This window comes from Pristiophorus japonicus, chromosome 11, assembly GCF_044704955.1.
Source record: "Pristiophorus japonicus isolate sPriJap1 chromosome 11, sPriJap1.hap1, whole genome shotgun sequence".
In the NCBI taxonomy this organism is placed as follows: domain Eukaryota; kingdom Metazoa; phylum Chordata; class Chondrichthyes; family Pristiophoridae; genus Pristiophorus; species Pristiophorus japonicus.
In genome coordinates, this window is record NC_091987.1 from 136,194,013 (window position 1) to 136,266,101 (window position 72,089).

Here is a 72,089-nt window from a genome sequence, read left to right on the forward strand (position 1 = left end):
ACCTCCTTAGTGATTGTGATTGTGTTAAGTTCCTCTCCAGCCCCCCGCCCCCCCACCCCCCCCCCCCATAGCCCCTTGACTATCCACTGTTGGAATATTGTTTGTGTCCTCTACCTTAAAGACTAATACAAAATACTTGTTCCGAGTGTCTGCCATCTCCATGTTCCCCATTACTAATTGCTGGTCTCGTCCTCGAAGGGACCAACATTTACTTTAGCCACTTTTCTCCTTTTTATATACCTATAGAAACTCTTGCTATCTGTTTTTATATGTTGTGCTAGTTTACTTTCATAGTCTATCTTCCCTATCTTAATAATTTTTTTAGTCATTCTTTGCTGGCTTTTAAAAGCTTCCCAGTCTTCTATCCTCCCACTAGTTTTGGCCACTTTGTATGCCCTTTTTTTTAATTGGATACCGTCCTTTATTTCTTTAGTTAGCCACGGATGGCTTCTTTTCTCTTACACCCTTTCCTCCTCACTGGAATATATTTTTCTTGAGAGTTGTGAAATATTTCCTTAAATGTACACCACTGTTCATCAACCGTCCTACACTTTAATCTATTTTCCCAGTCCACTTTACCCAAATCTGCACTCATGACCTGGGTGCAGTGCCTCAAAAGGTTCAGTGACCTCAACGGAGTGGTCAAGGTCAGTGAGTTCATCTTCAAATGTTATATCTCACCAATTGCACCACTTGCTCTCTCAAGTGGATGTAAAAGATGCCATGGCACTATTTCGAAGAAGAACAGAGGAGTTATCCCTGGTGTCATGTTTGACAAATTTGCTGGAGTTCTTTGAGGATGTAACGAACAGGGTGGATAAAGGGGAACCAGTGGATGTGGTGTGTTTGGACTTCCAGAAGGCATTTGACAAAGTGCCACATAAAAGGTTACTGCACAAGATAAAAGTTCACTGGGTTGAGGGTAATATATTAGCCTGGATAGAGGATTGGCTAACTAACAGAGAACAGAGAGTCAGGATAAATGGTTCATTCTCTGGTTGGCAACCAGTAACTAGTAGGGTGCCGCAGGGATCAGTTCTGGGACCCCAACTATTTACAATCTATATTAACGACTTGGAAGAAGGGACTGAGTGTAACATAGCCAAGTTTTCTGACGATACAAAGAGGGGAGGAAAAGCAATGTGTGAAGAGAACTCAACAAAATTTGCAAAATAACATAGACAGGCTAAGTGAGTGGGCAAAAATTTGGAAGGTGGAGTATAATGTTGGAAAGTGTGAGGTCATGCACTTTGGAAGAAAAAATCAAAGAGCAAATTATTATTTAAATGGAGAAAGATTGCAAAGTGCTGCAGTACAGCGGGACCTGGGGGTACTTATGCATGAAACAAAAAAAGTTTAGTATGCAGGTACAGCAAGTGATCAGGAAGGCCAATGGAATATTGGCCTTTATTGCAAAGGGAATGGAGTATAAAAACACGGAAGCCTTGCTACAGTTATACAGGGTATTGGTGAGGCCATACCTGGGATACTGCGTCCAGTTTTGGTTTCCATATTTACGAAAGAATATAATTGCTTTGGAGGCAGTTCAGAGTAGGTTCACTAGGTTGATTCCGGGGATGAAGGGGTTGACTTATGAGGAAAGGTTGAGTAGGTTGGGCCTCTACTCATTGGAATTCAGAAGAATGAGAGGTGATCTTATTGAAATATATAAGATTATGAGGGGGCTTGTCAAGGTGGATGCAGAGAGGATGTTTCCACTGATGGAGAAGACTAGAACTAGAGGGCATGATCTTAGAATAAGGGGCCGCGCATTTAAAACAGAGATGAGGAGAAATTTCTTCTCTCAGAGGGTTGTAAGTCTGTGGAATTCGCTACCTCAGAGAGCTGTGGAAGCTAGGACATTGAATAAATTTAAGACAGAAATAGACAGTTTCTTAAATGAAAAGGGAATAAAGGGGTATGGGGAGCAGGTGGGGAAATGGAGCTGAGTCCATGATCAGATCAGCCATGATCTTATTGAATGGCAGAGCAGGCTCGAGGGGCCGTATGGCTTGCTCCTGTTCCTATTTCTTATGTTCTTATGAATTCTGGCATTGACCGCCATTTATACCTGCCCCCACTGCCTTCGTAGAGTTTATCTGGAGAGCCTCCTGCCCACCTTTGGATACAGGACCACTCTTCTCTTATTCACCTCCTCCACCTAGGCCTCCAGTGCAGTATTTGAGAACCTTGCAGCATGCTCTCTTCCCTGTTGGACCATAATTCGCTTTTCTTCTAGGTCAGACACTTCAAGCACCTGCATCAGCCAGAATGCATCTCCCTTTTAAGAGGTGCAGGCTGGCTTTAAGTATTGCAGGCTAGCTTTAAGTGGTGCTAGCCTCGCACAGACTTGGCCCTCTGCTGTGGCGTTCATCCACTGACCGGCATGTTTAGCGCTGCCTCAATGCTGCAATTATGTAAATTACCAGGCAGCACCAAGTTTGCATCGGAAACAATGGGCGTGGGTTAATCACGCATCGCGATCTCTGTGCCCGATTTTGGGGGCTATCAAATTTAGCCCCTTTCAGTTTGGCTTTGTTCTGCAGGTATGTGAATTGCTACCTGGTTTCAACAACACTGTCCTGACAGCTATGAAACCATTTGATTTATGTATATATAAATGTGAGAAGTATTTTTTAGCTTTGATTAATGGTGAACCACATTGCTCTATTTTGCCTTTGTATCTGTGTGACATTTTGAGGTTTCTGATCATTCATTTTTTTGTGGAAATTTTGAGTTATATAAAACACGTGTAACTCCCACAGCTACCTGGGCTATACTTCCTCCCACCCTGCTTCCTGTAAGGTCTCCATTCGGTGAAGGTGTTTGATGATGGTCCGCGTACTGTAGTTCACTGTACCGCCCCTGTAACAGCACCGAGACTTAGCAGTCACAAATAATATCCTATGACTGTGACTGTGGTAAACTATCCCTCCTCCACCTTCTGGACCTGTCTGCAGCCTTTAACATGGTTGACCACACAATCCTCTTCCAACGCCTCTCCTCTGTGGTCCAGTTGGGTGGGACTGCACTCACCTGGTTCCACTCCCAACTATCCAGTCATAGCCAGTGACTCACCAGCAATGACTTCTCTTCCTGTGCTCACACCATTACCCCGGGGGTCCCACAACGATCTATCATTGCCCCCCTCCTATTTCTCATCTACATGCTGCCCCTCGGCAATATCATCCGTAAACACAACATCAGGTTCCACATGTACGCTCAAGCTCCCACCATCTCTCTCGAATCCTCCACTGCCTCGATTTTTCACACTGCATGTCTGACATCCAGTATTGGATCAGCACAAAATTCCTTCAACCAACTATTGGGAAGACCAAAGTCAAGCGACTGGATTTTTGGTTTTCTGTCGCCCCTGTTAAAGCCCCGGAAGGGCGGCAATGGCGGCGGTAAGCACTTCCGGGCGGGCGGCCAGTTTCTAGCGCCCCGCCGGAACATTTGCTGCCGGTTTTGAGGAGGCTCGGAGCAATACTGCCCGGGAGAGGCAAGTCGGTGTGTAACGCCCCTGATTGTGACACTGACTCGAAATTTGCATCCCGCCCGATCCGTAACCCACGTAGCGTGCTCTGTGGACGTTAACGTTCCAAGCTGTACCAACCGCAGTGAGTGAAGTAATGCCGACCTGAGCTAAGTGGGATTGTTTTTTTTTGTGATTTATGCTGTGGTGGTATGAGCTATGTATTCGGAATGATTTTGATTTTTGTTTTCAGGTTTCCCCCACCCACCCTCCCTCCACCCTCCCCCCCGCCCGAGGCCCCTTTCAGGGCGCTCCGAGGCCAGCTGTTTAGCTCGGGATTTTCAGTTGCTCAGCCGGCCTCGCGCCCTAAAAAACGTGTGTAACACCTCCCTAAGTGCTCCGCCCCACACTCAGGGCCCAGCTGATGAATGTTGTGATGGCCGATACAAACCATTTGACAGCGCAAAATTTACCGCTCCGCCTGGATTAACTCCGCAACAGAGGCCCAACTGAATTTCAATCCCATGGTCTTTGGTCCCACCACAAACTCTGTCCCCCATCCACCAACTCCATCCCTCTCTCTGGTCACTGTCTGAGGCTGAACCCAACTGTTCACAATATTGGCTGAGATGAGCTTCTGACCCATATCCACTCGATTAACAAGAAGGCCTACTTCCACCTCTGTAACATGACCCAAATCCATCCCTGCATCAGCACATCTGCTGCTGAAACCCTTCATCTATGTCTTTGTTATTCCAATATTCTGCTGGCCGGCCTCCCACCTAACACCCTCCGCAAATTTGTGTTCATCCAAATCTCTGCTGCCTGTGTCCTAACTCGCACCGAGTCCCGTTCACCCATCTCCTCTATGCTCACTGCCCATGTCCTAACTCGCACCGAGTCCCGTTCGCCCATCACCCCTGTGCTCACTGCCCGTATCCAAACTTAAACCGAGTCCTGTTCACCCATCACCCTGTGCTCACTGCCCATATCCAAACTTGCACCGAGTCCCGTTCACCCATCACCCCTGTGCTCACTGCCCGTATCCAAACTCACACCGAGTCCTGTTCAGCCATCACCCCTGTACTCACTGTCCATATCCAAACTTACACAAAGTCCCGTTCGCCCATCACCCCTGTGCTCACTGCCCGTATCCAAACTCACACCGAGTCCTGTTCAGCCATCTCCCCTGTGCTCGCTGACATACATTGGCTTCTCTGTCTGGCAACTCGATTTTAAAATTCTCATCCTTGTTTTCCAATCCCTCCATGATCTCCCCCCCTCCCTATCTTTGTAGCCTCCTCCAGTCCCACAACCCCGCCCCCCACCCCCCCGTGATTCTGGCCTCTTGCCCATCCCTGATTTTCATCGCTCCACCATTGGCAGCCGTGTCTTCAGCTGCCTAGGCCGTAAGTCCTGGAATTCTCTCCCTAAACCTCTGCGTCTCTCTAACTTTCTCCCCCCCCCTCCTCTAATACGCTCCTTAAAACCTACCTCTTTGACCAAACTTTTGGTCATCTGTCCACTATCTCTATGGGCTCGATGTTTGATCTTGTTTGATTACGCTGCTGTGAAGTGTCTTGGGACATTTTACTACGTTAAAGGCGCTATAGAAATGTAAGTTGCTGTTGTCAGGTGAAAAGATTTGTAAATTGCTTTCTGGAAAGAGTGTGTGTGCATGTGCGAGTGTGCATCTGATGACACAAATACACTGTGCTTGTTTAGAGTATACATTGTCACTTCAAATAAGTTTTTCTCTGTTTCTATTAATTGCTTGCTGACAGATTCCAGTCAGGACAAAATTGGTTTGAACAATTCCTTCCCACTTTTGCAGATACATCAGTTCATTCTAGGAATTCTTATGAATCCCAGGCACTTTGCTAGTAAAGGTTAATCATTCCTTTCAAAAATGTTGAAGAGTCACATCATATGCACTCTAATGCCACATGCACTCTTAGACCATCCTCACCCTAATACCAATGCACTTGTAGGACTCGCATCTGAATACCACATACAATCTAATAGCACTATAACACCATAGCCTTGATTTTCCTCTGAATTACTGTCCGTTCTGGGGTCGTGATAAACTGAATGAAATGGGTTATGGGAGACTCCCGCCTCAATCCGATGATACAGAAACTGCATGAGTTATCCTCCAATCTTCTTTAAGGCCTGTCTAACAAGTACCCTGGGATATGAGGCATTATTGACTGCATGCATGCCTTCGATCAGTGATATGATTTTATTCAGTGATTAATGTATGTCATGTTACAGCATGTGTGGGCCTGGAGTTATCTCCATCGGTTGGTTAGCGACAGAGCGGGAATATCATCCATCATACATTATACATTGGAGCCTTTATACATTGGAGTTTAGAAGGATGAGAGGGGATCACATAGAAACATATAAGATTCTGACGGAACGGGACAGGTTAGATGCGGGTAGAATGTTCCCGATGTTGGGGAAGTCCAGAACCAGTCTTAGGATAAGGGGTAGGCCATTTAGGATTGAGATGAGGAGAAACTTCTTCACTCAGAGTGTTGTTAACCTGTGGAATTCCCTGCCGCAGAGAGTTGTTGATGCAAGTTCATTGGATATATTCAAGAGGGAGTTAGATATGGCCCTTACGGCTAAGGGGATCAAGGGGTATGGAGAGAAAGCAGGAAAGGGCTACTGAGGGAATGATCAGCCATGATCTTATTGAATGGGGGTGCAGGCTCGAAGGACCGAATGGCCTACTCCTGCACTTATTTTCTATGTTTCTATCAATGTGAGCCCACTGCCAACCCGCTGCAATTTCTTCCCAAGACCTTATTTGCTGCGCAGGACGGGTTTGGAGCAGGGATACTAACTGCCACTGATCGAGGGAGCTGAGGAGGTGAGCAGCAGGAGCACTGTACACAGGTCTGGGATACAGTGCAGGAAGAGGTTCAATGACCTAACCAGTTCAGGAAAGGTCAGTACATTTGCTGATACACCTCCATCCTATGGTTTAAGCCCCCCACCGACCTCACACTCTGTCTTGCTAAGTTTCTCCATGACATCACTCCTTACACCCACTCCACTTTCAGCAGCACCCGGTCTTCACTGTCTGTGCACCACCTCACCTCCCCATGTATCCATCCACCGCTGGCGCTCACTCCAATCCTTACACAATGTGATGCATCTGTCTCATAGTCACCCTCACCGAATGATCTACATCCATCAGGTGAATACCTCACCTTGACTCACTTACAGGTCTGTTTCTTCTCCCCTTGTAGGAGAAGAGATCGTAAAACGCAACGGAGGGGGACAGGACTGGAGGGGGCTCACCATAAACACAGGCCCTGGAGATAAGTGGCTCATCTGCATCCCTCTCAGTCGAAGATGGAAAGACAGGGAACACAGATAGCTGGTGACAGAATTATAAAAACCCATCTGATTCACTAATGTCCTTTTAGGGAAGGAACATCTGCCGCCTTACCAGGTCTGGCTTATATGTGACTCCAGACCCACAGCAATGTGCTTGACTCTTAATTGCCCTCGGAAATGGCCTGGCAAGCCACTCAGTCATATTCAAGAAGGCAGCTCACCACCACCTTCTCGAGGGCGATTAGGGATGGCCAATAAATGTCGGCTTTGAAAGTGATGCCCACACCCTGTGAATGAATACAAGAAACTCCGATCTGATTTCTCAATAAACCATAGCCATCAGGAAAATATCCATTACCATCTGTAGGAGGTCTGCTTCCATATAAAGCTTTCAGTACTTATTATGTGAGGTTTGCTATGATCACATATATCTCTAACTGACTGCATTCACTCTCAGTCCCACAAACAATTTTATCACAAGCCAGTGCTATGTGTGATTTTTTTTTGTCACAAGTGAGCCGTATTTGCCCTTTGAGGTTAACGATGCAGTCACTTGAATCATTGAAGTTGAGCCAGAGGAACAGGAGGCCATTCAGTCCCTCGAGTCTGTTCTGCCTTTCAATTAGAATGATGGCTGGTCTGTATCTCAACTCCATTTACCCGCCTTGCTTCCATATCCCTGAATATCCTTCTCTCACAAAAATCTATCAATAACAATTTTGCAAGTTTCAATAAATCACCAATCTCAACAACAGAGTTCCAGATTTCCCCGACCCTTTATGTGACGATGTGCTTTCTGACATCACCTTGTTGTGGACTCCCCCACCAGAGGAAACCGTTTCTCTCTCTCTACTCCTTTAATCATCTTAAACACCTCAATTAGACCACCCATTAATCTTCCATACACAAGGGAATACAAGCCTAGTCTATGGAACCGGCCCTCATAATTTAATCCTTTTAGCCCCGTATCATTCTGGTGAATCAGCGCGGCCCCCCTCCCCCTACAAAACCAATATAGCCTTCCCGAGGGGCAGTGCCCAGAACTGAACACAGTTCATCAAAACAACAAGGAACAAACCGAACCCGACGGATGGGAAATATCTGTGGCGTGACACCAGAATAGACGTGGGACGGGGTGAGACACCAGAATAGATGTGGGACGGGGAGTGACACCAGAATAGATGTGGGACGGGGTGAGACACCAGAATAGATGTGGGACGGGGAGTGACACCAGAATAGATGTGGGACTGGGAGTGACACCAGAATAGATGTGGGACTGGGAGTGACACCAGAATAGATGTGGGACGGGGAGTGACACCAGAATAGATGTGGGACGGGGAGTGACACCAGAATAGATGTGGGACTGGGAGTGACACCAGAATAGATGTGGGACTGGGTGACACCAGAATAGATGTGGGACTGGGAGTGACACCAGAATAGATGTGGGACTGGGAGTGACACCAGAATAGATGTGGGACTGGGAGTGACACCAGAATAGATGTGGGACGGGGAGTGACACCAGAATAGATGTGGGACGGGGAGTGACAGCAGAATAGATGTGGAACGGGGAGTGACGGAGGGAATAGATGTGGGACGGGGCGAGACACCAGAGGACGGGAAGTGACACCAGAATAGATGTGGGACGGGGAGTGACACCAGAATAGATGTGGAGTGGGGTGACAGAGGGAACAGTGTTACACAAGTGGGGCAAAATAGTGTTGATTTGGGTCTCTGGTACTTTGGCTACTGCTCTCCAGCAGGACTCAGAAGGTCCAGATATCAGCAGGCAGGACCACTGCTCACGTCTCTCAGGCCTGTAGCTGTGCGAGTTACATCCCTAGTTCCTTTCAAGGCAGAGGGTCTGTACCAGGACTGTACCTGTGGCCCAATCGATGAGAATTGTGCACATTTCTGTCCTTAGACACAGTGCATTTCAGGTATGTTGCACCTACTGGGTGCCCAGCAGGTATGTTGCACCTACTGCGTGCCCAGCAGGTATGTTGCACCTACTGGGTGCCCAGCAGGTATGTTGCACCTATTGGGTGCCCAGCAGGTATGTTGCACCTACTGGGTGCCCAGCAGGGCACAGACACGAGCATTCACCTTCAACCATCTTCAGCTGCTTCATCATTGACCTTCCCTCCATCATAAGGATGTTTGCTGATGATTGCACAGTGTTCAGTTCCATTTGCAACTCCTCAGATAATCAGTCTGTGCCCACATTCAGCAAGAACTGTAAACATCTAGAATTAGGCTGATAAATGACAAGTAACATTTGCACCACACAAGTGTTAGACAATGACCATCGCCAAAAAGAAAGAGTCTAACAACCTCCCTTAACATTCAATGCCATGACCATCATCAAACCCCTCACCATCAACATCCTGGGGGTCAGCATTGACCAGAAACCTAACTGGACCAGTCACATAGATATTGTGGCTACAAGAGCATCTCATAGGCTGGGTATTCTGTGACTAGTGACTCACCTCCTGACTCCCCAAAGCATTTCCAACATCTACAAGGCACAAATCAGGAGTGTGATGGAATACGCTCCACTTGCCTGGATGAGTGCAGCTCCAACAACATTCAAGAAGCTTAATACCATCCAGGACAAAGCAGTTCACTTGATTGGCACCCCATCCACCACCTTAAACATTCACTCCCTCCACCACTGGCTACGGATAGCACCTCCCAAGCCAGCGACCTCTTCCACCTGGAAGAACAAAGGCAGCAGGCGTATGGGGACACCACCACCTCCAGGTTCCCCTGCACGTCACACACCACCCTGATTTGGAAATATATCACCGTCCCTTCATTGTCGCTGAGTCAAAATCCATAAACTCACAATGTAACAGCACTGTGGGATTATCTTCACTTAAGAACATAATAAATAGGAGCAGGAGTAGGCCATTCGGTCCCTCGAGCCTGCTCCGCCATTCAATAAATCATGGCTGATCTTCTACCTCAACTCCGCTTTCATGCACTTGATTCCCTTAATATCCAAAAATCTATTGATCTCTGACTTGAATATACTCAATGACCAAGTCTCCACAGCCCTCTGGGGTAGAGAATTGCAAAGATTCACCACCCTCTGAGTAAAGTATTTCTCCTCATCTCAGTCCCAAATAGTCGACCCCTTATTCTGAGACTGTGACCCCTGGTCCTAAACTCCCCAGCCAGTGGAAATATCCTCCCTGCATCTATGCATCTACCCTGTAAGAATGTTGTATGGTTCAATGAGATCACCTCTCATTCTTCTAAACTCTACAGAATATAAAAGAAAAATAAATATTTGCTTTTCTATAGAGTCTTTCACGACCACCATACAACTCGAAGGTTTTTACAGCCAATGAGGGGCAGTGAAGTGTAGACTTTTGAAATGTAGTCACGGTTGTTATGTGCGAAATGCAGCAGCCAATTTACACACAGCAAGCTCCCACAAACAGCAATGTGATAATCTGTTTTTATTATGTTGATTGAGGGATAAATATCGGCCAGGACACCCGGGATAACTCCCCTGCTCTTCTTCGAAATAGTGCCATCGGATCTTTTATGTCCACCTGAAAGAGCAGATGGGGTCTCGGTTTAACGTCTCATTTGAAAGACAAAACCTCTGACAGTGCAGCACTCCCTCAGAACTGCACTGGAGTGTCAGCTTAGAATTATGTGCTCAAGTCCCTGGAGTGGGCCCAGAACCATAACCTTCTGGCTCAGAGGTAAGTGTGCTACCCACTGAGCTACAGCTGACACATCGAGGCCTAATCTACTCATTCTCTCCTCAATCCCCCCATCCCAGGAACCAGTCTGGTGAACCTTCGTTGCATTCCCTCAATGGCAAGTATATCCTTCCTTATGTAAGGAAACCAAAACTGTACACAATACTCCAGGTGTGGTCTCACCACGGCTCTATATAATTGTAGTAAGATGTATTTACTCTTATACGCAAATCCTCTTGTAATAAAGGCCAACATACCATTTGCTTTATTAATTGCTTGCTGTACCTGCATGTTAACTTTATGTGATTTGTGTACAAGGACACACAGGTCCCTCTGAACACCAACATTTCCCAATTCACCACCTTTTAAAAAATACTCAGCTTTTCTATTTTTCCTACCAAAGTGGATAACTTAAAATATTTCTCCACATTATATTCTATTTGCCATGTTATTGCCCACTCACTTAGTCTGTCTATATCCTCTTGAAGCCTCTTTGCATCCTCCTCACAACTTACATCCCCACCTAGCTTTTTATCATCAGCAAACTTGGATATATTACGTTTGGTCCTCTCATCCAAATCATTGATATAGATTGTGAATAGCTGAGGCCCAAGCCCTGATCCTTGTGATACCCTACTAGTTACAGTCTACCAACCCGAAAATGACCTGTTTATTCCTACTGTCTGTTTTTTGTCTATTAACCAATCCTCAATCCATGCTAGTATATCACTCCCAATCCCATGAGCCTTAATTTTGTTTAATAACCTCTTGTGTGGCACCTTATCGAATGCCTTCTGAAAATCCAAATACACCACATCCACTGGTGTATCTATTCTGCTAGTTACAACTTAAATAGCCACACAGACCGCAACGGCACAAGAAGGCGGTTCACCACCACCTTCTCATGGGCCACTCGGATTGGGCAATGAATGTCGGCTTTGCCAGTGATGCCCACGTTTCATGAATAAATAAAAAACTTTAAATATGTGAAGGATATGGGGACTGAAATTATTCAATCTTTAACGGCTACTTCTGTAAGCTTGCTAAATTTGGGAGAGATGTCTGAGAATTGGAAAGTGCCTAACATGAGTACATTATTGAAAAATTGGGTTGTTTCGGCAATTACTGAAGAGTGGTTCCCATTAACTTTAATCACAGTGCAAATGTCAACAAGCAGCTGATGACATACTCTAATTCTAGCACAGGTCTGACTGTGATGCTTGCCTTTAGTTAGGACACCTTACACACGTCAATAGGCGGAATTGTACTGTTGCCATTGGCAATGACACCAGAGTGGAGCGAATGATGGGGTGGCCAGGAACTTGGGCGCAGTTCACTCCCATGAGATCTCTGTCCAATGTGCGCATCAAATGATATTTTGGCCAGCCGAAAGTGCCCGACAGCTTCATTTAAATATTCTAATACACTCAAATTATTTAAATGAAGCACAGTACAATTCCCTATACATTCAGGTAAAGTTCTGATTGGGTTTCTTAGCTTCCTGCCGAGGTGCCTTGTTGGAATTTGCCACATTCCCAATTGGACACAGTAAATGAATGCACTTACCGCCACATAACCCAATTGTCTAAACTGCCTCTGTGATTAAAGCAACAGTTACCACTTAGATGTAAAGATAAAGGCACAATTTGTTTGAAGCTGAAGTTTCCTCACCAGAATGGTATTCAATAGCCTGCCAGTTAAACCAACTCTTCCAAGTTTCATTAAGGATATGAACCTGAGGTTTGTTCTCTATAGTTGATTGTTACGATTAGTTGTGAAGTGATCCTGATAAATGCACAATCACTGGAACTTCATCATCACATCATAGGCAGTCCCTCGCAATCGAGGAAGACTTGCTTCCATTCTTAAAATGAGTCCTTAGGTGGCTGAACAGTCCAATACGAAAACCACAGTCCCTGTCACAGGTGGGACAGATAGTCATTGAGAGAAAGGATGGGTGGGACTGGTTTGCCGCACACTCTTTTCGCTGCCTGCGCTTGATTTCTGCATGCTCTCGGCGATGAGACTCGAAGTACTCAGCGTCCTCTCGGATGCGCTTCCTCCACTTAGGGAGATCTATGGCCAGGGATTCCCAGGTGTCAGTTGGGATGTTGCACTTTATCAGGGAGGCTTCGAGGGTGTCCTTGTAACGTTTCCTCTGCCCACTTTTTGCTCATTTGCCGTGAAGGAGTTCCAAGTGCAGCGCTTGCTTTGGGAGTCTCGTGTCTGGGATGTGGACAATGTGGCCTGCCCAGTAGAGCTGATTCAAGTCTGGTCAGTGCTTCAATGCTGGGGATGTTGGCCTGGTCAAGGACGCTAACGTTGGTGGGTCTGTCGCCCCAGGGGATTTGTAGGATCTTGCGGGAGTCTATGGAGCGTCCTCCACCGTTTCGGAAGCCCCCAAAAGTTCATCACCATCCTTTGCCTGCTCCACGACGACATGCAGGCCGTGATCCTTACCAACGGATCCATTACAGACCCAATCCATGTCCGTACCAGGATCAAAAAGGGCTGCATCATCGCCCCAACCCTCTTCTCAATCTTCCTCGCTGCCATACTCCACCTCACAGTAAGCAAACTCCCCGCTGGAGTGGAACTAAACTATAGAACCAGTGGGAAGCTGTTCGACCTTTGTCGTCTCCAGGCCAGGTCCAAGACCACCCCAACCTCTGTCGTCGAGCTATAGTATGCGGACGATGCCTGCGTCTGTGTACATACAGAGGCTGAATGCCAGGACATAGTCAACGTATTTACTGAGGTGTACGAAAGCATGGGCCTTACGCTAAACATCCATAAGATAAAGGTCCTCCACCAGCCTGTCCTCGCCACACAGCACTGCCCCCTAGTCACTGGAACTTCAAGCGGAAGTCCGTTTGTACTTTTACAAAATCTACAGCAATAAAGATAAAACCCATTTATTTGTTAACCAATAAACATTTAAAAGCTGTATTGTTGAGGCTGTTTATATAATCTGTGAAATGTCCTCTTGCCTACATAAATAGATTTTCAGCTGATAAATTTGCCATGATTTGTTCCAGAGCTGTCAAATTCATTATCAAATGCCTTAATTATTTTCCGCTAACTATGCAAAATCCCGAACAAGAGGATTTATGAAACCCTTTAATTTTATACTTGCTGACATTAGTCTCTGCAAACCATGCCAATTAACCCAGTGTTTCCAATAGCCATGTGGATACAGCAATTACTGAAGAAAGCAAGGTGATTTGCCATTTAGCAGATATATTGTGCATCAAAATGTATCATCTCACATTTCTCTGCATTTAATTTCATCTGACAACTATCTTCCCAAACTACTAACCTGTTTGTATCCTCCTAAAGTCCTATTTTTGGGTTGTCTGTAAACTTTGATATTATGCCCTTTATACCAGAATCCAGAAAACATTGGGCTAGAAAGTATCAGGAGCGCAAAAGTATCTCTGGGTGGTAAAGATTTGATTCTGCTGGCAACGTCCGCTTTAGCTCTCCAAGAGGGAAGTGGAATGCTAAATTAAGCCCTACCCCTTCCCTTAGAGCGTTAAAGGGAGTGAGAGGGGCGGTGTCGGCAGGGCACTGAGCAATGTTCAGGGTAGCGCTGCCAGTTTTACACACTCCTTTCCTCCCTTAAAGGGAAGGGCCAATGCTGCATTGATTGAATCCTCAGGCTGTGTCTCTTGGGTGACAGCACCTGCGATACGCGGTTAGCAGCCCCAAGCTAATAGAGTGCAGGGCTGAGCAATCGCGGGGCCCAAAAAAAGCAAAAAACACCAGAATGGGGACATAAATTAATTTTGGCCTACCTGACCACCACTGCCTTTAATTGGTGCTCCCCAAGCGACCAGCCGAGGTGACAATGCCTCCTGCAGCTGCCGTTGTTGACACCTGGTGATGCTGCAGGGGGCGGAAGCGAATATTGTATCCGGGGCGGTAAGGGGTGCTGCGCACTGGATGAGATCATGATCTATGGGGCGCAAGAGAGCGAGGCTGTAAGTGTTAGTGGCAGTGCATAAATGCCAGGGAAGTTCGCGGGCATCGGTGATTTTGCCAGGCCCGGTCGGTAACCATTTAGTGCCCCATTACCGCCCCCCGCAGGCCCTAACGGAAGGCGCAAACCAGGCCAATTTCTCCCTTCAGATAACTTAAGAACAGCAATGGTCCTAAAACAGACCTTTGGAGCCACTATTTACATTCCTCCAGTCTAGAAATGCATCCATTAACCACTCCTCTTTAGGGACAATTATAACTGCCCACTCAGCGGGAACCAGATAGCTGCACAGTAAAAATCGCCCGTGGGAAACTCCTACAGGTTCTGATTTTAACCTGCTCTTCAAAAACCAGTGGGGTCCTTGTTTAAAGATGCCGATCGGCCATTATCTTTGGGCCCAATGGCTATTTTAACCAGTGAGGAGAGGCCAACCTAGTGGGAAGAGCAGCCGGGGTCAGAAGAGGCCCAAATGGTAAGTCTTTTTACTTTTGTTGACTTTCCTTGTGAGGCCAGGAGGAGCAGGAGTGCTGGCCCTGCTCCAGGCTTCCCTGCTCCCCGAACCCCCATCCCGAACCTCCAGCCCTACCACTGAACTGAGGGCTGGGGCCCGTTCTTTTGGCCGCCGGCGGTGACCCCCTGCAGCCCGACATTGTGCTCTCGCCCACCATTCAGCTGCTGCTTCCTGCTGCTTTCGGGCAGAGCACTGACTGAGGCTGTACAGATAAGGTGCGGAGAGTTGAAAGCTGCCGAGGTCGGGATGGTTTACTGCCAGCCTCGGCTCCGGCCCGCCCGCCCGGCCCCCCTCCCCAAGGTAAAATCTGGGCTTCTGTTTTCGGTCCTTTAACCAGCTTCCTATCCATACCGACCCATTCTCTTTAGCAGCATGACGTCAATTTTCATATATTGTGTACAATGGATGAGTGGTAGGGTGGGAGTGTGCTCTGCTTGCCCAGCGATGTTAGCAGGAGGCCCGATCCATTTTAGTGGTCATGCCTCATCCTAATATTCAGGGCAAGGTGCAAGCACTAATTGTGCTGCCTCTCGGCTGTTCGCCAATTGGGAGAACAGGAAATCCAGCTGCAATGTATGCACCTGTGAGTATGCTCTCCCTCTCATTCATTCATTCTCTCTCTCTGTGAGTATGCTCACAGGTTGGTTGAGCTGTTGGATTGGGAGTGGCTTAGCCAGTCACGTGATGTTCACAAGACTCAATAAAACCCCAGCTAGTTGGGTTCAGGGGATCCACGATGAGGCAGGTGGTTGTGAGCCTGGTGGATGAACTGTAATGTGTCGTGTGATTGTTAAACCTTTGCTAATAAACCAACTAGTTCTTAATAGCAATGTGTTGCTATGAATTCTTAAGCAAAGAACCTATGAAGCAAGTACATTATGCCGGCCTCTATTTAAAGGACGCCTGCATCTCTTAAAGGGAAAGTGCACTTTGTATGTGGTGGATACTGGAACTTTTTTTCACAATCTGTAGCCAGGGTTTTCAGATGGTGCCATAGAGATTCTCATAGAGCAAGTGAGCAGGAGGAGGGAGGTCCTCTTCCACCGCGATGGTTGCCGGGTTCCCAACCAGATTTCTCATCAGCAATGGAGAGAAGTGGCAGATCACGTAAATGCTGCAGGAAGGTTCCACAAACAGGACCTGCAGTAATGCAAGATAAAAATGATTGACCTCACCAGAGCTGCAAAGATATAACTCCCCTTCAGATCTTTCTTACTCTCTGCACAGCCCTGAAACAGCCTCCTTTAGCCTCAGTCCTACCAGCCCTTCCCTCTCCACTTCCCACACCTCTCCTGCCACCTGAACAGGATACTTCACTGCACTCCTTCTGCTTGCACTTGTAGTCAGGAGGTGCTACAGTGCTCATATCAACTGCCCCCTCTATACCTTCTGCTTCATCTTCTCATCATACACACTATACTACAGCCCCCTCTCTACCTGCTGCTTCATCCTCTCATCATACATACTATGCTACTGCCACCTCTATACCTGCTGCTTCATCCTCTCATCATACACACTATGCTACTGCCACCTCTATACCTGCTGCTTCATCCTCTCATCATACACACTATGCTACTGCCCCCTCTATACCTGCTACTTCATCTTCTCATCATACACACTATGCTACTGCCCCCTCTATACCTGCTGCTTCATCCTCTCATCATACACACTATGCTACTGCCCCCTCTATACCTGCTGCTTCATCCTCTCATCATACACACTAATGCTAAGCTGCCTCACACACCGTCAGCACTCATCTACAGGGAACACAGTGACTTCTGTTCTTCTTGCAAGATACGCTGACGCACAACAGGAGGAAGTGTACCAAATCAAGACAGGCTCTTCCCCCAGCACAAGTGCTCACATTAATGGAGGAGATGGCCACCAAAATAATTGGCACTGGAGGTGTCGAGGCTGTATGCGAGGGTGTTTGGGAATCTTGCTTTCTGTCTCTTTATACTGAACTCTCTCACTCACAATCAGCATGACAACCTGGTGGTGCACAGTCCTGCCACTCATGCTAACCCTTGGCCCTCTCCCTTCATTCCACGTCTATCAGAAATCTCGGGGTAAGTTGCACCAGGAGCTGAGGAGGAGAACCTCCCTGAAGGTGCACCATCGCCCGCTCTAACCCTACGTAGCACCAGCACTGAAACTGTCGCTCCTCGGCACTGGGTGATGGTCCTGCTCACTTGTGCTCAGTCAAAGTGCAGGAAAAGATAGAGAAGGAAACACCTTACTGGAGGGCAAGTCCATGCCCAGCTTTGCTGTAAACGACTGAGAGGCAGACTTCAGGGCCCAGGTTTAAGAGAAGAATGGTTCCTGTGCTCCACCAATTGTTCAGTACATTGGACTGCCTGCCAGGGCACTTCTGCAGGATGTCAGCGAGTGTGGGATTCTGGCACAGCATCGAAACTCTGCAGTTATTGATGGAGCATGTGATCACATTGATGGCTGCGGCAGCTGGGACCTCTCTGCAGGACGCTCTGGCACCAGTAATTGCATCTCTCAGCGATGCTTATACTGGGGCCATGCAGGCTCTGGGCTCAATCATCTCCTCTACCTTGGATAGACTGAATAGACAGGGGCTTCAATCGAATCACAGATCTCCCACAGACTGCTCTCCCACATATCAGTGGGTGGGGCAGCCACAGTCCCAGGGAAGTGGGACTTGGCCCTGGACTCCATATCCAGCACCAGTGCACTGCTACTGCAGCATGTGCAATCTCAGAAAGAAAGACTTGCATTTATAGAGCGCCTTTCTCGCCCACCGGACATCTCAAAGTGCTTTACAGCCAATGAAATACTTTTGAAGTGTAGTTACTGTTGTAATGTTGGAAACGCAGCAGCCAATTTGTGTAGAGCAAGCTCCCACAAACAGCAATGTGATAATGACCAGATAATCTGTTTAAGGTAGGCAGAGGAAACATTACAAGGACACCCTCAAGGCCTCCCTGATAAAGTGCAACATCCCCACTGACATCTGGGAGTCCCTGGCCAAAGATCGCCCTAAGTGGAGGAAGTGCATCTGGGAGGGTGCTGAGCATCTCGAGTCTCATCGCTGAAAGCATGCAGAAATCAAGCGCAGGCAGCAGAAAGAGCGTGTGGCAAACCGGTCCCACCCACCCCTTTCCTCAACGACTATCTGTCTCACCTGTGACAGGGACTGTGGTTCTCGTATTGGACTGTTCAGCCACGTAAGGACTCATTTTAAGAGTGGAAGCAAGTCTTCCTCGATTCCGAGCGACTGCCTATGATGATGATGAGGGATAAATATTGACCAGGACACCGGTGATAGCTCCCCTGCTCTTCATCAAAATAGTGCCATGGGATCTTTTATGCCCACCTGAGAGGGCAGAAGGGGCCTCGGTTTAATGTCTCATCCAAAAGACAGCACCTCCGACAGTGCAGCACCCCCTCAGCACTGGATTTCGGCCAAGATTTATATGCTCAAGTCCTGGAGTGAGACTTGAACCTTCTGACTCAGAGGTGAGTGTGTCAGCCCGAACCAATCCTCATGTGCACAGCAGGCATTCAATGAGAGCCATGTTGCCACAAGGAATATTCTAGAACACAACATTGGCGCCCTCCAGCAACACTTCTGCTGCCTGGGCCACTCTGGAGGAGCCCTGCAGGACTCAGCTGACTGGGTCTCAGAATCTGTGCTGCGAAGCTGCATGCTACACAACCTTGCTGTGATGTGGGGACAACCCTTGCCACCACCTGTCAGGTGAGAAGCTGAGGAGCAGGGGCACAAGGAGGAGAAGGGGGAAGTGGAGGAAGGGAGGCAGCAGTGTAGACTGTCTCTTTCTGCCCGGGCTCTACATGATCAAATAATTAATGAGCGATATCAGTAACCTCAACCCCAATTCCCCATTCACCAACAGTCCCACAATCCTTACCTTCCCTCTGTCACTGACCAGCTCATTGTCCTCTTTCCCACAATGCAAAAATAAAAGCCAACACAAAATACCCATTCCAATCCAAATTTATACATTAAATCATGTCATAGTGCATAAAAGTAAACTGATCACCCTTGTGCATTCCCCTAGTGCCTGTTCCATGTGCCTTTGCCTGTTCGAGTGATCCTACGAGGTCCCCAGTGCCTACAGCAAGGCTGGTGGAAGCCTGCTGATCTTCAGTTGAGGAGACTGCAGATGGCCTTGGAGAGCGGCCTCGAGAAGCTCTGGGCCTAAAAGGCCTGACTGTGGACTGCACCATCTCGGCCTGGGCAGCAGCAGACTGGGCTGGCTGGCTGACAGACAACAGCAAGGGCACTGGTGGAGTGGCAGGGGTGGGAGCAGGAAGGCTGTCATTCTGAGAGTACAGCAGGTTCATACTCCACGGATCCATTGCCACTTCCCTGGGTCGGCACCTCAGCAATCCTAGTAATCTGATGGAGGACAGATTGCTGGAGCGCTGTGATGCCCTGGAAGCCCCTTTCGACACTGGTATCCAGAGCCATGGTGACAGCAGTCTGAGCTTGCACTGCAACACTCAGACGTTTGGTGGGAGCTGCTTGTGCAGCAATGGAAGCTGAGACATCGGCCATCAGACGCTGCATCATGGTGGGTTCCACAGGAGTGCTCACGGAGTTGGCCCCCGAGTTCTATGCTGGAAAGGATGGGCTCCAAGCTCTGTGTAAAACTTTGCGCCAAGTTATTGCTGAACTCCCCCATGCTCCTTGACATTGAGCTCAGGCTTTCTGGCAGGGTTCTCAGTGCACTGAGCATTTGGGTGTTTCCCCCATCAGCCTTCTGCTGTAGCCTGGCCCTTGGAAGTCTTCATCCGCGTCCTCTGCAGCAGGACTAGTCTCCCCCCTCTCCCCGCCCTGGCTCCTGCACATTTGTACCCAGTGTCTCACCATGTTCATATCCCGTCTCCATCCTATCCTCCAAACACACTTAGTGCCGGTCTCTGAGCTGGTGGCTGCGAGTGTAAGATCAAATTATGGTGTCTCATCTTAACTTACTTCTTCCTCCTCCTCTTCCTTCGCCACTGGGAAGGTTCCAGTTCATGAGCATCTGAAATGACAAAGGGACAAGGGTAGGGTTGTGGTGATGGGAGAAGAGAAAGTAAGAAATGCCTGCTTACACCATCTGCAGCTACTGAGTCAGATTGTGGATAAGGGGGAAGTGGGAAGAGGAGGAGGAGGATTAAGAATGCAAAAGCTCTCCTCATCGATCCCTGCAGTGCTGCCAGTGGCCACGGTCTCAGCGATGCCCCTTCCCATGGTGGCCAACACTGCCTCCTCCATGGGGGTTAGAACATGCAGGCGGTCCTTCCCCCTCCAGTCCTTTCCTGCTGCCTCCTGTTGTGCACCACATGCTCCCGCAAGAAATGGAGAAGTGTGTCAGTGAGTGTCGTGCAATGGGTTTGGGTGATGTGGCTGTCATGGTTGAATAGCTGTCAGTGTATGTGAGCTGTGGGTGCGAGGCTTGCAACAGTGCTGAGTGTGTGAGGGTGAGGGAAAGCATGTGACTGATAGGGTTGAGTCCTGATGGATAGAGATTGTTGGGGGATGGGAGATGGGGTATGGTGAATTGAGCAGTGGCTGAGGGGAGTGGTACAGTGGGTAGGATATGGCATTTGAAGATTCATTCACTGACCTTGATATCTCCTGCGAGATCATTAAACGCCTTCCTGCACTGCATCCAGGTCCTTGGGGTTACACTCCTGGCATTGACCTCCGACGTTATCTCGTGCCACTGCCTCCTGAGCATGTGTCTGCCCCTCCCCCCACACTGCCCCCCACGTTACCCCTCCCCCCACATTGCCCCCCACATTACCCCTCCCCCCACATTACCCCTCCCCCCACATTGCCCCCACATTACCCCTCCCCCACGTTGCCCCCACGTTACGCCTCCCCTCACGTTGCCCTCCCACCCCTTGTTGCCCCCCACTCTCACTCCCCCACCCCATGTTGCCCCACCCCACATTATCCCCCCCCGCCCCACGTTACCCCCCACCCCACGTTGCTGCTCTGCCCCCCCACCATACGTTGCCCCCTACTCTCAGCCCCCCCACCCGACATTGCCATTTCCCCCCGCCCCCCCAGTCTCCCGGGACTGACCTTCGGCGAAGCAATTCTCCTCAGTAAAATGTGCGAGCTGCCTGTGAAGGTGCGGCAGGCACCGACAGCTCACAGTAACCATGATAATGAGGCCCAAGCTCCAATTTCAGGCTGGGCTCAGGCCTTCCTGTTAGGGCGCTGCTGGTTATGGACCCGATACTCAAACAGTCGGGCTGTAACCAAGGATCTAATCTCACTCTGATCGTTCTAAAATACCACACAAAATCCATCTGATTTCACTGCTGCTCAATTAATATAATATAATAGATACATCCAATTTTTATTAGTAAGAAGGAGCTAATTATGAATTCAGTACTGCAGGAACATGCTGTCTGTTGACACAGAACTAATCAGTAATGAAGGCTACTCCCCATGACATGGAAGCTAACGCGGATATTACACAATCCAGTCACCATCGAGGATCAATCCATTCAGCAGCAAGGCAGTGGTTCACATTTTAACGTCCCTACATTTAGCTGATACTGTGGAGTAACTTTGCGAGGCTGTGCTCCAGTGTGGAGCCTCACAATACTGCAGCATGGGTCACCTCACTGACCCTATAGTGTGGCAGCCCAATCTCTGGCCTGCAATGGCTTCCAGCAAGGCTATACGCTGGGAGCTGATTCCTGCACAATTTACCCTTTAATGCTCAGCAAAGTTGTAATATTCATTTTCTCGTTAATATATATTTCAGTTGTTTCATAACATTATTCTCCTATATTGGTAATACATCAAAATGAAAGAAATTTTTTTACAAAAATCACATCAGGACATCACCCTAGTTCCTGCTCAAAATAAATAAAATTCATATTTCACTCCATGGTTACAGTTAATGACAAAGATTGAAGAATAAATAATGATACATCATTAATCAAAACCCTATAGTGTCCTGTAAACCACCTTCAAACCAGTCTGGAATAGGCTTAGGAATGTTACTTAGAAGATGTTAATGTGCACATGAAGCACTTGACACTGCTGGTTGATGTGTTGCAGTAGGCTGTAGGAGCGGGTGGTTTGTGGGAGATGGGGGGGGGAGGTGTTCCACTGCTCCTCTGTCCCCCCAACATCGCCATCACCAATGCTCAGGGTGTTGGAAGTGCCGCTTATCTTGAGCGTATCCTTCTCATTTTCCGGGTCACTCCCACCATCTCTGGTGGTCCTCCACTCTCCTTGGCCCCCTCCCTGGCACTCTGCGTTGGCGCGATGACACAGCCCTGCTCGACCCCGGTCCGGACATGGATTGGGTCTGTGATGGATCTGTCAGGATCACGGCTTGCATGTCGTTGTGGAGCAGGTGGAGGATGGTGACAAACTTTTGGGGGCAGCCGAAACAGAGGAGGATGCTTCATAGTCCCTCACGGTTGACAGTGTTAAAGGCCTTTGTGAGGTCAAAGGCGGCCATATGGTCTACAGGGCAGTAGTGATACCGGCCCTCCTATACGGCTCAGAGATTTATACAGTAGACACCTCAAATCGCTGGAGAAGTACTACTAGTGCTGCCTCCGCAAGATCCTGCAAATGCACTGGGAGGATAGATGCACTAACGTCGGCGTTCTTGATCAGTCCAGCATCGAAGTACTGACCACATTCGACCAGCTCCATCGGGTGGGCTACTTCATCTGCATGCCCGCCACGAGACCCCAAAAGCAAGCACACTACTCAGAACTCCTACATGGCAAGCGAGCCCCAGGTGGGCAGAGGGAACGTTTCAATGACACCCGCAAAGCCTCCTTGATAAAGTGCAAGATCCCCACCGGCACCTGGGAATCCCTGGCCCAAGACTGCCCGAAGTGGAGGAAGAGCATCCAGGAGGGTGCTGAGCACCTCGAGTCTTGTCGCTGAGAGTATGCAGAAACCAACTGCAGACAGCGGAAGGAGCGTACATCAAACCAGACTCCCCACCCGCCCTTTCCTTCAATGACTGTCTGTCCCACCTGTGACAGAGACTTTAATTCCCATATTGGACTGTACAGTCACCTGAGAATTCACTTTTAGAGTAAAAGCAAGTCTTCCTCAATTTCGAGGGACTGTCTATGATGAGGATGATGCAGCGCTGAGGGAGTGCTGCACTGTCAGAGGTGCCGTCTTTCGGATGAGACATTAAACCAAGGCCCCGTCTGCTCTCTCAGGTGGACGTAAAAGATCCTATGGCACTATTTTGAAGAAGAGCAGGGGAATTATCCCCGATGTCTTGGCCAATATTTATCCTTCAATCAACATAACGAATAAACTGATCATCTGGTCATTATCACATTGTTGTTTGTGGGAGTTTGCTGTGAGCAAGTTGGCTGCTGCATTTCTTACACTACTACAGTGACTACACTCCAAAAGTACTTCATTGGCTGTAAAATGCTTTGAGACGTGCGGTGGTCATGAACGGTGCTATATAAATGTAATCTTTTCTTTCTTTCTTTAGATGTAGTGTATAAGGTGAAAGTGAGAATCAGGCGGATGTAAAAGGAGTGGAGATGTGTTTGCACAGGGTGGCTGCAGTGCCAATTGAGGAGGTGTGATGAGAGTGGGTGCAGGTTGAGCAGGTCAGATGGGATGAGATGAGCATGGCATTATTGGGAGCAGTGAAAGGAGGAAGTGGGAGATTAGCATGCTCCGTTACCATTGGTGCTGACAAAAGTGATGTCACCAATTTTTAAGTCCACATTCCAGTGGATGGACTCCTATCCCGTTGTGACCATATAGAGCTAGACAGAGGCTTTAGGTAGTCGCGGGCACATTGCATCACGCGAAGGGCGATACCCCCACAGACGTGTGTCCTGACAACAAACCCAGCAGCATTATTTATATTTTGGCTGGCCATTAAAATCGGCCAGGCTGTCACGTCACTCAATTAGCAGGCTCATCTGCCATTACCGCCCTCACTCACTGAGTTCCCATCTCCGGGTTAATATCGGGCCAAGAGTTCACATCCCACAAGACCAGTTTGAGAATCTGAATTCTTCAAAATCTGGAAATCAAAAGCTGGTATCAGTAAAGTGACTAAGAAGCTGGTGGATTGTCATAAAACCCAACTGGGTCACTGAGGAAATCTGCGGTCCTTGCCTGGTCTGGCCGATATGTAACTCTAGCCCGACACCAAAATGGTTGACTCTGAACTACCTTCTGGCCGATCAAGCCGTTCAGTTGCATTGAACTGGCTGAAGGAGAATGTCCCACCACCTTCTCAGGGTAACGAGAGATGGGCAATAAATGCCGGCCTTGCCAGTGAAGCCCACGTCCCGAGAATGATTTTTGTTTAAAGGCAAGGGAAGTTATCAGAGACAGTTGTCCTGGCTGAGAGTGAAAGCCCATTTAATTACAGTGATGTCCCAGTACACCTTTGGAAGCTGCTGATATGTCTGTGGAAGCAGGAGACACCACTCTGGAAGATGGTTTCATTTCCTATCCCAGAGGCAAAGGGTTGTTGCTGCACGGAAAGTGCCACATCAATCTGACTCCCAAGAGAAGAACACTTGGTTTTACCAGCAAGAAAATAATCATTATAACAGGACTGTGCAGAAATATGGATTTCACAATTTATGTCACCTTTCATGTGTACAATTTCTATATGTCATGGCTATTTAAAATTGCATGGTGTTCGAATCTTACTTTAACAGCTGCCAAGCAGTCACGTGTTTAACGGGCCATGAACACATTATTGCTCTTAAGGTACTTGATTTACATAAGTCACTCTACTACTGCAATATATTGAGGCACTTCCATCTGCATCTCTTCTTCAAGGATGCATGAAATTAACAGCAGGATCATTTCCTGTAATGGGGGAACAAGTGTTATGTAGCTAGACAGACCATAGGTGTTCCAGGTTCAGATCTCAGTCTTTCCTGTGTTCGATGATCTCAGTGGTACAATTAGCCATTGGTTCGGGTTCCCACTCCTGTTGACCATTCTGTGAGCCCTGTGTGAGATGTGATTATGTGGATGTTGGGTGGACGTGGGATTAGGCTCAGCTCTGATACCTGCTGTGGTCAGATAGCCTACTCATTACTCGCTGTTGATGCTTAAAGGTGAAGGTGGCCTTTTTGGGCAAGATAACAGAGGACAGCTAGCACTGAGGAAATGGGAGCCCAGCAAGGACTCGATTATCTCCAGGAGAAAAGTGGGGGCTGGAATTAGTGGAGTAAAATGGCTTGAGATTTTAAACTAACAGGAAATAATGCTGTTAATAATTAGCAATGCAGATGTAATCATTAGACCACAGCTGGAGTACTGCGTGCAGGTACTTGTTGGAATCATTAAGGAAACCTGAGCAAGCAACACAAATATCAATGAGTAAGATTGAAGATATCCATCTGCTTTACTATCTAACTAATAATTACTATTACTACCCTCAGAGGACTGTATGGGCTGTTGGAGTTATGATTAGCCAGGCTGCTCCGTGTTCTCTGCATGCTGGATTTTCAGTATGTTTTACAAATCATGCCGTACACTCCGTCACTCTCAGGGCTACAGGTCCGGGGAGTGGAAGGAGCAGCATGGCAGCCTGGCCCAGCAGTCTGTGCGCCCCTCGGCCTGCGAGCACCATCGGGGCTGGCCAGGGAGTGGAAGGAGCAGTATGGTGGCCTGGCTCAGCAGTCTGTGCGGCCCTCGGCCTGCGAGCACCATCGGAGCAAGCCGGGGAGTGGAAGGAGCAGTATGGTGGTCTGGCCCAGCAGTCTGTGCAGCCCTCAGCCTGCGAGCACCATCGGGGCAGGCCGGGGAGTGGAAGGAGCAGTATGGTGGCCTGGCCCAGCAGCCTGTGCGGCCCCCAGCCTGCGAGCACCATCGGGGCAGGCCAGGGAGTGGAAGGAGCAGTATGGTGGTCTGGCCCAGCAGTCTGTGCGGCCCCCGGCCTGCGAGCACCATCGGAGCAGACCGGGGAGTGGAAGGAGCAGTATGGTGACCTGGCCCAGCAGTCTGTGCAGCCCTCAGCCTGCGAGCACCATCGGGGCAGGCCGGGGAGTGGAAGGAGCAGTATGATGGTCTGGCCCAGCAGCCTGTGCGGCCCCCGGCCTGCGAGCACTATCGGAGCAGGCCGGGGAGTGGAAGGAGCGGTGTGGCAGCATACCACTCCAGGGAGCAGCACGTGCTGGAGCAGGAAAGCAACTGCAGCGAAGAAGGCGAGTGGATTGGACGTCACCAAGATCCAGGTCGCTGTTTGGAGCGTGGGCAGGTACTGCAGGAGCGGCGAGGTCGGGATGAATGAGCGGCGAGAGATTGTAGAGGGACGTGATCGGGGCCAAGGAGAGGCATGAGTTCGGGGCCCAGAAGAGGCGAGGACCCAGGGGCAGCACAGACCAGCCCACACTGCGATATGTGCGCACTAGGTCCGTGCAGCAGAGCAGGTCTCCAGTTGTCTTGGTTAACCCTTGCCACTGGACCAAGACCTGGCTCTGTTAAGCCCGTGTGGTGGCTGATATGCAATGGCCACCACACGTTAAAAAAATCCACCCACAGGCATCTTCCACCCTTCAAGATTTAGTTCTGGACCTGAAATATTAGGTTCTTCATTGAAACACCTGTGAACTTCTTGGCAAGGAAGGAAGTCATCCTCGACTCGAGGGACTGCCTATGATGATGATGACTGTAGCAAATGGCAAGGGCCACAGGGAACCCATATAGAGAGATAACCCACTTACAATCACAAATCTCTCAACCAGCTAAAAGGAATACGTTTTGTTGGTGAATAGATTATTAATTTAGATGGGCTCCACTTTATTCCCATTAAATGTTGCTACTTGCAGGCAATGTACCTGGAGAGAATAACATAACAGTTTGTGCAGGATTCCCACTATGGTGGTATTTTGCTTTTGTAACAATTTGTGCAAGCTGCAATGCCAAATGTGCAGGAGCCCAGCGTGAAATACCTGGCTAAAGAAAGCCTTGTAAGTGGTGAAATGTAGCACGATAATGTATTTCTGCAACAAGGACGCACTGAATGCCATTGCTGCATCATCATCATCATCATAGGCAGTCCCTCGGAATCGAGGAAGACTTGCTTCCACTCCTGAAGTGAGTTTTTTGGTGGATGAATAGTCCAATATGAGAGCCACAGACTCTGTCACAGGTGGGACAGATAGTCAGTGAGGGACAGGTTTGCCGCACGCTCTTTCCGCTGCCTGCGCTTGATTTCTGCACGCTCTCGGCAATGAGTTTCTGTCCTGTCTGGATGACCTCTGGATAAAGTGGCTGATGGAAGCCTCCAAATTAGCAATGCATTGCTTCAGGGCATGTGTCGCCAAGAATACCCTCATTAAATCTGCAACCCTGTATCAGCCCAAACTGCATCTAACCTCCCCGAGGATGATGCACAGGACAGAGTGCTCGTTCTTATATGAACATAAGAATTAGGAACAGGAGTAGGCCATCTCGCCCCTCGAGCCTGCTCTGCCATTCAACAAGATGATGGCTGATCTGGCCATGGACTCAGCTCCACTTAGCCGCCCGCTTCCCGTAACCCTTAATTCCCTTATTGGTTAAAAACCAATACACTTCAGTTTTATTTTAACAAATGCCTATTATTTCTCACTAACAAACAGGAATAAACCTTCTAAAAAAGGATCTCTTCTTTTATTTTGTCTTACTTCCATGTTTATTTACAGCAGTATAAAACAATCTTCTGCCATTAACCAAATGCTTTAATTGAGTTTGAAAACCCAACTGCTGAAGCAAATGATTTCTCAGTAGCAGCTATTCACTGCCCTAGAAGCCGGGCCAGATGCAACCCAGTGAACCAGCTTGCCGTCTATGCTGTGCAGACATTTGTGTTCTGTTTAAGGTGCTTCCTGTTTCAGTACTGCTCTCCCATCCCCAAAATGCTGCTGCCCATTTGTTTCAGATGAAGCTGAATTAATTTTGCAACATTTGAGGAGACTAATTCGGAAGGTACTGCCATTTGGCAGAAATGACCAGCACCCAGAATTTCATCTGTATAAAAAGGAGGCTAACGTTTCTATAGGGAGAAGTACCATTCAATAATATCTTCACCAGTTTAAACCCATGACACATGCATTTATATTGTATAGGGGTTGGTAGACTGCTCTGTTACTCAGGAACAACAATTTAAAAACATGTGTGCTTGTCTCCCTCTCTTGTCTGTCTGCTTAGCTCCCATACTCAAATTCCTTGTAGATGAATCACTGAAAGTTAACATGCAGGTACAGCAAGCAATTAAGAAAGCAAATGGTATGTTGTCTTTATTACAAGAGGATTTGAGTATAAGAGTAAAGACATCTTACTGCAATTATATAGGGCCCTGGTGAGACCACACCTGGAGTATTGTATTCAGTTTTGGTCTCCTTACCTGAGGAAGGATATAATTGCTATTGAAGGAGTGCAACAAAGGTTCACCAGACTGATTCCTGGGGTGGAGGGATTGTCCAAAGAGGAGAGATCGAGTAGACTAGGCCTATATTCTCTAGAGTTTAGAAGAATGAAAGGTGATCTCATTGAAACATACAAAATTTTTACAGGGCTTGACAGGGTAGATGCAGGGAGGGTGTTTCCCCTGACTGGGGAGTCTAGAACCAGGGGTCACAGTCTCAGAAAAAAGAGTTGGCCATTTAGGACTAAGATGAGAAGAAACTTCTTCACTCAGAGGGTAGTGAATCTTTGGAATTCTCTACCCCAGAGGGCTCTGGAGGCTCAGCTTTGAGTATATAAAAGACAGAGATGGATAGATTTTTGGATATTAAGGGAATCAGTGGATATGGGGATCGGGTGGGAAAGTGGAGTTGAGGTCGAAGATCAGCCATGATCTCATTGAATGGTGGAGCAGGCTTGAGTGGCCAAATGGCCAACTCCTGCTCCTAATTCTTATATTCTTATGTTCTTAAATTTCCTCTGCCTTGCTTTGTCTCTCTTTCTGCTTGTCTGCCTCTCTTTTTGTATAGGACCAGGGTGAGAGGGAGCAGGGAGGTAGGGCTGGGCCACTGGCTGATCATTAAAGCAAGAGCAGGGGAGTTGCCCCCGGTAACCATGTGAGTGTGAATGATGACATGGTTTAGAACAACCCAATCAGATCTGCAAGAGAAGATGGAGAAAGTATTTTTATTTATAGCGATAGGTACCAAAATAGGTGAATTATTTTATTATAATAAATTGTTATATAAACAGCTATAAATGATTATATGGATCAATAACTAAATGACCAGCCCAGGAACCGAGCAGAGGTCAGGAGAAGGCAGCGTCCAGGCTGGTTCAGTCACCAGCTATTACGCTATCTTACCCACAAGCTGTGGCTCAGTGAGCAGCACTCTCGCCTCTGAGTCAGAAGGTTGTGGGTTTAAGTCCCACTCCAGGGACTTGAGCACATAAATCGAGGCTGACACTTCAGTGCAGTGTTGAGGGAGTGCCGCACTGTCGGAGGCGACGTCTTTCGGATGAGAATTTAAACAGAGGCCCCATCTGCTATCTCAGGTGGACATAAAAGATCCCATGGCACTATTTCGACGAAGAGCAAGTGAGTTATCCCCGGTGTCCTGATCAATATTTATCCCTCAATCAACATAACAAAAAACAGATTATCTCATTGTCACATTGCTGTTTGTGGGAGCTTGCTGTGAGCAAGTTTCCACATTGCAACAAGTGGCTACACTCCAAAAGTACTTCATTGGCTGTAAAGTACTTTGAGATGTCCGGTGGTGGTAAAAGATGCTATAGAAATGCAAGTCTTTCTTTCTTTCAAATTGCAAGAATGAGAAACAAATTTGAACTTCTTGATGGTAAAAAATTGAAGGTTAAAAGTTGGATTTTGCCACAACATACTGGGTCATAGTTGCTCATTCAGAGGATTCTTTTATGATTACACAATTAGCAATGACTATTTTGTTATATTGCAGCAAAATAAATTTTTAAAAACTATTTATATAGTGGCTTTCACATCCATAGTGCTTCACCGCCAAATCATGACACTTTTTGTGATGTAGTCACTGTTGTTTGTTGATGAATGCAGCCACCCAGTTGTGCGAGATCTCAGGCTCACTTGTCTTGATAAACTTCCAAAGAGTTGAATTTCCTCATCGAGAAGGATGCCCTGTTTATAGCAGAAGCTATTCCCAGGCAGCCTTAACGGCAGCTTGCTGGGGAGGGTAGCCCTGACACCAGGACTGGGAAGCCCCCTTGCTATCACCTTGTTTAGCAGGCCTTCAAAAGCCCTCTCACTAACGATAGCTATCCTCCCCCACACTCGGGAATTGGTTGACTCCGAACTCACCTTAGAACAAAACACAGCAGAAGTAGCAGCTTTAGACAATTATTCTATAAAACTAAAACACTAAGAATAACCCAATAGAAAGTGTAAAAGTTAAAAAAAAATCAGAAAGAAAAGTAGAGGTAATGAAAAGAAGGGAGCAGAATTTATTTCAGGACTTTGCAGCCAACAGGAAGTGCGGGTGTCACTTTAAGAAATCCCACAATTCTCCCGGCCTTTGTGTGCCCAGTACAAATCACACAGGGAGTGCAGTAAAGGGACAGCGTAAACCTTGGGCAGGTCCCTCCTGCACACCGAAAAAGACCCATCACAGAATATCAGCCCTCACTTCATATTGGAATACGGTTCCCCTTTCATATAAGTGTCCTATTAGAAAAAAGGTACTTCATCCCTAATATTCCTTCTGATAGGTTGGACCATTGTGAGTTTAGGTTCCTATTTAAAATCTAATGAAGCGCTGCACTTTATTTTCACCATCTTGTCAATGCTTGGGCATCAAGACATGAAATACAGCTCTATTTGATATTATCTGGGATTTTAATTCGATAAACACAAACATCTACCTGCCATGTTCTCACTTACAATAAACGATAATTCCGATAGTCTGGGATTTAATCAAGAATAAGTCATCCACTCCCCTACCCAAAATGTTTCTCTGTTTTAAAGCGAGCTATTCCAGTTAGGACAAAGACCTGGTTTAAAAATGTTCAGTGCACTTCACAGAAGACCACATTTGTACAATTACCTCAGAGTAATCTATGTGCATTGGATATCATTTACCAGAAATGGCATAAATTTAATATTATTCTAAAAAGTGTGCCGGTGACAGAGAATTACTGTCCTCAACAGAAGATTAAATACAAACACTAACTGGTCACGTCATATCATTCTTTGCATGTCATCTGAAGGGCCTTGAGAAAATGAAAGCTGCCCTTCCAGTTGCTGATGGATATCAGAAGGAAGTGTCTCGGAGGTGGTTTACTGCCAGCAGCATTAGCAGTGAAGGCACCTCGACAGGTATTTCCAGCAGATACAGGTCTGATGTCACAGCTTCCCTTTCATCCACTGACCAATTCGAGACCATCCAGCCATGCCCTCCCTGTCCTCACACTGCCATCACATAAATTACACTGTTGTTAAACTGCCATCAAATAAATTAATGCTTTCCTGGAACAACGGCACATTAAAAAATGATCAGTGTGTAGTCTAATTACAGGAACTCTGCAAGGGAAATATTCCATTATGAATTTCAATTAAAAACACAAATCCTGAAATGTTGATGGAGAAAATATGACTGTGAAATCACTAGAGATGTATTTTCAAATGACAATTTTCACAACCTTCAAAATAAAATTAAAAAAACACTTATATAGGCTCACTGTAATATTCAAGCCCACATACCTCACACTGTAGTAGGAAGGTCCCTGGAATTGCTGATATCGTATCTGTCAGCACAGACTAAAATAACTGTTTCCTCATGCTTCACACACCTACTGTTAGCTGCCCTAAAGGACCAACTTGCAATGTGACCAACCATATACATCTTTTTAAAGTGTCAGCTGTGCCTCAGTGGGTAGCACTGAGTCATGAAGGTTGTGTGTTCAAGTCCCACTCTTGGGACTTGAGCACAAAAACATCTAGGCTGGCACTCCAGTGCAGTGCTGAGCGAGTGCTGCACTGTTGGAGGTGCTATCTTTCGGATGAGACGTTAAACCGAGGTCCCGTCTGCCCTCTCAGGTGGACATAAAAGATCCCACCGCACTATTTCGAAGAAGAGCAGGGGAGTTATCCCTAGTGTCCCGGCCAATATTTATCGCTCAATCAACATAACAAAAAAAACAGATTATCTGGTCATTATCACATTCCTGTTTGTGGGAGTTTGCTTGTGTGCAAATTGGCTGCCGTGTTTCCCACATTACAACAGTGACTGCACTCCAAAAGTACTTCATTGGCTATAAAGCGCTTTGAGGCATCCGGTGGTCATGAAAGGCGCTATATAAATGCAAGTCTTTCTTTCTTTACTTCACACCTGCAGCATTCAGAAAGTGAACATGATATTTTGTATGCAATGAAATTTGACTTGCCACAACTAAATGCAGGACCTGACTAAATGTTCTGAGCGGTTAAAGACATTTAGACAGTAGCAACTTTATGTTGAGTCACAGAGAGCAGGCTCAGCTTGAGTTTACAGCATTCCCAACATTGACTCCAGAATGAGTCGGCTTGTGCTGCCCGTGAGCCAGACCTGAAGCCGTCTCCTTCAGAACAAAGGTTTCGAACCTGGAGACAGATTGCAAGCTGTACCTGAACAGCTCCACACACTGTGAACATGTGATGAAGATCATTAATGCAGAGAGAGATGAAATGCTTTATGACTGGAGGCAGCATTTCCACTTATTTATGAGGCAGGCTTCACTGCTCTTAATGGAGTAAATAGTGGAAGATTAATAGTTAGATTCACTGTAAGGGGGTAATAATTTTACAGTAACAGAGATAACACACCATCCACTTACAGACCGTGAAATTGGACACTTTCAAAAATAAAAATTCCACAAGCTATTAAACTATTACCTGACTTTTTGCACGAATGTTTCACAATTGACCCACTACCTTTATATGTTGTTTTCTTTGCTTTTCTTTGTTGCAGTTAATCTGAAAAGGAACAAAAACAGAAAATGCTGGAAATACTCAGCGGGTCAGGCAGCATCTGTGGAGAGAGAAACAAAGGTGGATGCAGAAAGCGATCCACTGGTGGGGGAAGACTAGAACTAGAGGGCATGATCTTAGGATAAGGGGCCATCCAGTTAGAACTGAGATAAGATGAAAAATTTCTTCTCTCAGAGGGTTGTAAATCTGTGGAATTTACTGCCTCAGAGAGCTGTGGAAGCTGGGACATTGAATAAATTTAAGACAGAAATAGTCAGTTTCTTAAACGATAAGGGGATAAGGAGTTATGGGGAACAGGCAGGGAAGTGGAACTGAGTCCATGATCAGATCAGCCATGATATTATTGAATGGCGGAGCAGGCTCAAGGGGCTTTATGGCCTACTCCTGCTCCTATTTCTTATGTTTTTCTCCAACTTATCAAGCTCTTGCTCAACCTGCGATTTTAATGCATATGGTACTGACCTTGATCTAACAAAAAATAGGTTTGACATCCGACTTAATCCGAATATGTGCATTGTATCTCTTGATGCCCTCGTACGAGTCCTGAAACATGTTTGCATATTTCTCCAGTAGAGTATCTAGCCAAGACTTAATCATTTCTGTAGTACAGACGCTGTACTAATCCAAACAAAGCACACTTAGCCAATCTTTGCCCAGGAGTGTCGGCCGATTGCAGTATTTTGCTATAATAATAGGTAATCTTGCTTGTTGTCCCTGGTATTATACTGCACACCCCATTTGCCCAAGTGTCTGCAGTGTTTCACCGAATATGTTTTCAGCTTCACTGGGCTCGCTTTGAAATGTCCCTGAAATTCTTGTAATACACATCCTGACCCATTATTGGGCAAACAGCCACTGTATCTATTGTCAATTAATCCAGGGATTATTAAACAGTACTAACTTTCTGAAATCCTGACATAAGGAATGTATTGCCTTGCCCTTCACTGCATATACACCAAAACCTACACAGTTCTGATTGGTTTCCACCCAGTGAAGTCTATGATTATCGTTGGGCCTGCCCTTGGATTTACATGTGGCTGCAATGCGTCCCCTTACTTGGCACCGGTAGGATCTTGCCCACTTGAACCAACAATGTTGTGCGGTGTGGTTGCCATTACATCTATGACATCTATTCTTCTTGGTTTCCGAGAAGGGCTCAGAAACCAGGGCTCACACTCTTCTGCATTTCTACAGCCGTGTGGCTGTGAACTGCTACTACTGCCGGTAATGGGTGAAATTCCTTATTTTTTTTTCTTACATCTCCATGGAGGTAGCTATCTTGCAAGCTTTCTCCAAAGAGAGATCATCCATACCTAACAATTTTCACTGGATGCATTCATCCGTTAGTACACATACAAATTTATCTCAAAGAGCCCTATCGAGGAATCCACTAAAATTGCAGCGTAGAGATAATTTTCTGATGGCAATAATGTATTCACTGATGGTTTCATCAGGCCTTTGGTTTCCCATTGCAAATTTATAGATCGCCGCTATTTCTAAAGGTTGTGGATCAAAATGATTCTCCAATATCTGAAGTATGTCTGAGAATGAAACATCTTTAACCTTTCTTGGGGTTAACAGATTCACTAAGATATTATAATTCTTTGCTCCAATCATCACTGACAAAATAGCTTTCATCTTCTCCTGAACTGCTTGATTCCTGCTGGGACTTCATTGACGTCATTGATGTCATTAGCTTTAATAAACCTTTCCAATCTTTCACTGTAGGATCTAAACGATTCCATATTCTTGACAAAAGCTCCCAAATTACTGACATAACTTGTTGTCACATCCATGTTGCCTTCTTAGCTTAATAGCCATTAATCACTCCAAGTTATTTGGAATTGCTTTCCAATTACTCTAAATGGCTTTCCACAAGCTCTTTCTATCAGTTCAACACTGTCAATATGGACAAAAAAATGGTACTGCCAGATTCTCATTCGGGAACCACACTGCCGGTACATCTTCTCACCATGCTCCACTTGCAGTTGCCTTCTCATGCAATGAAATTCCACCAAAGTTTCATCACGAAGATAATCCCAATCTTGTCGGAATTTTTGTTGTGTACCTGCGTCATGGGGTCTTTGCTTAAGAATTCACAGCTACACATTTGCTGTAAAGAACTAGCTACTTTATTAGCAAAGGTTTAAGAATCAAACGGAACCCAACAGGTTCACATCAGCACGCCTCATCGTGGAGAATCTTGACTCAATTAACTGGGGTTTTAAGAACATAAGAAATAGGAGCAGGATTAGGCCATTTGGCTCTTCGAGCCTGCTCCGCCATTCAATAAGATCATGGCTGATCTCATCTTGGAATCAGCTCCATTTCCCTGCCCGCTCCCCATAACCCTTCACTTCCTTATCATTCAAAAATCTGTCTATCCGCACTTTAAATATATTCAATGACCCAGCCTCCACAGCTCCCTGGGGCAGAGAATTCCACAGATTTACAGCCCTCTGAGAAAAGAAATTCCTGCTCATCTCAGTTCTAAATGGGCAGCCCCTTATTCTTAAACTATGCCCCTAGTTCTAGATTTCCCCACGAGTGGAAACTTCTCACTGTATCTAACTTGTCGAGCCCCCTAAGTATCTTATATGTTTCAATAAGATCACCTCTTATTCTTCTAAACTCCAACCTGCTCAACCTATCTTCATAAGTCAACCCCTTCATCTTAGGAATCAACCTTGTGAACCTCCTCTGAACTGCATCCAATGCAAATATATCGCTCCTTAAATCAGGAGACCAAAACAGTACGCCGTACTCTAGGTGTGGCCTCACCAATACCCTGTACAGTTGTAGCAGGATTTTTCTGCTTTTATACTCCATCCCCTTTGCAATAAAGGCCAACATTCTATTTGCCTTCCTGATTACTTGCTGTACCTGCATACTAACTTTTTGTGTTTCACTTACGAGGACCCCCAGGTCCCTCTGTACTGCAGCATTTTAAAATCTCTCTATTTAAATAATAATTAGCTTTTTTATTTTTCCTGCCAAAGTTGATAACCTTAAACTTTCCCACATTATACTCCATCTGCCAAATCTTTGCCTACTCACTTAGCCTGTCTATATCCTTTTGCAGATTCTTTGTGTCCTCCTCACAACTTGCTTTCCCACCCATCTTTGTGTCATCAGCAAACTTGGCTACATTACACTCGGTCCCTTCATCCAAGTCATTAATATAGATGGTAAATAGTTGAGGCCCCAGCACTGATCCCTGTGGAAGCCCACTAGTTATTGTTTGCCAACCGGAAGATGACCCATTTATCCCGACTCTTTGTTTTCTGTTAGTTAGCCAATCCTCTATCAATGCCAATATATCACCCCTAACCCCGTGACTTCTTATCTTGTGCGGTAACCTCTTAAGTAGCATCTTATCGAATGCCTTCTGGAAATCCGAATACACCACATCCTCTGGCTTCCCCTTATCCACCCTGCTCATTACATCCTCAAAGAACTCCAGCAAATTTGTCCAACATAATTTCCCTTTCATAAAAACATGCTGACTCTGCTTGACTACATTATGATTTTCCAAATGTCCTGCCACTGCTTTCTTAATAATGGATTCCAGCATTTTCCCAACGACAGATGTTAGGCTAACCGGTCTATAGTTTCCTGCTTTCTGTCTCCCTTTTTTTTTTAAATAGGGGCATTACATTTGCAGTTTTCCAATCCGCTGGGACCTCTCCAGATTCCAGGGAATTTTGGTAGATTACAACCAATGCATCCACTATCTCTGCAGCCACTTCTTTTAAGACACTAGGATGCAGGCCAATGAGGCCCATGGGACTTATCCACCTTTCGTCCCATTATTTTACCAAGTACTTTTTCTTTAGTGATAGTGATTGTTCCACCCTCGCTATACTCTCTTGATTATCTATTATTGGGATGTTTTTAGTATCTTCTACCATGCAGACCGATACAAAATATTTGTTCAAAGTCTCTACCATTTCTCTGTTCCTCATTATTAATTCCCCAGTCTCATCCTCTAAGGGACCAACATTTACTTTAGCTACCCTCTTCCTTTATATATACCTGTAGAAACCCTTCCTGTCTGTTATTTATGGGGCCGAAATTGGTGAAGGCCAAGGGCCGCCCAAGTGCCGCCCAAAGGACCGCCGATGGCCGCTGAGATACCTGATGGTACTTTGGGCGGGTGTTTCGGCAAAAAGTCCTTTGAAAGGGCACCCGGCGGCAAAAGAGGGACTTACGCCATCAATCTGGGCGACAGCGGGCAGGAGCTCTCATTCTCAGCGGCAGAGACACTTGCCGCCCACGTGCCGCCAAGGATGGAATCGGGCCCAAGGAGGATCGAGCAGCTGGAAATAAAAATCATCAAAAAAAACATCAGAACATCTTCAGGGGACCCCATCCAGGTAAGTTGCTGTAAATACATTTTTTAAAGATGTTTACTAAGCTTTTCTTGCAGGTCTTCATACCTACCATTGGGGATAGACCAGCTTCCTCGCAGCGGTCCTGGCGCCGACTCCCGCCTGCACCAATCTGGCATCTCGATGGGCGGGAGGTCACTTGTGCCACTTGTCCATCTGCTGACGTCAGCAGGCGGTTCCTGGTGGTTATCCTCTCCCGCTTGCTCCAGACCAAATGGAAACTCGCACAGGGCGGAACCCGAGGAGGAATATCGGCGGATCTCAGCGGCAGTGGGCGGTAAGGCCATCAATTTCAGCCCCTGTATTTCTTGCCAGTTTATTCTCATAATCCATATTCTCTCTCTTTATTATTTTTTTAGTCATTCTTTGTTGGTTTTCAAAAATTTCCCAGTCCTCTGGCCTCCCACGAGTCTTGGAAACATTATATGCCATTGTTTTCAATTTGATACCATCCTTTACTTCCTCAGTTAGCCACGGATGGGTCTCCCTTCTCTTAAAGTCTTTCCTTCTCGCTGGAATATATTTTTGTGAAGAGTTATGAAATATCTCCTTAAATGTCTGCCACTGCTCATCAACCGTCTTACACTTTAATCTATTTTCCCAGTCCACTTTTGCCAACTCTGCCTTCACACCTTTGTAGTCTCCTTTATTTAAGCTTATGTTACTGGTTATACATCGTTTTCCAGTCATGAGCCCAATCTCCCAACACGTTAAGATCTGCCTGAAGCAGACGAGCATCATCTACAGTCCCAACACTCGCACAGATCGTAGTATCATCTGCAGAACATGCCCTCAACACCGACATCCAGATCATTCATAAAAATAGTAAAGAGCAATGATCCCAACATCGATCCCTGTGGGTGACCCACCTCCAAACAGGTCCAAATCCATCTATACTAATTATACCTGCGTCCTGCCAGACAATTCTCAATCCAGCTCAATATATTACCGCTAATACCAGAGGCTCTGATCTTAGAGTACCCTTGTACGGTACCTTATCAAAGCATTTTGGAAGTCTAAGTAGACAATGTCGACTGGGCTTCCCTCATCTACTAACCTTGTAACTTCTTCAAAAAAATACAATTAGGTTTGTAAGACATGACCCCCTTTGTATGAAGCCTTGCTGGGTGTCCCATATCTGTCCCTCTCTATCCAAGCATTCATATATTACATCCCTAATAATTCTCTCAACCATCTTACTTATTAATGATATCGAACTAATGGGCCTGTAGTTACCCAGGTCCATCTTGTCACCTTTTTAATGATGGGGACTACATTAGCCTCCTTCCAGTCTATGGGAACCATTCCAGAGTGCAGTGAGCTGTTCAAAATACAGGCCAGGGGCTCACATAACACACGTCCCATCTCCCGGAGGACCCTCGGGTGGATATCATCTGGCCCGGCTGCTCTATCTATTTTCAAGCTCTTAATTCTTTCTAAAACAATATGTCATCTATGTTAATATTACTAGTTTTGTTAGTAAACTCATTAATTTCTAATAGTTGAGCATTATCTTCAAGAGTGAAGACTGATGCAAAGTACTCGTTTAATATTGCTGCCATACCCACTAAGTCCTTTTTAACCTGTCCTTGAACACCCTTCAATGGCCCAATACACTCATAGACCAGGGGAGTGAAATTACCCTGTACCCCGATTGGGTGCGGTAACCATCTGGGGGCGGGACTTTCTGCACCCTGCGCAGAAGTCCCGCCCCCACCGCTGAATTCAGCTTCCCGCCCCTCAAAGGATGCAGAGCACAATCTCATGCGCTCCACTTAAATATTGGGATAACCGAAGCCATTGTCTTCAGTTCCCAGCACAAACTCTGTTCCCAAGCCACTGACTCCATCCCTCTCCCTAGCATCTGTCTATGGCTGAACCAGACTGTTCACAACCTTGATGTCATATTTAACCCGGAAATGAGCTTCCCACCACATAGCCGGGCTATAACTAAAACCGCCTATTTCCAACTCAGGAACATTGCCCGTCTTCGCCCTTGCTTCAGCTCATCTGCTTCTAAAACCCTCATCCATGTCTTTGTTACCTCGAGACTTGACTATTCCAGCATACTCCTGGCTGGCCTCCCACATTCTACTCTACATAAAGTTGAGGTCATCCAAAACTCGGCTGCCCATGTCCGAACTCGCACCAAGTCCCGCTCATGCATCACCCCTGTGCTCGCTGACCTACTTTGGCTTCTTGTTAAGCAATGCCTCGATTTTAAAATTCTCATCCTTGTTTTCGCAACCCTCCATGACCTCGCCCCTCCCTATCTCTGTAATCTCGTTCAGCCCCACAACACCCCTGAGATATCTGCGCTCCTCTAATTCTGTCCTCCTGAGCATTCCCGATTTTAACCACTCAACCATTGGTGGCCGTGCTTTCAGCTACCTGGGCCCTAAGCTCTGGAACTCCCTCCCTAAACCTCTCTACCTCTCTTTCCTCCTTTGAGATGCTCCTTAAAACCTACCGCTTTGACCAAACTTTTGGTCACCTGCCCTAATTTCTCCTTATGTGACTCGGTGTCAAATTTTGTTTTATAACACTCCTGTGAAGCGCCTTGAAATGCTTTACTACATTAAAGACACAATATAAATACAAGTTGTTGGTTTTGTTAATGAAACAGCATAAAAGGAGGCCATTTGGTCCACTGTGCTTATGCCAGCTCTTTGAAAGAGCTATCCAATTAGTCCCACTCCCCTGTCCTTTCCACATAGACCTACAAATTGTTGCCCATCAGGTATTTATCCAATTCCCTTTTGAATGTTATTATTGAATCTGCTGCTACCACAATTTCATCCAGTGCTTTCCAGATCATAAAAACTTGCTGCGTAAAAAAATCTTTCCTCAGGTCGTTTCTGGTTCGTCTGCCAATCACCTTCAATCTGTGTCCTCTGGTTACCGACCCTTCTGCCACTGGAAACAGTTTTTCCTTATTTACTCTATCAAAACCCTTCATGATTTTTAACATCTCTATCAGATCTCCCCTTAACCTTCCCTGCTCTGAGGAGAACAACCCCAGCTTCTCGAGACTGTCCACATAACTGAAGTCCCTCATCCCTGGTACCATTTTAGTAAATCTTCTCTGCACCCTCTCCAAGGCCTTGACATCCATCCTAAAGTGTGGTGCCCCAGTTTAGTCACAATATTCCAGCTGGGGCCTAACCAATAATTTATAAAGGTTTAGCATAACTTCCTTGCTTTTATACCCCATTCCTCTATTAATAAAGCCAAGTATCCCACAGGCTTTTTAAACAGCCGTCCCAACGTGATCTGCCACCTTTAAAAGATTTGTGTAAGTACACCCCCAGGTCTCCCTGTTCCTGGACCTCTTTTAAAATTGTATCATTTAGTTTACGTTGCCTCTCCCTATTCTTCCTACCACAATACATCACATCCCACTTCTTTCTGTTAAACTGTATCTGACATGTGTTTGCCCATTTCACCAGTCCATCTATGTCCTCCTGAAGACAGTTGTAAAGTATTCAATTAATACCTTAGCCATGCCCTCTGCCGCCCCAAGATGATCCCCTTTTTACTCGGTAATCGGCCCCACCCAACCTTTGACGACCCTTTTTCTATATGTTAAAAAAGGACTGTCACTATTCTCCTCATTGTTTACTACATTTCTAAATGTCATGTCATCTGCAGACTTTGAAATGATGCACTGTGTACCCAAGTCCAGTTTATTACTATCAGAAAGAGCAGTGGTCCTAATACCGACCCCTGGGGAACACCATTGTAAACCTCCCTCCAGTCTGAAAAACAACCGTTCACCACTGCTCTCTGTTTTCTGTCCCTTCGCCAATTTCATATCCATGCAGCCACTGCCCCTTTAATCCCATGGGTTTATTTTGCTAACAAGACTATTATATGGTACTTTATCAAATGCCTTTTTAAAGTCCACGTACACATTAACCGCATTCGCCTCATTCACTCTGTCTGTTAATTCATCAAAGAACTCGATAAAGTTAGTCAATCGTGATTTGCCTTTAACAAATCCGTGTTGACTCAATTATTAGTTCATACTTTTCCAAATGCCGCTTTATTTTGTTGTGGAGTATTGTCTCTACAAGTACCCCCACAATCGGCGTTAGGCTGACTGGCCTGTCGTTGCCCAGTTAATCCCGCTCCCATGTTTTGAACAGGGATGTAACAGTTCCAATCCTCCAGTCCTCCCACATGTAAAAAGGGTTGGGAGATTGTGGCCAGAGCCTCTGCTATCTCCACCCTGACTTCCCTCAGTAACCAAGGATGCATCCCATCCGGACCGGGTGACTTTTCGACTTTGAGCACTGCCAACCTTTCAAGTACCTCCTCTTTATCTATTTTTATCCAATTTAATTTCTCTACTGCCTCCTCCTTTACTGCCACATTGGCAGCATCCTCTTCTCCAGTGAAGACAGATGCAAAGTTTCATTTAATACGACAGCCATACCCTCTGCCTCCACAACAAGATCTCCTTTTTGGTCGCTAATTGGCCCCATCCTTCATTTAACTACCGTTTTACTGTTTATGGGGTCATAATTGGGTTGTGGACACGGCCGTTACCGCTGGCAGCAGGCGGCAAATAGGTGGCAAAGGCCGACCGTCGTCGGTAAGCGACGTCCACGCCCCGGATGAAACTGAGTCGGCTCTTTGGCAGAGGCACCAAGAGGTAACGCTGTGCCGGTTAAGACCACCCACGTGGTGACGTCGTCCAGCGTACAATGCCTCTTTGACGCCTCTGTCGCGACATTTGCTTTGTATGGCTGCTGTACTGGCAGAATGGCCCAGAAAGGAAGGTAAGTTTTTCTCTCTATTTATTTCTGCATGTTTTCATTAGTTTTAAGAATGGGAAAGTGTGTGTGGATCGAAGAAGTTTTAGTTATTGCTTTCTTCCTGTTTTTCCCTAGCATGGCGACAGCCTCCTGATGCGGAATTGAGTCGGCCTCCTGAGCTCCCGCACCGTTAGCGCCGAGGATCGGTGTGCAACGTCACTTTTAGTGCTGTTCTCCCATCGTCGGGAGTTAAAACTGAATTCAGCAATTTGAGCCTGTACTCAACACCCGGCGGGGGCTAAAATCAGCACTCAGGCAGTAACACCACCTCAGAATCGGCCATAACCAACTTCAACCCCTATATGTTTATAAAGGACTTTGGGGTCCCTTTTATGTTAGCCGCTAATCTATTCCCATACTCTCTCTTTGTCCCTCTTGTTTCCTTATTCAGTTCCCCTCTGTACTTTCAGTATTCAGCTAGATTCTACTTTATTTATCAGGAACGTCCTTTTCTGTTTCACTTTAATCTCTATACCATCCAGAGAGCTCTAGCTTTGGATGTCCATCCTTTCCCCCTTGTGGGAATGGGTCCAGTCTGTACCTGAACTATCTCCTCTTTGAAGGCCTCCCATTGCACATTTGCTGTTTTACCTGTCAATCTGTGATTCCAATCCACCCGGACCCAATCCCCTTTCAACTCCCAGAAATTAGCTCCCCTTCAGTGGAGTACTTTCACATTTGATTTTTCCTTGTCGTTTAGCATAACTTCTCTAAACCTAATGATATTATGATCACTGTTGCCCAAATGCTCTCCCACTGAAACATGCTCCACTTGCCCCACTTCATTCCCCAGAACGAGATTCAGCACTGCTTCCTTCCTCATTGGGCTGGAAACACACTGACCAAGAAAGTTCTCCTGTACACATTTCAGGAATCAGTCCCCGCTTTGCCCTTTACACTGTTACTATCCCAGTCTACATTAGGATCATTGAAGCCCCCCATCATCACTACTCTTCGGGATGGATTTTAGTCTTTTAGGATTTTGGGGCATTAATGATGGTGGGGTGGCCCTGATACCGCCCGGGAACAGTTTGCGCCTCAGTCAGCAAAATTGGGCGGCTGGGCCCTGAGTGTGGGGCGGGGCAGTAAGGGAGGTGCTACACACCTCTCTTAGGGTGCTAGGCCTGCCGAGCATGTGAAAATCCCGAACTAAAGAGCCGGACCAGGAGTGCTCTGAGAGAGGCCCGGGGAGAAATAAAACCTCAAAATAACCACCAAAAACATTCCCAATACCTAGCCCATGACACCACAACATAAATCGCCAAAATAGAAAAGAAAAACCAATCACACTTACCTGAGGTGGACATTACTTACCTCACTGCAGCCACTACAGCTCGGACCGCCTGCTTTTACAGACGTTCCCAGCAGGGCACGCTGCGGGGCGTATGGTCGGGCGAGGGTCAAAAACTGAGCTGGTGTGACCAGAGGCGTTGCACACAGGCTAGTCATGTCCGGGCGGTAATCCTCCGCACCCCACTGAAACCGGCCCCGAAAACCCCAGCGAGGCACTGGAGGCTGGCCGCTCGCCCAGCTTTATACTCCTTTATACCCCCGGTATACCCCTTTGTACCACCCTTACCCCCGTTATACTCCCTTATACAACCCTTACCCCCGGTGTAACCCTTTGTACCACCCTTACCCCGTTATACTCCTTTATACCACCCTTCCCCCCGTTATACCCCTTTGTACCACCCTTACCCCCGTTATATCCCTTTATACGCCCTTATCCCTGTTATATCCCTTTATACCCCCGTTATACTCTTTATAGCACCCTTACCCCCGTTAAACTCCTTTATACCCCGTTATCCCCGTTATACTCCTTTGTACCACCTGTAGGGTCTCTTATATTCTTAGTAGTTGACAAGACTCGAGTCTGGTGGTAGTATCCAGGCAAACTTTATTGGCTCAGTTACATTCAGTTACATCTTGCAGTTACTAAGAATAAAGCGCGCTCTACCGCGTGTTACAGCTTCAGTTATAGTCGTGAACATGAGGTCGTCCCATTCCCTGATTGGTCCCCTTGCTGTTACTGGGGTCAGTTTGTCGACTCTGGACTGGCCGCTGGCTATGACCCAGCTGTCCATTGCAGATAGCAATCGCCTTGGTCATGATGTGATTACCACATCATGCCCCTTCCTCCTGCTGTTCACTGTTTCGCAGCATGTTCCTGTTCTCTGGTCGGAACAGCGCTTAACCCTGTGACTGTGCTTTGGCCCCAACCACACTGCAACCTTTTCCATTGTTAGTGAGCATGTACACAGCACACAGCTACTCTATAATTATAAATTAATCAGGTCCCAGTTAATCAGGTCCCACAATCCCCCATTTGATTCCCTCCTTAGCCGGAATCATAACGCCCCGATTATATATATATCCTCTTCTTCAGGTGCAGAAGTGGATCGCGAAAGCCCCCTTCCACATTCCTTATTCTGGGGTTAGTCGTTGTCATCATACGCACAGCCAAACATCTAATCAAAGCAAACAAACAGTGTAATGCTACTATTACAGCAAATACAAATATAATTCCTTGTACCAATGAGCTGCCCACGGAGCCTAGCCATCCTGTGGCCCAGCCCCACAGTGTGGTAACAGGGGGGTTGTTTCAGATGTTCTATCTCCTTTTTGATGTGGTCTGTTAGGTTGGTGATATCCTCGGAACTATCCGGGATATACGTGAAACATTCGGTGCCGATCAAGGCACATGTCCCTCCCCTCTCTGCCAGGATAAAGTCAAAGGCCATTTGGTTTTGTAAGGCCACTGTGCGAATGGCCACCATTTCAACGTTTATTTTAAGTAGGGCTCCCGCGGTGTCATTAGCCACCTTTTCCAGGATGGATGTCATGTTAATGGACTCCCTTGCTAATTTACCAGTTCCATACCAAGGAACCAGAATGGCGAAGAACCTTTCATTCTCCCTAATCACCCGTTTACTCCTTTGTGGAGAAAACAACCCTGGAAGGGAAGTAGAGTGGCAAATGTAGGGTATCATATAACCCAAATAACAAGATCTGGTCCAGTTCTGTGGCAACCAGGAATAAGCCCTGTGGCCGCAAATAAAGTAGGTACCGTTGTATGGGGAATATCGGCCACCTCCTATCACTACCCATCCTTGTGTAAAGTTCCGTCCCGGGGTGGTCTTATTCGGGAACTGCAGGAAGCTCTGCATGCTTCCTTTCATCACATTCACGTTTTGCCTACATGTACTATTCCCCATTCCCTGCCCTCCGGTTTGGTTTCTGATCAGACATACCGACCCTTGTGGCCTTCCTATCCCTGAGGTGTTAGTGAGGACCAATAACAGGGGTTTTAGGGTCTGGTTATACTTGGGCTGATACCACTCCAAAAAGGTGTTTAACCCATAACCCGCCGAACACCATTCGGCCTTTGGTCATTTTACGTCTTCCCCCAGACTATTGGTCCTGTTCCCGTTCGTACGGTTCTGATTAAAAAAAACATTCCGCCATCTCAGATTCATTGAGGGGGACCGGTCTCAAAGGAAGTCCTCCCTTTGAATGGATTGGTACCTGCGCACATACCCAACAACTGGAGATGTTGGCGTCCTTAGCATAGCTAATTGACATATACATAAAAGTATTTACATGTAGCTCCATGTTACACAGGGGAAGGGTCAGACCCACGAGTACAATCAATCCAAACATTTTGTTGAGTTCAAAAGTTCAGTTCTTTTAGTCTGTTTCCGATAAGGCTGTCCATTTAACGTGTGAGGCATGGATCCAAGCCTCCTTCCCTTGGATTTTAACCGCCGATCGGGTCATCAGTAACACTTGGTACGGTCCTTCTCACTTGGCTCCCAGCGGTTCTTTGTGTATTTTCTTTACGTATACCCAAACTCCTGGGACTATATCGTGTCCTCCCTCCGGGGGCTCCCCCCAAGCCGCTTTTACCTGTTGGGAAGCAGAACTGATAGCATTTGTTCAATTCTGGCAATATTCCAACAATGTGTCACTCATCAGGTGACAGTCTGCTTTTCGCAGATCGATGGTCCCCGGGAGAGACATTGGTCTCCCGGTGATCACCTCAAAAGGGCTTAAGCCCGTGGTTCGGTTTGGGATGACCCTGATGCTACACAAGACCATTGGGAGTGCTTGAGGCCACGGGATCCCCTCTTGGTGGTACTTGGCCAGTCGTTGTTTCAAAGTCCGATTCATACGCTCCACTTGGCCTGACGACTGGGTGATAAGGGCAATGTAGATTCCATGTGATGTTGAGCAATCTGCAGAACTCTCGGCACACGGCTCCCGTAAAATGGGTCACTGATCAGAGTCAATACTTGTGGGGACTCCCCATCCAGGTATATAGTCTTTACACAGCACCTTAGCCGTGTGCGTGGCGGTGCTCCTTCGGGTGGGTACGGCTTCCACCCACCTAGAGAATGGATCCACAATCACTAAGATGTCTGTATACCCCTGACATGGGGGCAATGAGATGTAATCTACTTGTAAATCTCGGAAAGGCCCTGCCGGGGCCGGAGGTCGGAGAAGGGGCATTGTAGTGGAGGGCCCAGGGTTATTTTTCTGGCAAGTGACGCACCTGTCCACTGTGGCTTGAGCGTGTTTCCTAAAACCCCGGCCCCACCAGCTCTTCTGGCATCAAGCCGTCATTTGTTGGGGCGCTAAGTGCCCCCAGGAGTGTATTTATTGGGCCAAAAAAGGCATTAGCGCTTGTGGTGCCACTGGATTTCCTGTCTCAGGCTGCCTCCACATTCCATCCGTCCATAGCTTTATCCCTTCACTTATCCATTCCCATTTTTCCATCCGGAGACATTCCTCCTGCATTTTTGCCAGATCCTGTGTCAGCGTTCGGGTCCCCAGTTGACATACAAGGATGCCCTTCTCTGGTTCCATTAAGGCGGCTTCCTTAGCTGCCTGGTCGGCCCGTGTGTTCCCTTTAGCCTCATCTGTATTCTCCTTCGTATGGGCCTTGCATTTCAGGATAGATACCTCCTCTGGCAGCAGTAATGCTTCAAGTAGGTCGCGGACTTCCATCCCATTCCGTATTGGGGTTCCTGCTGCAGTCAAGAATCCTCTCTTCCACCATAACTGGCCGAAGTCATGTGCCACCCCAAAAGCGTACCTGGAATCCGTGTATATATTAGCTGTTTGTCCCTCGGCTACCCTGCAGGCTTCGGCCAGTGCTCTTAATTCGGCCTGCCGAGCGGAGGTTCCGGCGGGGAGCCCCCCCTTCCTTACTACCTCGTGCAGCGTCGTGACTGCCCAGCCCGCCTTCCGGATTCCATGCTCCACAGATGAGGATCCGTCCATAAATAGGATCAAGTCCGGATTGGGTAACGGCTTTTCGGCTGCCGCAGCGGCTCCTTCTGCTTTTTCTAACATGCCCACACAGTCGTGCTGGTCTTCATACCCTTCTTCAGGCAGGGGGAGCATGGATTAACTGGGCTAGCTCATACAATATGCAGGTTTGGAGCTTCCAGGACTGTTGTCCATCTGGTCCATTGGGCAGAGGTCACCTGGGTGACCCGGTTCATGGATAGCATAGCATGTACTGTATGAGGACACTTGATTATCAGTTTCTGGTCTAAGACTAATCCCGTCGTTACTATTACTGCTCGGCATGCAGCTTCCATGGCCCTCAGGCAACTTCCCCATCCGAGAGCCATTGTGTCCAGTTTCGCCGAGTAGTATCCGAGGGGCCTCTGTTGGTCCCCATGTTCTTGAGTCAGGATAGCAGTCATGTATCCTTCTTTTGCATGCACGAATAGGGTGAAGGGCCTCCTGGTATCCAGGATCCCTAGGGCGGGTGCCATGCACAGGGCCTGTTTCAGTTTTTCAAACGCCTCCTTTTGCTCCTCAGCCAGGGTGATAGCTTCTTTTGAGGTCTGTTTTCCTTTTAGCAGGTCATTCAATGATTGTGCCAATTGCGTGTAGGCGTCCACCTAGTTACTACTAAAATTGCACAGACCCAAGAAGGATCGAAGTTCCTGGATCGTGGCGGCTGTTTAGCCCACGAATCGCCTCGTTCCGACCCTGGGGCAGTCCCTGCTCTCCTAGGTAAATTACTTCTTCCTGGGCTATCTGGGCCTTGGCCATACTGGCCTTGTATCTCTTTTCGACGAGGTGGTCCAATAAGGTCAGCACATCTCGTTTATGCTGTTCTTCCGTGGTGGACGCCAGTAAGATATCATCGACATATTGTATGACCGTAGATCCCATCAGGGGTAGCTCCCTTCAGTGACCCTGGAGGGCCATGTAGAACACCGTTGGGCTGTTGTAAAACTCTTGTGGCAGACGGGTCCAGGTGTATTGCTGTCCCTGGATGGTAAAGGCAAATCACGGCTGCACTCCGGGGCCAACGGAATTGCCCAGAATCCACTGGCCATATCAATCACGGAGAAGTACTTGTCCTCCGGCGTCAGAGCCTGAAATATAGTGGAGGGGTCCGCTACCAACGGGGCTTTTTGGTCAATGCACTGGTTGGCCTTCCGGTAGTGCACCGTCATGTACCAGGCGTCTTTACCCTTATGCACTGGCCATACGGGGCTGTTGGATGAGCTTTGGGTGTTAACTGGTACCCCTTGTTCTTCTAACTGCCGGATGATGGGTAGTATTCCTTGGATTGATGTCGGGCTGATCGGGTACTGTTTGGTACAAGGAGGTGGAGTCCCGTTGAAGGTAACTGGGTCCATTTTAAGCAAACCACAGTCAGGTTTGTCCTTGGCCCATATCGGGTGGTCCCTTAGTTCTTCCCTCTGCAGGGATCGATCGACCATGTGACTTGACTCTCCGCAAAGTCCAGGGAGGAGTCTATTTTCGTCGAGACATCTATCCCGAGTAGGGGTTGTCCCACCGGTCCCACCCAGACCGATGCGGTAACTTCATGTGGTCCCAGAACCAAACACATCGGCTGGGTTCGGTGGAGTATCAGCTTATGGCCTCCGGCTCCATGTGCCGCACGGGTTGTCCCGTTGAGGGGGAATTTATAATTTTCGGGCACACACGTCAATTCTGCCCGTGTCCAATAAACAATCAATCTCTTGGTCGCCCACTCCCATACTGACATATAGTCCGTCCCTGCGCTGATGTATTAATGCTGACAGGGATCCTGCCAGGGAGAGGGTGGGCTCTACGAGGTTTTTGCACACTCCAGCAACTGCAGCTGCTGATCGAGGGAAAGTTCTTTAAACTGCTCCATCACTGACCGCCCATCGGCCTGTTTCTGGCCCGTCCCCGAGCTTCCCTGGGTGTTCGGTTTCTTCGCTCGGCACGATCGGGCCCAATGTCCCTCTTTACCGCAATAGTGGCACTTTCCCGGCAGTCTTCCGGACATCTGTCTCTCCCGGTCCTTTGGTTTCCATCCAGTCTGCATTATTCGGACCTTCACTAATTTAGATAGTTCTGGTTTCAACCCCGCCATAAAGGTAGCCTTCAAGGGTCCGACTCTTTGGTCATCCATCTGCTCCGCATCTTGATGCAGACCTGAATGTTCCAGCCACGTAGACTTGAATCGCTCCGCATACTCGAGTACCTCCTCTGTGCCCTTTTGCTGGCACACTGCAATCTTACTCCAACCCGTCCTTGCCGGCCCGTACTTTCTTAACCACCCTTTCACTTCTCCCCAGGCTGCATCAATCCCCTGTCCAGTGTCTCCAAGTGCCTCTTTTACTGCCCTCTGGAGTTTACGTGCCGATCGTCCCGGCACCATGACAGTCAGAATCTGGACTCCGTCCAAAGAATGGAGCGTGTAAATACTTCGCAGTCGGTCTAATTGTTCCCAAGTTCTCGCCCCCCCCCCCCCCTTTTTCAGGTGTTGGAGTTCTTTTGACCATTTATCTATTTTTTCGGATTCCGTGGCTACGTGAACTATCATATTCTCGTATCTTTGTTTACATTTCTTAGTTCCACCTTCCGTCTTGGTCATCGTTTCTACTTTAACTCTCGTTGTTTTTAGTGGGGCTAATATAGGGCTAACATCGCTGCCGTCCGAGTCCTCGTTGGATGACGAGGAGCCCGAATCCGACGTCACTACTCCCGCCTGTTGCCTTTCCAGCTGTCGGTGTTCCTTCCCTACTTGTGCCAGATTTGGATAGACAGCTTTGTACCCCAGACATGGCCCCTGCGTACTGGCTGTAACTGAATCTTTAATCTCACCCTTCAGTTTAGTTATCTCTTTCCCTTTCTTCTCTATTTCCCAATTTTTCTTGATCACTTGTTCCCCAAGTGCCTTGATTTGATCTTTAGCAACCCTTTACTCCCTTATCGCTTAAAAATCTGTCTGTCTCCACCTTAAATATATTCAATGACCCAGCCTCCACAGCTCTCTGGGGCAGAGAATTCCACAGATTTACAACCCTCTGAGAGAAGAAATTCCTCCTCAGCTCAGTTTTAAATGGGCGGCCCCTGATTCTGAGACTAGGCCCCTTAGTTCTAGTTTCTCCTATGAGTGAAAATATCCTCACTGCATCCAACTTGTTGAGCCCCCTCATTATCTTATATGTTTCAATAAGATTACCTCTCATTCTTCTGAATTCCAATGTGTACAGGCCCAACCTACTCAACCTATCTTCATAAGCCAACCCCCTCACCTCCGGAATCAACCGAGTGAACCTTCTCTGAACAGCCTCCAATACAAATAAGCCTTTCCTAAGTACAGAGAAAAGGTTAATTAATAACCTTGTAGTAAATAGACCCGAGGGAAGAGTGACCACAATATGGTAGAGTTTTACAATAAGTTTGAAAGTGATTTAGCTAAATCTGAAACTCGGGTCTTAAATCTAAATGAAGGATACTTCCTAGGTATGAGGGGAGGGCTAAGGTAGATTGGGAAACTACATTTAAAAAAAGAAGACTCGAAAAACCTTCTGGAAATAGTTGAGTACCAAGGGTCTAGCGAGAATGAGGAACTAAAAGAAATTAGTATTAGTTAAAAAACAGTATTAGAGAAATTAATGGGATTGAAAACTGATAAATCCCCTGAACCTGATGGCCTATATCCTAGGGTTTTGAAAGAAGTGGCTATAGAGATAGTGGATGTATTGGTTGTCATCTTCCAAAATTCCATAGACTCTGGAACGGTCCCCACAGATTGGAAGGTAGCAAATGTAACCCCACTATTTAACAATGGAGGGAGAGAGAAAGCAGGGAACTACAGAGCAGTTAGCTTGACATCAATATTAGGGAAATTGCCAGAATCTATTATTAAGGACGTGGTAACAGGGAACTTAGAAAATAATAATAGGATTGGATAGAATCAACATGGATTTATGAAAGGGAAATCATGTTTGTCAAACAAGAACATAAGAATTAGGAACAGGAGTAGGCCATCTAGCCCCTTGAGCCTGCTCCGCCATTTAACAAGATCATGGCTGATCTGGCCGTGGACTCAGCTCCACTTACCCGCCCGCTCCCTGTAACCCTTAATTCCCTTATTGGTTAAAAATCTATCTATCTGTGACTTGAATACATTCAATGAGCTCGCCTCAACTGCTTCCTTGGGCAGAGAATTCCACAGATTCACAACCCTCTGGGAGAAGAAATTCCTTCTCAACTCGGTTTTAAATTGGCTCCCCCGTATTTTGAGGCTGTGCCCCCTAGTTCTAGTCTCCCCGACCAGTGGAAACAACTTCTCTGCCTCTATCTTGTCTATCCCTTTCATTATTTTAAATGTTTCTATAAGATCATCCCTCATCCTTCTGAACTCCATCGAGTAAAGACCCAGTCTACTCAATCTATCATCATAAGGTAACCCCCTCATCTCCAGAATCAGCCTCGTGAATCGTCTCTGTACCCCCTCCAAAGCTAGTATACCCTTCCTTAAGTAAGGTGACCAAAACTGCACGCAGTACTCCAGGTGTGGCCTCACCAATACCCTATACAATTGCAGAAGGACCTCCCTGCTTTTGTACTCCATCCCTCTCGCAATGAAGGCCAACATTCCATTCGCCTTCCTGATTACCTGCTGCACCTGCAAACTAACTTTTTGGGATTCATGCACAAGGACCCCCAGGTCCCTCTGCACCGCAGCATGTTGTAATTTCTCCCCATTCAAATAATATTCCCTTTTACTGTTTTTATTCCCAAGGTGGATGACCTCACACTTTCCGATATTGTATTCCATCTGCCAAACCTTAGCCCATTCGCTTAACCTATCGAATGCCTTTTGAAAATCTAAATACACCACATCCATCGGAACACCTCTATCCACCATGCTCGTTATATCCTCAAAGAATTCCAGTAAATTAGTTAAACATGATTTCTCCTTCATGAATCCATGCTGCATCTGCTTGATTGCACTATTCCTATCTAGATGTCCTGCTATTTCTTCCTTAATGATAGTTTCAAGCATTTTCCCCACTACAGATGTTAAACTAACCGACCTATAGTTACCTGCCTTTTGTCTGCCCCCTTTTTTAAACAGAGGCATTACATTAGCTGCTTTCCAATCCGCTGGTACCTCCCCAGAGTCCAGAGAATTTTGGTAGTCTGCTTTCAGTTCGCCAGCCAATTCTCTATCCATGCTAATACATTTTCTCTGACTCCGCATACCTTTATCTTCTGCAGTAACCTTTTGTGTGGCACCTTATCGAAAGCCTTTTGGAAATCTAATTACAGTATATCCATCGGTACACCTCTATCCACCATGCTCGTTATATCCTCAAAAAATTCCAGTAAATTAGTTAAACATGATTTCCCCTTCATGAATTCATGCTGCGTCTGCTTGATTGCACTATTCCTATCTAGATGCCCCGCTATTTCTTCCTTAATGATAGTTTCAAGCTTTTTCCCCACTACAAATGTTAAACTACCACTACAGATGTTAAACAAATCTGTGAGAGTTCTTTGAGGTTGTAACCAGCAGAATAGATAAGGGGGGAACCAGTGGATGTAGTGTATTTAGATTTTCAGAAGGCATTCAATAAGATGCCGCACATAATTAGAGCTCATGGGATTGGGGGTAATATACTCGCATGGATTGAAGATTGGTTAACGGACAGAAGACAGAGAGTAGGAATAAAAGGATCATTTTCGGATTGGCACGAGTGGGGTGCTGCAAGGATCAGTGCTCGGGCCCCAGCTATTCACAATCTATATCAATGATTTCGATGAGGGGACCAAATGTAATATAACCAAGTTTGCTGGTGACAAAAAGCTAGGTGGGAATGTAAGTTGTGAGGAGGATGCAAAGAGACTTCAAGGAGATATAGACAAGCTAGGTGAGTAGGCAAGATCATGGCAAATAGAATGTAATGTGAAGTTACCCACTTTGGTAGGAAAAATAGAAAAATAGTATTTTTCAAATGGTGAGAAATTGGGAAATGTTGCTATTCAGAGGTACCTGTGTGTCCTCGTACATGAATCATTGAAAGTTAACATGCTGGTACAGCAAACAATTAAGAGAACAAGTGGTATGCTGGCCTTTATTACAAGAGGATTTAAGTACAAGAGTAAAGACATCTTACTGCAATTATATAGGTCCCTGTTGAGACCACATCTGGAATATTATGTACAGTTTTGGTCTCCTTACCTGAGAAAGGATATACTTGCCACTGAGGGAGTGCAACAAAGGTTCACCAGACTGATTCCTGGGATGGGGGATTGTCCTATGAGGAAAGATTGAGTAGCCTAAGCCTATATTCTCTAGAGTTTGGAAGAATGCGAGGTGATCTCATTGAAACATCCTTATAGGGCTTGACAGGGTAGATACAGGGAGGATGTTTCCTATGGTTGAGGCGTCTAGAACCAGCGGTCACAGTCTCAGTATAAGGGGTCGGCCATTTAGGACTGAGATGTGAAATTTCTTCACTCAGAGGGTGGTAAATCTTTGGAATTCTCTACACCAGAGGGCTGTGGAGGCTCAGTCTTTGAGTATATTAAAGACAAAGATTGATAGATTTTTGGATATCAGGGGAATCAAGGGATATGAGGATAGTGGAGGAAAGTGGAGTTGAGGTAGAAAATTAGCCATGATCTTAATGAATGGCGGAGCAGGCTCGAGGGGCCGAATGGCCTATGCCTGCTCCTAATTCTTATGTTCTTATGTTCCAACTATTCCATTGCCTGGATCACTGTGGGACAGGGCACCCTGCAGTATGAAAGAAAGACTTGCATTTATATAGCGCCTTTCATAACCACCGGACGTCTCAAAGTGCTTTACAGCCAATGAAGCACTTTTGGAGTGTAGTCACTGTTGTAATGTTGGAAATGCAGCAGCTAATTTGCACACAAGCAGGCTCCCACAAACAGCAATGTGATAATGACCAAATCATCTGTTTTTGTTATGTTGATTGAGGGATAAATATTGGCCTGGACACCGGGGATAACTCCCCTGCCCTAGAGAACGTGTTGCAATTGTGATGGCGTGGTGTATGCTCCATGATGTCACAGTTCACAGTTGTGGAAGGCATCAGGATACAGGGGACCAATGAGCTTGCAGCTTGCAGAGGATCAGCAGACCAAGATGATTCTCAAACTCGATGGAGCAGCAATCAAAGCAAATAGAATGCTGAATTATTTGGCCAAAACAAATCAGAGGAAGTCCTTCCCAAACTGCACAGTGCTGTGGTCAGACCCCACCTTGGGCACTGTGTCCCGTTCTGGTCATTATTCAAGCTCTGGAGACAATTCAGAGAAGTGTCATGAGGTCGCTCCTAACGACAGAGGACTGAAATATAAAGATAGACTAAAGAAGCTTGGTCTTTCTAACCTTGACAGGAGGTCCTTGGAGCTAACCCTCTGCAGGTACATGAGGTACAACACGGCAAGGAAAAGGCAGAACTGGAAAATCACTGCAAACGGAACTGTGAGAGGACGCAGGTTCAAACTATTAAACAGTAAACTTAGAACTAATGCCAGAAAGTTCATCTCAAAATGTGTGACTGACATGTGAAATAGATTTCTGGGTAAGGCAATGGAGGGAAACACCTCAGAATTATTGAGGAACAAATTGGGAGAATTGTAGGGCTATTTTGAATGGCCTTGATCATCCATATTTCCCGTGTGATCTCACTGAAGTGGATGAGGCATTACCGCCAGGCAGCCAGCAGTGTTCGATAGCTGCCACATTCTGCAGCTGAGCTCCAACACGGATTGTCCGTCCTGCTTGTGGTTTTCATTGCTGGTGCAGCGATGCAGCCCACAGGAGAGCGAGGATACCTCGGTGATGTTAATGGTGGACAAATGTTTCCCAGCAACCAAAGGCAGCATTCCTGTGGCACGCTACTGATTCTGTTGTCTCCTGGTTGCTTGCAAGAAGCTTTTATTGAAGGTCAACAATTGTCTATCTATCTCACCCACAAACCAGCAGATAGTGTATCATACGTGGTGACAATAGAGAATGCTGGTGTGTTAAGTTTAAGGTCAGGGGACAAAGTGCTTAAGGTACAATGCTTACAATGTGAGGGGTCACTCTGCCTCACCTTCTAAGATGTGTGCTCCTCTGCTACCTCTACCTCGAAGAGCTTTCCTGCTTGAAGGTCTATTTACTGCAGCCTGTGGGTTGCCAGATCAAGAATACATCTTTGCCCCTGCACCAGTTCCAGCAGCTGCCGAGGTTGTTGCTTCCCGTTCTTGCCAGGATTCAGAGCTGTGCAAACCACACACTGAACACTTGGTGGCTGCACAGAAGATTCCGCAGCATGAGTGCAAACTGTGGCATCCTGTGTGCAAGTTACAGGACAGGGCCTCAGACAGTGCAAGGGTTTGTGTCAGCAGGAATGAAGTCCTGCATTCACTAAGGCTCTTTGCACTTTCTCCTAAAGAATTAAAGGTGCCTTCGACAGCATCTCACAGCCTCGCACCTAAAGAATCCAGAGCAGCTGTGAGTGTGAAAATTGTGGGTTCAAGTCCCACTACAAACACCTGAGCACAAAAGTCTCGGCTGACACCCCAGTGCAGTGCTGAGGGAGTGCTGCACTGTCGGAGGTGCCGTCTTTCGGCTGAGACATTAAACCGAGGCCTCGTCTGCTCTCTCAGGTTGATGTAAAAGATCCCATGGCACTATTTCGAAGAAGAGCAGGGGAGTGTTCTGGTTAATATTTATTCCTCAATTAACTTCACTAAAAAACAGATTATCTGGTCATTATCACATTGCTGTTTGCAGGAGCTTGCTGTACGCAAATTGGTTGCTGTGCTTTCAACATTACATCAGTGACTACACTTCAAAAGTACTTCATTGACTGTAAAGCACTTTGGGACATCCTGAGGTTGTGAAAGGCATTATTGTTGTGTATGCAATAACTCTTAGACTGAGTACTGTTTGACTCCAAGAGGTATGACCTTGGCTCTGATTTATTAAGGCCCAAAGTGACTAATATACAAAATGGCTGGCCTTTTATACTTGGGCTGCACACACGTGCGTGCAGCCCAATGGCCTCCAACAGTGATGCCATCTAGTGGCTAGTGATCCCAAAAGTACATTGAGATATTAACACAGTCTTTTACAAATTGAGACGGTTCGGTGTTTTATGTTCCCAGGTTGATTATCTCAGTTCAACTCCAGCCTTGGGTGAGTGTTCAGAGTCTGTTGTGACTGGTGGCTAGGTGGCTGACCTGGTGGGAGTGGCAATGGCCATGTCAGGGATTGAAAGCCAAATTTCATTGAACATGTCAGTGATTGTAAGTCCCAATTCACTGATGACCACTGAGTCCTCTGATGACTGGGGGTAGGTTGGTTGGTCCGGTTCGTCTGTTCCGGTTCGTCTGTGTGCGGCAGTTTTATCTGATCCATATGTTTCCTGTATGTTTGCCCATTTTTGAGCTTGACAATAAATACTCTGTTGCACTCCTTGGCCATGACAGTACCAGTGATCCACTTGGGACCCTGACCATAATTCAGAACATATACAGGATCATTTACAGAAATATCGCATGACACAGCTGCGCGATCGTGATACCCTTGCTGATTTTTTCTTCTATATTCAACATTATTATTCATCAGGGTATACAAGTGATAGCTTGGTCTTAAAACCTCTCTTCATCATTAGTTCAGCAGGCGAGACCCCGGTAAGCGTGTGTGGTCTTGTCCTGTAACTAAGCAGTATGCATGACAAGCGGACCTGCAGTGACCCTTACGTTACTCGCTTCATACTCCGGACATGATTTGGACAGCACATGCTGCTTGCCCATTGGATGCAAGTTTGAACGGTGCTGACCTTACCTGTTTGAACTCTTGAAACTCGTGACTGGTGAAGCAAGATCCATTGTCGCTAACAACGATGTCAAGCAGACCATGTGTCGCGAACATGACACTGAGATTCTCAATGGTAGCTGTGGATGTGCTAGATGACATGATTATACACTCTATCCACTCCGAATATGCATCCACCACAACTAAAAACATCTTCCCCAGGAAGGGAGCTGCATAGTCTATGTGGATCCTGCACCATGGTTTGGATGGCCACAACCACAGAATCAGCAGCGATTCCGCTGGTGCTTTGCTGAGCTGCATGCAAGTGTTGCACTGATGCACACCTGATTTCAGCTCAGAGTCAATTCCCGGCCACTAGACATGAGACCTGGCGATGGCTTTCATCATTACAATGCCAGAATGTGTGCTATGGAGCTCACGTACAAATTTCCCTCTCCCTTTCTGGGGCATAACAACACGATTGCCCCACATTATACAATCCGACTGAATAGACAGTTCATCTTTGCGACGAATGTAAGGTTTGGTCCCGTCGCACATTTGCTTGGGTATGGCAGACCAATCACCTTTGAGGATGCAGCTCTTCACCACCGATAAAATCAGGTCCTGGCTGGTCGAGGTTTTAACTTGTTCAGCCGTGACAGGGGTTCCTTCACTCTCAAAAGCATCCATAACTAACAATAGGTCCGCCGGTTGTGGCGTTTCCACCTCCGGTGTGGGCAACGGCAGACAGCTCAAAGCATCGGCACAATTCTCGGAGCCAGGTCTATGGTGAATGACATAATCATAAGCGGATAATGTCAGCGCACACCGCTGGATGCGGGATGAAGCATTGGTATTGATACCTTTGTTTTCAGAGAACAGTGAAATGAGCGGCTTGTGATCTGTCTCCAGTTCAAACCGAAGACCAAACAGATACTGATGCATCTTTTTAATCCCATACACACAGGCTAGTGCTTCTTTCTCTACCATGCTGTAGGCTCTTTCCGCTTTAGACAAATTTTTTGAAACAGAAGCAACTGGTTGAAGTTTACCCGACTCATTAGCTAGTTGGAGTATGCAACCAATACCATATGACGAAGCATCACAGGCCAATACTAAACATTTACATGGGTCATAATGTAGCAGCAGCTTGTTAAGAGCAAAGTAGATTAATGGCTTTCTCAAAAGCTCTGTCTTGAGATGCACCCCATACCTAGTTGTCGCCTTTTCTTAGCAGTATGTGCAGTGGTTTTAATAAGATGCTCAATTTAGGTAAGAAGTTACCGAAGTGGTTGAGTAGACCCAGGAATGAACGCAGCTCCGTCACATTCTGCAGCTTGGGTGCATTCTTCATAGAAACATAGAAACATAGAAAATAGGTGCAGGAGTGGGCCATTCGGCCCTTCGAGCCTGCACCACCATTCAATAAGATCATGGCTGATCATTCACCTCAGTACCCATTTCATGCTTTCTCTCCATACGCCTTAATCCCCTTAGCCATAAGGGCCATATCTAACTCCCTCTTGAATATATACAATGAACTGGCATCCACAACTCTCTGCAGTAGGGAATTCCACAGGTTAACAACTCTCTGAATGAAGAAGTTTTTCCTCATCTCAGTCCTAAATGGCTTACCCCTTATCCTAAGACTGTGTCCCCTGGTTCTGGACTTTCCCAACATCGGGAACATTCATTCTGTATCTAACCTGTCCAGTCCCATCAGAATTTTATATGTTTCTATGAGATCCTCTCTCATCCTTCTAAACTCCAGTGAGTACAGGCCCAGTCGATCTAGTCTCCCCTCATATGTCAGTCCTGCCATCCCGGGAATCAATCTGGTGAACCTTCGCTGCATTCCCTCAATAGCAAGAACGTCCTTGCTTCGATTAGGAGACCAAAACTGAACACAATATTCCAGGTGAGGCCTCACCAAGGCCCTATACAACTGCAGTAAGACCTCCCTGCTCCTATATTCAAATCCCCTGGCTAAGAGGGCCAACATACCATTTGCCTTCTTCACCGCCTGCTGTGCCTGCATGCAAACTTTCAATGTCTGATGTACCATGACACTCAGGTCTCATTGCACCTCCCCTTTTCCTAATCTGCCGCCATTCAGATAATATTCTGCCTTCATGTTTTTGCCCCCAAAGTGGATATCCTCACATTTATCCACATTATACTGCATCTGCCATGTATTTGCCTATTCACCTAACCTGTCCAAGTCACCCTGCAGCCTTTTAGCATCCTCCTCACAGCTCACACCACCACCCAGCTTAGTGTCATCTGCAAACTTGGAGATATTACACTCAATTCCTTCATCTAAATCATTAATGTATATTGTAAAGAGCTGGGGTCCCAGCACTGAGCCCTGCGGCACCCCACTAGTCATTGCCTCCCATTCCGAAAAGGACACGTTTATCCCGACTCTGCTTCTGCCAACCAGTTCTCTATCCACGTCAGTACATTACCCCCAATACCATGTGCGTTAATTTTGCACACTAATCTCTTGTGTGGGACCTTGTCAAAAGCTTTTTGAAAGTCCATTACACCACATCCACTGGTTCTCCCTTTTCCACTCTACTAGTTACATCCTCAAAAAATTCCAGATTTGTCAAGTTTGATTTCCCTTTCATAAATCCATGCTGACTTGGTCCGATCCTGTCACTGCTTTCCAAATGTGCTGCTATTTCATCTTTAATAATTGATTCCAACGTTTTCCCCACTACTGATATCAGGCTAACTGGTCTATAATTACCCGTTTTCTCTCTCCCTCCTTTTTTAGCTACCCTCCAGTCCATTGGAGCTGATCCAGAGTTGATAGACTGTTGGAAAATGATCACCAATGCATCCACTATTTCTAGGGCCACTTCCTTAAGTACCCTGGGATGCAGACTATCAGGTCTTGGGAATTTATCGGCCTTCAATCCCATCAATTTCACTAACACAATTTCCCGCCTAATAAGGATTTTCTTCAGTTCCTCCTCCTCACTAGATCCTCAGTCCCTTAGTTTTTCCGGAAGTTTATTTCTGTCTTCCTTTGTGAAAACAGAACAAAAGTATTTGCTCAACTGGTCTGCCATTTCTTTGTTCCCCATTATAAATTCACCTGAATCTGACTGCAAGGGACCTATGTTTGTCTTCATTAATCTTTTTCTCTTCACATATCTCTTGGAGCTTTTGCAGTCAGTTTTTATGTTCCCGGCAAGCTTCCTCTCATACACTATTTTCCCGCTCCTAATTAAACCCTTTGTCCTCCTCTGCTGAATTCTGAATTTCTCCCAATCCTCAGGTTTGCTACTTTTTCTGGCCAATTTATATGCCTCTTCCTTGGATTTAACACTATCCTTAATTTTCCTTGTTAGCCACAGTTGAGCCAGCTTCCCCGTTTTATTTTTACTCCAGACAGGGATGTACAATTGTTGATGGCCTTCATTTTCGCGACCGTGGGGCTGACATCATCAGCAGCAATTTTCCTCCCGAGGAATTAGACCTCTGGTGCCATGAAGATGCACTTTGAGCGTTTCAGTCTGAGTCCCACTTTGTCCAGATGATGTAGAACTTCTTCCAGGTTGTTCAGGTGTTTCTCGGAATCACAACCTGTGATCACAATGTCATCTTGGAACACGACGGTTCTGGTAACGGACTTCAGTAGACTCTCCAAGTTCCTCTGAAATATTGCTGCAGCCGAGCGAATTCCAAAAGGGCACCTGTGATAAATAAACAGTCCTTTATGCGTGTTAATGCACGTAAGTCTCTTCAACTCTCGACCAGATCCTTTTCATGTAGGCTTACGTCAAGTCTAGTTTGGGGAACGACATCCCCCCGGCTAGCGTTGCAAACAAGTCATCAGCCTTCGGTAACGGGTACTGATTCTGTTTCAAAACCCTGTTGATCATAGCCTTGCAGTCTCCACAAATTCTGACTGTGCAATCACTTTTCATCACTGGAACAATGAGGCTGGCCCATTCATTAAATTCAACTGGTGATATGATCCCTTCACGCTGGAGTCTGTCCAGTTCGATTTCGACCTTCTCCCTCATCATATACGGAACTGCCTGAGCATTATGATGGACGGGTATTGCATCCGAGTCCATGTGGATCTGCAGTTTGTCTCCCGTGAAGTTGCCGATGCCTAGTTTGAACAGCGGGGGGAACTTGCTCAGTACTTGGGCACATGTATCTTGCTCCGACGACAACGCCTTGATGTTGTTCCAAATTTTTCAAGCCAGTTCCTGTGAATCAGCGATGGGCCATTGCCTGAGACAATCCATAGTGGTAACTCGTGAACCACACCATCATACAACACTTTAATTGTAGCACTGCCAATCACCGTTATGAGTTCTTTGGTGTATGTGCGCAACTTGGCATTGAGTGGACTCAGCCTGGGCCTCACAGCCTTAGTATCCCACAGCTTGTTGAATGCCCTCTGGCTCATTATCAATTGATTCGCCCTCGTGTCCATTTCCATCGATACCGGCACCCCATTAAATTTCACGTTGATCATTATCGGTTTGCTCTTAGTTAGGAATGAGTACAATCCATACATTTCCTCCTCATGGTTGATGCCGATTTACAAAGAAGTCCCGCAGCATGTCTGCCAACACAGCCCCGAACTTACACGGTCCCACTAAACGTCTCAGGTCGGCAACGCATTCCGTCGCATTCTGGCCCTCTGAACGAACGTGCGTGTAAAATCTGTATCTCGAGATAATGATGCTGTTGTCTGGCTGAAGGTGGTCCTGTACCAGTACACAATTCTTCATACGACTTCTCTGTTGGACTCACAGGTAGGAGTAGATTCTTTATCAGACCATAAATTTTTGGACCGCAAACCGTGAGGAACACCGCCCGGCGCCGATCTGCTTCGCTGACCTCCTCCATTTTGTTGGCTATGAAGAACTGGCTCAAATGGCTCACAAAGTCTGCCCAATCTTCTCCTTCCACAAATCGCTCCAACAATCCAATTGTGCACATTTTTGCACGCACGAGTTCTTGTTGCCTCATCGCCAAATGTTGTGTATGCAATAACTGTTAGACTAAGTACTGTTTAAATCCAAGAGGTCTGACCTTGGCTCTGCTTTACTAAGGCCTAAAGTGACTATTATACAAAATGGCTGGCCTTTTATAATTGGGCTGCACACACGAGCGTGCAGCCCAATAGCCTCCAACAGTGAAGCCAACTAGTGCTAGTGATCCCAAAAGTACATACATGACCGTTATATAAATGTACGTCTTTCTTTCCTCTGCCCCACACCCCCCCACACTCCTGCTATTGGTTGAAACGCTCCACCCCCACACTCCTGGCCTTTCTGCAACCGCCCCACCTCCACACTCCTGCCATTGGTCCAACTGCTCCACCCCCACACTCCTGCCATTGGTCCAACTGCCCCACCCCCACACTCCTGCCATTGGTCCAACTGCCCCACCCCCACACTCCTGCCATTGGTCCAACTGCCCCACCCCCACTCCTGCCATTGGTCCAACTGCCCCACCCCCACACTCCTGCCATTGGTCCAACCACCCCACCCCCACACTCCTGCCATTGGTCCAACTTTCCCACTCCCACACTCCTGCCATTGGTCCAACCGCCCCACTCCCACACTTCTGCCATTGGTCCAATTGCCCCACCCCCCAATCCTGCTATTGGTTCAACTGCCCTGCCCCCACACTCCTGCCATTGGTCCAACTGCCCACCCCCACTCTCCTGCCATTGGTCCAACTGCCTGCCCCCACACTCCTGCCATTAGTCCAAATGCCCTGCTGCAACACTCCTGCTATTGGTCCAACTGCCCTACCCCCACACTCCTGCTATTGGTCAAACTGCCCAACCCCATACTCCTGCTATTGGTCCAACTGCCCCACCCCCACACTCCTGCTATTGGTCCAACTGCCCCACCCCCACACTCCTGCTATTGGTCCAACCACCCTGCTATTGGTCGCCTTGCGGCGTATCACCTTCCCACATCAATTGGAAAGCGAACAGACTCTTCATCAGCCGATTGGATAGTTCTTGACTCTCAGTCATACAGCCTTTTTTCCCCACGACCAACAATTTTTATAAACAAAGGTGTTCAAACAAAATTTTGAAAGTTTTTTAATGTCCCTGTGATATTTCTCCTGGGTTGTTCGCGGTGATGTTCAGGAGATCCCTGAAGTCTCCAGGCCAATCCCGGAGGGTTGGCAACCCTCCCCCAGTCCCATGCTAATGAGGGGCTTTCTCATTGGCCCTCACACTCTGGCAGGATCAGTGCTGGAGGGCACCAGAAGGCTAATTAAAACCGAAATTACTAAGCTTGCAGACTGTGCAAATATGGAACCTTAATCTACTCTGTTTAATGGTATAACAAATTATACCGAGAGTAGAGACATGTGTATTAACAATTCATCATCATCATAGGCAGTCCCTCGGAATCGAGGAAGACTTGCTTCCACTCTTAACATGAGTTCTTAGGTGGCTATACAGTCCAATACGAGAACCACAGTCTCTGTTACAGGTGGGGAAAATAGTCGTTGAGGGGAGGGGTGGATGGGACAGGTTTGCCGCACGCTTTCCGCTGCCTGCGCTTGATTTCTGCATGCTCTCGGCAACGAGACTCGAGGAGCTCAGCGTCTTCCCGGATGCACTTCCTCCACTTACGCCGGTCTTTGGCCAGGGACTCCCAAGTATCAGCGGGGATGTTGCACTTTATCAGGGAGGCTTTGAGGGAGCCCTTGTAGCGTTTCCTCTGCCCACCTTTGGCTTGTTTGTCGTGGACGAGTTCCGAGTAGAACGCTTGCTTTGGGAGTCTCATGTCTGGCATGCAAACGATGTGGCCTGCCCAGCGGAGCTGATCAAGTGTGGTCAGCGCTTCAATGCTGGGGATGTTGGCCTGGTCGAGGACGCTAATGTTGGTGCGTCTGTACTGATTAACAATTAAAGGGTAATCTTCAACAGTACAAGGGTAATATTTTAGAAATGTAAGTGTCACCTTGAAATGATAGTTAGTTGGAAGGCCTGCTTTAAATATAATGGTATCTGTGTCAGGCAGCAATACGTTTGATGGCAGCAAACTTTCCTGCTTTCTACTAACCCCAGAGTGAGGAGGTTAGGTCATAGCAGTGTGTGTTGGGGATGATATATTAGATCACAGATAGCGGTAATTAAAAGAGCAATTCTGTAACCATTGGATGGAACAAAACAATTAAGACCCTGTCGGAACAATCCGGGCGATGACAGAGCGGCACGGCATGTTTAAATATTCGCAGCAAACAGCAATCGGTTGCCTAGCAACGGTACGCCTCGCCTCTCAGCTCATGGCTGGCGTTCGATGGAGTGCCAGTAAACTGCATTCTGGGTTATTTATCATTGCTCTGAAATCTGTCTCATCTTGTCCTTGGAGAAGACATTGAACTGTGTGGGATTCGGACACCTCCAACTCGATCAGTTTGAGTGTTTTTGAAAGGCAACACTTGTGAATAACCAGAGCTTTTTGTCAGCCATCTGACATGTGAGGATCAATTTTTTTTGAGGACAAAATTTTGAATCTGTTGCAGCAAATATTTATAATGAGGTGGGGGGGGGGGGTGGGGGAGATCTGAAAGTAAGATGTGGTGCTGGGGTCTCTGACTGCCATTTTACCAACCTCGGCGAGTGATGTCGATGGTGGGTCCTGACCCCGTTCCTGTCTCCATCCGGCCTCTGAAATGCATTTCCCTGATTCGGCTTGTTAAGCCCCGCCCAGCGTGTTTCCCGGCCAATTGAAGGAAACGGATCTAGTGACGTCATTTGATGATGCGCCATCAGCCAATTGATTGTGCAGAAGGTTGGTGTTGGTGTTGGTGCTGCTGGTGTGCCTGGTGATGCTGGTGTTGGGGCTGATCGTGGTGGGATTCTGAGGATCAAGGTGAGAGAGTTTCAAGGGTACCAATGCTGATGGAATAGACGTAAGTGAAGTAGAGATGACAGAAGCGATCTGTCAATGGTGGGAGTGGTAATGAGGTCAGCCAGGATGGAGACTTGTCCAAAGACTTGCAGCATCCTGACTCTGTAATGGAAATGCAGTTTAGTGAAGCTCATGATTAAGAGAACATTTCTCCAATCAGCTGGGAGCTTTGACTTGACATTTGAAGCTGTCAACTCATCAGCTGATTCAATGGCCACTGTCCTCCTGCCTCAGCTTCACAGACGAGGTCGAGGCACAGCGGGAAACCAGTGGGAAACCTGTCAAATCCAAAAAGCTGGGATAAAACCATTGCTAAGTGTCTGTAAACAAGCCACTAATGATTGTAATTGCCTCCCCCGCCACTGCCTGTCGGGTTTGCTCAGCATTGACTGACCCGACATCGAGAAAGTCCAGTGTGTGCATTTTCACAGCGGGTTCCCGACCCACTGTCAATCATTTTAAACAGTAGTGGACCAAAAAGCTAAGTTTTTAAATGATTATGTTCCTTTCCTGGTAGGGTCGCGAGGATCAGAAACACTTCTCTGACCCAACAAGGAAAGCATGCGATGTGGGCCCACTCTCCCGATCGTGGGACCCCCGCAGGACATCCCAGCAGCCCATCCTGCCACTTACCTGCTGCCAGTGGGCGCCCTTCAGGGTGGGGAGTCGGCCGACGGGATTCTCACGGCCAGGACCCATTATCCAGCGGGTGGTCAGGAAGTTAACTCGCCAGCGCTATTTCCCAACAGGAACCCACCGCCAGTTAAAACCCAGGCCAGTGTTTGTTGACAGGCTTCGGTTATTTTAGCACGGTTACGGTTAAGAGTAAGAAATGACCAGTTGCTCATAACAGAAAGCCACTTGAGCAAGTTTTGCCACTTCTTCCTCCAGTTACCATGTCAACCATCCAACCAATCAGAGACAGCGCTCCCCTGAAGTGACCACAACCACACAGCAGAGAGACTGAGCCCAATGGGTCTATTCACCAGTCACCATGACAAAGGTTGCAGAGGATGGGCTGAGTTTAGGTTATTTGAGTCTGTAAGCTGCTGGGTGAAGTTGGACACAAGAATAGAGGGAAAAGTCCTTGCTGCACCTCACATTGTATCCGAGGCTCGCTGGCGGCAGTCCCTGAATCCTCAACTCATTTGGCCACGACCCTTCAACCTGCTCCCATTCTAAGCTGTGCTAAAGGTAAATGCGAATGTAGTAAGTGCTGGTGAATAAAACACATCACTAGCTGGTTATATTTCCTTCTCGTTCAGTATAAAAGGATTCCCCCTTTCAGAACACCTGGGCCACAGCTGATGGGCTGCCTCATTCCTTTGGTAGCAGCCTTCCCTCACATCAAACATGTCATGTTGCCATGGATACGGGACAGAATATTTAATTTCTGAAACATAGAAACATAGAAACATAGAAAATAGGTGCAGGAGTAGGCCATTCGGCCCTTCTAGCCTGCACCGCCATTCAATGAGTTCATGGCTGAACATTCAACTTCAGTACCCCATTCCTGCTTTCTCGCCATACCCCTTGATCCCCCTAGCAGTAAGGACCTCATCTAACTCCTTTTTGAATATATTTAGTGAATTGGCCTCAACAACTTTCTGTGGTAGAGAATTCCACAGGTTCACCACTCTCTGGGTGAAAAAGTTCCTCCGCATCTCGGTCCTAAATGGCTTACCCCTTATCCTTAGACTGTGTCCCCTGGTTCTGGACTTCCCCAACATTGGGAACATTCTTACTGCATCTAACCTGTCTAACCCCGTCAGAATTTTATATGTTTCTATGAGGTCCCCTCTCATTCTTCTGAACTCCAGTGAATACAAGCCCAGTTGATCCAGTCTTTCTTGATAGGTCAGTCCCGCCATCCCGGGAATCAGTCTGGTGAACCTTCGCTGCACTCCCTCAATAGCAAGAATGTCCTTCCTCAGGTTAGGAGACCAAAACTGTACACAATACTCCAGGTGTGGCCTCACCAATGCCCTGTACAACTGTAGCAACACCTCCCTGCCCCTGTACTCAAATCCCCTTGCTATGAAGGCCAACATGCCATTTGCTTTCTTAACCGCCTGCTGCACCTGCATGCCAACCTTCAATGACTGATGTACCATGACACCCAGGTCTCTTTGCACCTCCCCTTTTCCTAATCTGTCACCATTCAGATAATAGAAGAAACAATTTGTGAAAATGTCTGTAATTATATAATGTATGAATGTAAGAGCCTTCGCCTTTAACATGGTAATGAAGTGGAGGGTCATGTAACACTTTTGACCAAACAAACCGTAAAGACCCAAACCTCGGCGGCTAAAAATGTGACTCATTAGTGGAGTTGTTTATTTAACAACATCTGACAGATTGATAGTGACAGCGTGTTGGCACGGCAGCACCAACTGCAACATGGGCTGGCTTCAGCTTCCAATCAATCTCACTGCGTTAGTCGTGATGCTGCAAAGCAGATCATTAGGGGCCGATGCTTCACAACCCTCAAGGTACGCTGTGTAAAAGTGTTTCAGTGTTCAAGGTCAATAGCGAGAAATTTCAATCTTTTTTTTTGCTTTCATGTAATATGTATTTTTTATTTAATAATTTAGCAATCTGAATAAATGGGGCTCTTTCTTCTGACACATTCCTCGGCTTCTGTCAGAGAGCAGCTTTGATGCAGAGAGAGGCACCAAATGCATTGGAATTAGTTACAGAAGTTTAAAGGCCTTCTTCAAAACACTGAGTTACTTTGAAAAATAAACTTTGATGTTCCGCAGAGTCTTCCGCTTCTGGCGGCAATCGTTTCAAAAGTGGGAAATTGTGTTTTAAATGTACATTGTTCTCTCAGTCGCTCCCTTTTATCTTCTCAGTGATTTCTCCATTTGCTGGGACTGGCAGAAATGAAACGTCTCGGCAGGAGTGTCTATGGTGCTGATCTTTATAATCCATAACTCTGGGCTATATAACTTTTCCTGAGTTTCCCAATTTGAGCTAGCAGTGGATGAGATTCCTCACTGCGAGCACATACTTGGAAGGTTACTCTCACAAAGTCTAAATCCATGTTTCTATTCACTTGTCATATCTTGGTCTTCCGCGTCGGCATGTGTCCACTAATGAGGCAGCAGCGCTCAAAGCAACCTCACAATCTTAAAACAGGGCGAACCAGAAAATAAGGAATATAAGTGCAAATAGGCCAGAATTGCCTGGTCTTCAAAGGCTGGCCAAAACCCTTCCTGGTGGCCCAATGAAGCTCTGAGAAAGATGCAAAGTTCACAGCGGCCCTGCCCTTTAACTGAAGGGGAACGGCATTGTTACACGTCAGCTCGACATAGCACGTCCGGCTCGCGCTGACACCATCAGCGACGCGTTGACACCATCCGCGACGTGCTGACATCCGCGATGCTCCTTCTGCTGCCTGCGTTTAGTTTCTGCATGCTCTCAGCAACAAGACTCGAGGTGCTCAGCGCCCTCCCGGATGCACTTCCTCCACTTAGGGCGGTCTTGGGCCAAGGATTCCCAGGTGCTGGTGGGGATGTTGCATTTTATCAAGGAGGATTTGAGGGTGTCCTTGAAGCATTTCTGCTGCCCACCTTTGGCTCGTTTGCCATGTTGGAGTTCCAAGTAGAGCGCTTGCTTTGGGAGTCTCGTGTTGAGCATGCGAACGATGTGGCCCGCCCAAGGGAGCTGGTTGCGTGTGATCAGTGCTTTGATGCTGGGGATGTTGGCCTGGTCGAGAACACTGACGTTGGTGCATCAATCCTCTCAGTGGATTTGCAGGATCTTGTGGAGGCAGCGTTGGTGATACTTCGCCAGCACTTTGAGGTGTCTATTGTATATGGTCCACATCTCTGAGGCATATATAAGGGCGGGTATCACTACTGCCCTGTAGACCAGAAGCTTGGTCCCAGATTTGAGGTCCAGGTCTACAAACATTTTCTTCCTCAAGCTCCCCACTGGAGTGGAACTGAACTACAGAACCAATGGGAACCTGTTCAACCTTCGTCACCTCCAGGCTAGATCCAAGATCGCCCCATCCTCTACAGTACACGGACAACGCTTGCGTCTGTGCACATTCAGAGGCTGCACTCCAAGCCATCGTCAACATCTTCACCGAGGCGTATGAAAGCATGGACCTTACACTAAATATCCGTAAGACAAAGGTCCTCCACCAACCTGACTTCGCCTCACAGCACTGTCCCCCGGTCTTGGATATGCCCTTCAAGAGCTGTAACCTACAGGGCTACGGACCTCATGCTGGAAGGTGGGATTAGGTTAAATTGCTCTTTTTCAACCTCCTTCTGTGTCGTAAATGTTTCTATTTGTATGAATCTAACATTTCCCCCTCACAGTATAGATGGAATTCTGATATACTGGCACCAATACATGTAAAGCAGATGTTTCACGTTTGTAAGGTACCGCAAAATAGCATTTCCTGCTTCTAAATGGAACCGATTTAACAGTGTTCCCAGATAATGTGGTGCACAGTTCATCATTATTGAGACATTTGAATTTCCATTGGGTGCGAGAGAACAGCACTGTCCGAGGTCCGTTTTTCAGATGAGACATTTAACTGAGTCCCCATCTCAAGTGGACGTAAAAGATCCCACGCCACTATTTTGAAGAGGGCCACAGGAATTCTCCTGGTGTCCTGGCCAATATTTATTACTCAACCCTAAAACAGATTATCTGGTCAATTATCTCATTGCAGTTTGTGGGAGCTTGCTCTGCGCAAATTGTCTTCCCCCGTTTCCTACATTACCACAATGGCTAAACTTCAAGAGTACTTCATGGGCTGTAAAGAACATTGGGATGTCCTGAGGTTGTGAAAAGTACTGTAGAAATGCAAGTTCTTTCTTTCAATACTCTGTCATACTGCAGAATGCAATGAAGCCACAGTCAGGACTGGATCTTACCGACCTCGGCGGTTCCGGGGCGGGCGGTGTCCTTGGCGAGTGCCAACGCCGCAGCTGTGTTGATCTGGGCCTCCGACATGATTTTACCATGACTGGGCTTGTTAAGCTCGCCTTCTGAGGTTCCCGGCCAATTAAAAGGAAGCGGGTCTGATGCTGTCATCTAATGATGTGTCATCAGCCAGTTTCCTTAAAGGGACCATGCCCTCATATATTTTACAGTTGTACTGTCAGTGTTCTACAGCATTGAGGTGCTGCAAACACTGACAAACACTGCACAGAGGGGCACAGCTGCACCCAGGCTCTCCCATCACTCCTTCCAAATGCTTATGGAGGGAGTCAGAGCACACAGGGAGGTTCTCTTCCCTTCCAATGGGCGGAAGAGACCTCCCTAGGTGACCAACGCAGCCTGGTTGCACATTTTACAGGAGGACACAAACAGGGATGTCGTCAGGAGGAGCTGGCTGCCGTGGCACAAACCTTTCAATGATCTCAGTGGATCACGAAACGTTACTGCAAATCCACACTCAATCTCACCCTACTGTGCCACTCATCACATCCCCATCACTCTGCCTTCCCTACCCTACCCCTGCACATCCTTACTCACACCAACTGACCTTGCACCTCCACCCATCCCCCTCTCTCGATCTACATTATGACATCACCATCTCACTAGCCACCCCTCTCACTCACCCTCATCCTTGTCCGATCATATCATCTAACAGCACACAAAGGTAGGCACCAGGGTGTTATTGCCAATGCTGATGTAAAGTTTCTGCTAATGTGTTGTCAAACATTGAAATCTTTATTTTCAACACTTTATCTTTTTGGACAGATCTGTGTGCACCTTTGGAAGTGGGTTAGTGAGTTGCAATGAATGGTAAGACTTAACATAGCTGCACATTTAGTGAGTTATAACCTTTGCGTTTACGGAACATCTCAAGATTGATATGCGGCGCCCGCAAAGCAATGAATCTGCAGTCAAAGGCACCCCACACCATGGGGAAGCCCGATATCCTGGCACAGCCACATATGTGCTCCTCCTGCTTCTCTCTGTTCAGAGAGAAGACAATGAAGTCCCTTCTCCTGGAGTACAGAGGCTCTGTGACCTCCGGGATGCAGCAATGGATGACGAACTGTGAGATGTTATCTATGACTCCTGCTCTGGACTGGAAGGATCCGCTGGCAAAATAATTGAGGGTCACTGGGAGAGCCGACGTCACCCTGCTCTGATTCCAGGAGGTGGCAGAGTTCTGTGACCATCACCTTAGCGAAGCAGAGCCTTCTAATATACTGCTCCTGGCTCTCAGAAGACCTTAAGTGGGTAAGGCCCCCTGCTGGGATCCCTCCAGCCCCTCTTCTGCTTCCCTTTGCAAACAGCTTGTCCTCTTCTTCGCTGCTTCAGCTCCGTAGGCGGATTGGGGCCGGAGGCGGGAGGGCCGGAGGGGGAGTTCGGAGGCTGAGGGCCAAAAATCGAAGGTGACAGAGGGAGGGTGTCAGAGGTCTCGGAGGGTGGAGGGGGGCTGGGGTGGAGGAGAATTGTGGCCGGAGGTGGGGGCGGGTACGGAAAGGGATTGGGGCCGGAGGGGGATCGGGGCCGGAGGGGGATCGGGGCCGGAGGTGGATCAGGGCTGGAGGGGGATCAGGGCCGGAGGCGGGGGGGTTGGGGGGCGTGCTGTGGGGTGCGAAGGGGGAGTTCGGAGGCTGGGGGCTGATGATCGAAGGTTACAGGGGGAGGGTGTTAGGGGCCGCAGTTGGGAGGGGGATGCTGGTGGTGGCCACGGAGAAATCGTCGGCCTCGTGGGAGGGAGGACCAAAGGCTTTGGGGGGAATGTCGGGGGGAATGTCGGGGGGAAATTGGAAGGGCCGGGGGGGGGGTCTGACCACGGGGGGTGGTGAGGCAGGATCACTGGCTCCAGCAGCTCAGTGGACAGACCCTTCCCTCTTGGATCCACAGTCCTTGTTATGTATGCATGTCAATGAT